This window comes from Oncorhynchus nerka, linkage group LG28, assembly GCF_034236695.1.
Source record: "Oncorhynchus nerka isolate Pitt River linkage group LG28, Oner_Uvic_2.0, whole genome shotgun sequence".
Taxonomy (NCBI): Eukaryota; Metazoa; Chordata; class Actinopteri; order Salmoniformes; family Salmonidae; genus Oncorhynchus; species Oncorhynchus nerka.
In genome coordinates this window covers 72,203,793-72,275,881 of record NC_088423.1, presented here as the reverse complement: position 1 = coordinate 72,275,881, position 72,089 = coordinate 72,203,793, and the positions used below count along the sequence as shown (strand labels likewise).

Below are 72,089 nucleotides of genomic sequence, written 5' to 3'. Positions count from 1 at the left end.
CTGTACAATTTCTGAGTTGTGGACATACACATGTTCAGACAGGCTCCTAACAGACATATAACCACCTTTCAATGAAACCTGCGAAATGACAACTCCTATAGTCCATACAGTGTGGTAAAATTGACTTCTCACATGTGAGAGAGTAAAACGCATCACACCATTGACTTGGAGTCTTCAATCACTGTATTAAGGTTATTGTCTCTTTGTCTGAACAAAACCCAGAGACTATGACACAGAAGTTGGCTTTCTAATTATTGGCCAACGCAACTCTCATACTTTTCACTTCACAATGGATGTGGTTGAGAACCGTACCACCAGAAAAAGTAATCAGTTATTGAGATGGGGGTTGAACACTGTGAATGAAAGTACTTTACCAGCATTTCAGCGACATTTTTTTACCAACTGCCCTAGTCGTAGGCAGTAAATTTGTCTCTGTATTGTCATGTGGGTCGGAGGTGGACAATAGTGCGCCTAATAATAATTCCAATGATCTGCAGTTCTAACAGAACCTTGGTGGTATCTCAAATGACACCCTATTTCCCATTTAGTGCCTTATTGTTATGTCTCAGGTCAAAAGTAGCGCACTATATGGGGATCCAGCCTGGTCTCATAGACTAGACGTAACATAGTAATTGTAAATCCGGGACACTGAAATTAGTATGATACAGTATGTTACATTTGGTATGGTTACATAAGACGGTAAGACGATAAGACGATGAGACGATGGTTACTTAAAGTTGGATGGGTGGGTGTATAACGCGAATGTCTAGCAACCCATAGGTTTGAATCTCATTACCGACAACTTTAGCATTTTAGCTAATTAGCAACTTTTCAACTACTTACTGCTTTTTAGCTACTTTGCAACTACTTAGCATGTTAGCTAACTCTTCCCCTAACCCTTTTAGCTAACCTTTACCCTTTTAACCCTAGCCATTTAACCTAGTCCTAAACTTAAACTTAACCTTAACCCTAGCCACCAATTTGCAATTGGCCCGTGCAACCCAAGGTTTGATATCAGCATAAACAGAAACCCTCTTAAATCTAACCACCAATCCCTAGCTTATGCTAATGTTAGCCACCTAGCCACCTAGCTAGAATTCATAACATCTCATATGTTTATCAAATTCGTAACATGTTGTATGTTTTTCAAATTGTAATTCGTAACATTTAATACTAAATGGGTGATGGACATCCACAAATGAATACATACCATATGAACCGAACCGTAACATATATTAAATGGAGTGGATTTATTTACAGAATAATACGTAATGCTGTGAGAACAGGTTGGATCAGATAAAAAAAATAGGGCACTCTATTGGGAATAGGTTGTCATTTGAGATGTAGTCCTATTTTTCAGTGATCTGTGTGGTGATGAGTCTCACCTGCAGGTGTAGGCGTGGTTCTTCCTGACGCTCCTCCTGAAGAAGCCCTTGCAGCCGTCACAGCTGGAAGCACCGTAGTGTTTACCTGTGGCCCTGTCTGCACATATGGAACACACGCTCCCATTGGTCTGTGGCAGCAGAGGGGCAGGCTCCGGCATCATCAACTCTGTCAGTCAATCACAAGAAAATGATTGACATTCATACACTACAGCACACTGGAGGTCTGGTGTGTAGCTACTGCATGTGTTGAATTCACTCTTGACACTTGGGGACAGACATGCGAGGATGTCTATTACTGATGACCTCAGGCTAACATTAGAAAGCTTTGGAGATGCACAATGGAATATTGGTTTTGTAGGACACGGTTCTACTTTTACAAGGGGGCCCCCATTGTTGATGAGTAAGTAAACATCTCCAAGCCTTGCTAATAAGCCGCAACAGCGTCTGCAGAGAGCGGATCACTCAGCTGAGAGATTGTCAACGCTGTGTGACAGCAGATAAGCACGATTACAGAGCAAATAATTCATCAACGCCATCATCAGCTAAGGTGATTAATGAATCCCTGTTCATTCCACCTCTGTGAAGGGAAATAACCTTGTGCTGCACATAAAAAAGCACAACATTCAAAGGCAGAAAATGTGTTGATTGTGAGCTTATAGGGCTGTAAGAACAATGGCAGAGTTGTGTTGTTCCCCAGGTCTGATGAGGTTTGGAGGGGGTAATAAAAGCAGGGTTATAGGTAGAGATATCATTGCTGTTTGTTGCTGCCAGACTCACAGGCCCTCAGAGGACCACTGCTGCTTATTACTCAGAGGAAGAGGAAACTCACCATTTAATTAAAGCAGATTCAGGTCAGTGGCAAAGACAAAGTCCACTGGCTAATTTTACACTGGGAGCTCCGTTTGAATTCAATCTCCCTCAGTGTTGCTCTAAATTGTGTCCTGTCAGTGTTCGATCGCTGCAGGATTGTCGCTCTTAAAACCACTGACCGTCAAATATACTTTGTTGGTGTAGTGTTTGTGCAGTCACAGGGACAATGCCTCCAGGCTGTAATGGATTTCAATTGCACACTTAGAGTTGGGAGACTGAGCAGCCAGGGATAACAATTTAACATGGAGACTGCTTTCTGTGGTCAAAGAGCAGTTCGATTGAATTAAGAGATTAGAATACATCTGCCACACAGCTATCTGCCTTGGAGAGCAGTCTGCTGGTAAAGCATCTCCTTAAAAGTGCCAAAGAAAGGACCTGATTCAGCAGAACAGACTCCTAATGATGATAATGATAAGTTCAAATGAGATTATAAGGGAAAGCAGAAGAGGGGGAGATCTTTAGATCACCCTCAGTATTGTCGGGAGTAATGACCTCTGTATTCACAGCATTTTGTGGAATGAAAGCTAATGTCATTTTATCCATGAGAAAATGGTCTTACAAATTCCTGTGTGCATGAGAGCTACATTGTAAAGCGCTGAGAGTACTTTTTAAAACCATGTTTTTCCAAGGGCACTGGGTCTCTTTTTGTAAGCCTGGTTTTCTTTCCAGCTGAATGGAAAGAACAGGTTTTAAAAAGTTACCAAGATCTACTCATGAATTTGAACTTGTAAAAATGAATGGATATTCAATATTTTATATTATTTGAATGTCCTTTGAATATCATATAAACCCCCTCAAATGTCAGACAGGTGTTTTGGTATTGTTGTGCACCAGTCTATGAGTGAAGGACAGACAGGTTAAAGGTGTCATTATACCAGACGTACCTGTCTCTACAGGAAACACCCTAAGGTTGTCAAACTCCAGCATGGTGTAGGAAGGATCAAGGGTGGTGCTGTAGTCTGTGGAGTCCAGATCCAGCACATTCCCTGACAGCTTCATGGTTCTGGTCACTGCTTCAGGAGGCCACACTAGGCCCAAACAAAAGTCTGATTTATATGAGCAAAGGAACCAGAGCAGGCTGCTGCACGATCTTCTTCTTCAGTTCACCACTCTGTTCCAAAATGAGCCACTTTTTCAGCACAATCACTTAATTCCTCTCTGTGTCTTCCTGACTGTCTAGCTCAGGTAAATCAATGTGTTGTCATTCTGTGTGACACCGCTATTCCTCCACTCGGTCACAGGCCTCCAAAGTCCTGGTTCCTGTCCTGTGCTGATGTTTTCCTTGGCCCAGTGAATCATGTGCACATTTTAGATTCTTCCTTTTCTCATCCCAGTATTCCTGGCAGGCAGTTCTTACTCAGGTTGTATAACAGAACAAGTTATCCAGTATGTATTTAGCTGGTAGCTAATGTTCCAGATCAGTGTGACAGATGCCAAACAGCTTTCCAAAGGAGGGAAAGAGAGACACTGAGATTTGGCCCACTGTATGTTTGCGACTCTCTTATCAGAGTAGAGTATAATAAAGGTGAGGGTTCAGATGGAGGCAGGTAAACATGACTCACCGGGAAGAGAAAAAACAGCCGATACAGTCAATGAGCTACCTTATCTTAATCACTTCTACGGCTGAGGAAAAAAGGACAGCAAAAACTAAAGTATATGACCAGATCAAAGGTCATCATTACAGTGTGTTGTCAGGTACTGCAGGTCAGTTGAGAATGGTATTTGAGTACCGCTGATCAATGTTTGATATTTGTAATTTCAGTCGACTTCTATGGACAAAAGATGCCAGACTCTCAAGTTTGAGTGTAATTGTAACTGGACGAGAGAGTGTGCTATATTTCACCACTGGGGGCAGAGTTTGCTAGTTCCACCGGTCTGCACTCTACTCTGTTTCACAACGGGGAGGGGCTTCTTTCTTCACCTTTGCCCATGTGAAGAGCATGCCATCAGCTGTTTGGAGGTATTGATCAGAGGTAGAGGGATAACGTGTTTGCAAATAAAACCATACCTCCCCTGGGCCCCTTTATACAGATAGTGAATGCACTGTAGATAGCATTTCTCTCTGACTTGTCTCTACATAAAACACAGGTTCAAAGCAATGGAGGGTCATCTATGTCAATCTACAATATAGTGACATTAGTATCTTCACAATGCCACTTTGTGGTCTATCTACTGTTGTAGTAATGGAGTAACAGAATAATACAAAGCACCATATTAACAATCATATCATATTGTTTTTAGATTATTAGGAAAGAAATGTGAAACAAAGCAGTGGACAGTAAAGTCCAACATGTATTTTTCACTTTGAGTATCCAAAAATGGACAGAGATCTCATATTAATGTCCTTCATTTTTAATAGAGTAAATTCCCAGACATCTATAAAAATGGACATCTGGGTTGAAGAAGTAAAAAATAATAATAACATGAGCCAAATCCTTTGTGTGCAAGAAATCAATAGTCTGTCTTACATTATAACTGAACAATAATCAATAGTCTGTCTTGTATTATAACTGAACAAATTGAGCATTCTAATGTTAACATTACCTCCACATCAGCGGAGGCTGCTGAGGGGAGGACGGCTCATAATAATAGCTGGAATGGAACAAATCCAATGGTATCAACCACATGGAAACCACATCGTTGATGTGTTTGATACCATTCCATTGACTCCATTCCAGACATTATTATGAGCCATCCTCCCCTCAGCAGCCTCCACTGCTCCACATGGCAGAGACGATATGATGATGACAAGTTCATACAGTCTACAGTGCATTCAATACACTAGCAAACTTCTCAGCTCCCCCACTGACATACCATAGTCATACTGGGGCCATTTTACCCTTCCTGGGCTGGGACACTTCCTGGCCATCTGCAGAGGAGTCAGATGTGCGAATCTGCAGAATATTCTGGACCTTCAGTATGTGAGACATTGTGTGTAGGCTAAAGGATAGGAGAGTGAGGAGTTTGGAAAGAACGAAAGACATAGAGAAATGTGAACGTGGCCATATGATTTTTACAAATTATAACAAATTATATGTCAGACCACATATGAGCTTTTCCAGGAGCGATATCCATCATGCTTTGGTGTAATGGGATTTCCTGGGTGAGCAGCTCTCCTTCCCTGAATGTCACGCTAGGCCGCAGGTCAGACCTCCCCTGGCAGTGGCTCTCTCTCTCATGCTGCAGCTTTGTTAAGGTGATTGATAGCTCATAAAACCTGTCAGTCACAGCAGGACGAAGGCAGAATGGTCCTTGGTGCCCTGTAAAATTATATCTGGTCCAGATAAAAAATTACCCTCAAATTTAGATTATCTTGCTAAAGCATTCTAGTGTTCACAACTTGTATTACACAAAACAAATCACACCCCTTCACTTGTTACGGCCTGAATTTAAAATTGATCACATTTAGATTTTTTTTGCTGGATACACAATACCCTATAATGTCAAAGTGGAATATGACTTTCAAAATGTGTAATAATTAATACATTTTTAAAATCTGAAATGTCATGAGTCAATACTTATTCAATCCCTTTTGTTATGGCAAGCTTAAATAAGTTCAAGACTAAACATTTGCTTAACAAGTCACATAATAAGATGCATGTACAGTAATAGTGTTGAACATGATTTTTGAATCACTACTTCATTGCTGTACACCGCACATACAGTTAGGCAGTGAATTTCAAACACAGATTCAACCACAAAGACCAGGGAGGTTTTCCAATGCCTCACCAAGAAGGGCACCTATTGGTAGATGGGTACAAAAAACAAAACAGACATTGAATATCCTTTTGAGTATGGTGAAATTATTAATTACACTTTGGATGATGTATTAATACACCCAGTCACTACAAAAATACAGGTGTCCTTCCTAACTCAGTTGCCGGAGAGGAAAGAAACCACTCCAGAATATCATCATGGGGCCAATGGTGACTTTAAAAACAAGTTACAGAGTTTAATGGCTGTGATAAGAGAAGACTGAGGATGGATCAACAACATTGTAGTTACGCCACAATTCTAAGCTAATTGACAAAGTGAAAAGAAGGAAGCCTGTACATAATAAAAAACACTCAAAAACATGTATCCTGTTTGCAACAAGGCACTAATGTAATATTGCAAAAAATGTAGCAAAGCAATTATCTTTTTGTCCTGAATACAAAGTGTTATATTTTGGGCAAATCCAATACAGCACATTAATGATTACCACTTTCCATATTTCCAAGCATAGTGGTGGTTGCATCATGTTATGGGTATGCTTGTAATCATCAAGGACTGAGGCGTTTTCAGGATAAAAAAGGAACAGCACAATAACCTAAAACACAATGCCAAATCTACACTGGATTTGCTTACCAAGAAGAGAGTGATTGTTCCTGAGTGGCATAGTTATAGTTTTGACTTAAATCTACTTGATCTGACAATGGTTGTCTTGCAATGATCAACAACGAATTTGACAGAGCTTGAAGAATTTTGAAAAGAATAATGGGCAAATGTTCCACAATCCAGGTGTGGAAAGCTCTTAGAGTATTAACTCGGGTGTGTGATTACTTAGGGAAATTATATTAGGAAGGTGTTCTTAATGTTTTGTAAATTCAGTGTACATATACATATTTGGATTTAGAACATACAGTTGAAGTCAGAAGTTTACATACACCTTAGCCAAATACATTCAAACTCAGTTTTTCACAATTCCTGACATTTAATCCTAGTAAAAATTCCCTGTCTTAGGTCAGTTAGGATCACCACTTTATTTTAAGAATGTGAAATGTCAGAATAATAGTAGAGAGAATTATTTATTTCAGTTTTTATTTCTTTCATCACATTCACAGTGGGTCAGAAGTTTACATACACTCAATTAGTATTTGGTGACATTGCCTTTAAATGGTTTAACTTGGTTCAAACGTTTTGGGTAGCCTTCCACAAACTTCCCACAATAAGTTGGGTGAATTTTGGCCCATTCCTCCATACAGAGCTGATGTAACCTAGTCAGGTTTGTAGGCCTCCTTGCTCGCACACACTTTTTCAGTTCTGCCCACAAATGTTCTATGGTATTGAGGTCAGGGCTTTGATGGTCACTCCAATACCTTGACTTTGTTGTCCTTAAAACTTTTTAGGGATCCCTTCACCCCCATTCCCGCTCGGATCGCTTTAACGGGATTGATTTGACAACATCCAGTGAAATTGCCGTGCGCCAAATTCAAAAACAGAAATACTTACAATAAGAATTCATTAAACGTACAAGTGTTATACATCAAAATACAGCTTAACTTCTTGTTCATGAAGCCACAGTGTCAGATTTCAAAAAGGCTTTACGGCGAAAGCAGACCATGCGATTATCTGAGGACAGCGCCCCACAAACAAACACAAGAAAATCATATTTCAACCAGCCAGGGGCGACACAAAAATCAGAAATATCGATATAAATCATGCCTTACCTTTGAAGATCTTATGTTGGCATGCCAAAATGTCCCAGAAACATCACAAATGGTTATTTTGTTCGATACATTTCTTCTTTATATTCCCAAAATATCAATTTATTTGGCGCATTTGATTCAGAAACACACCGGTTTCAACTCGCCCAACATGCCTACAAAGTATCTAATAAGTTACCTGTAAACTTGGTCCAAACATTTCAAACAACTTTCCTAATCCAACCTTAGGTATCCTAAAACGTAAATAATCGATAAAACTGTGTTCAATACCGGACAAAAACAAAGCATGTTCCAGGTCGCGCGCACCAAAAGACTAGAGTCCACCTGGAGTGACACATGGAAAGAACAGGGCTACTTCTTATTTTCTCAAAAGAAAAACATCAACCAATTTCTAAAGACTGTAGGAACTGCCATAGGAACTGCAAGCAAATTCCTACTAAAAAGAGCTTCCCATAGAAAACTAATAGAAAACACATTGACCTCAAAAAAAAATTCCCTGGATGGATTGTGCTCGGGGTTTCGCCTGCCAAATCAGTTCTGCTATACTCACAGACATTATTCCGTTTTAGAAACTTCAGAGTGTTTTATATCCAAATATACTAATAATATGCAAATCCTAGCTTCTGGGCCTGAGTAGCAGGCAGTTTACTTTGGGCATGCTTTTCATCCGGACGTCAAAATACTGCCCCCGAGCCTTTAAGCCATTTTGCCACACACAACTTTGGAAGTATGCTTGGGGTCATTGTCCATTTGGAAGACCCATTTGCGGCCAAGATTTAACTTCCTGACTGATGTCTTGAGATGTTGCTTCAATATATACATATAATTTTCCTACCTCATGATGCCATCTATTTTGTGAAGTGCACCAGTCCCTCCTGCAAGCAAAGCACCCCCACAACATGATGCTGCCACCCCAGTGCTTCACGTTGGGATGGTGTTCTTCGGCTTGTAAGCCTCCCCCTTTTTTTCTCCAAACATAACGATGGTCATTATGGCCAAACAGTTCTATTTTTGTTTCATCAACCCAGAGGACATTTCTCCAAAAAGTACAATCTTTGTCCCCATGTGCAGTTGCAAACCGGTCTAGATTTTTTTATAGCGGTTCTGGAGCAGTGGCTTCTTTCTTGCAGAGCGGCCTTTCAGGTTATGTCGATATAGGTCTCGTTTTACTGTGGATATAGATACTTGTGTACCTGTTTCCTCCAGCATCTTCACAAGGTCCTTTGCTGTTGTTCTGGGATTGATTTGCACTTTTCGCACCAAAGTACGTTAATCTCTAGGAGACAGAACGCATCTCCTTCTTGAGCTGTATGATGGCTGCATGGTCCCATGGTGTTTATATTTGAGTACTATTGTTTGTACAGATGAACCTGGTACCTTCAGGTGTCTGGAAATTGCTCTCAAGGATGAACCAGACTTGTGGAGGTCTACAATTTTATTTCTGAGGACTTGGCTGATTTCTTTTGATTTTCCCACGATGTCAAGCAAACAGGCACTGCATTTGAAGGTAGGCCTTGAAATATATCCACAGGTACACCTCCAATTGACTCAAATTATGTCAATTAGCCTATCAGAAGCTTCTAAAGCCATGACATCATTTTCTGGAATTTTCCAAGCTGTTTAAAGGCACAGTCAACTTAGTGTATGTAAACATCTGACCCACTGGAATTGTGATACAGTGAAATAATTTGTCTGTTAACAATTGTTGGAAAAATTACTTGCGTTATGCATAAAGTAGATGTCCTAACCGACTTGCCAAAACTATAGTTTGTTAACAAGAAATTTGTGAAGTGGTTGAAAAAGGAGTTTTAATGTGGAAAAAGTCAAGGGGTCTGAATACTTTCCGAATGCACTATATGTATGTATGTATGTATGTATGTATGTATGTATGTATGTATGTATGTATGTATGTATGTATAATCCCACTGGCTATTGTCTATTTCACGTTGGTAATTTCATCGAAATGACATGTAAACAACGTTGGTTCAACAAGTGGGTACACAGTGCGATGTTATCTATAGTACGCCTGGATAGCAAATCAGTAGCTACATTTGTTTGGATCCATCACAACCCAATGTCACAATAAACAGAAATGTTTCACTATAAAGAGAATGAATGCAGTTTAAGATTTTTTATTGGACGCTATGTCCGATGGAGGGCAAGGAGACGAAAAACGCTGCTCCTCACTCTGACCAGCAGGGAGAGACAGAGTACAGAGTATCAGTCAAGACTCAGCTCTATACAGAGGCCACTGAGACACACAGGCTGAATAAAACTGACACTCACTGGCTCACACACTTTTGGTTTTGAGTATTTATACAGCACAGAGAACTATGTCTAAGAGAAAACGTCTTTACGTGAAGACCAAAGTGACTTAGGATCCTTGTTCAACATACTCCCGTTATATTAGAGAGAGAATTAGGTACTGCGGACTATGCTGATCTATGAGGTGAAACTCTTGTCAAAATCTGCGAATTTACTCTCTACATGTGTGTTGGAGGTAGTTCTGCCTGTCCGTCTATCTGGAGAGAGGTCTGATTGATGAAAGATAGGCAGCAACATTTCAGGCCTGTGATTTGGGAGGGTAAAGTGTGGAGAGCAGCAGAATTGGTCTTGGCCACAACTCTGCACAGTCAGTCACACTGTTGAAGAGTAATGCAGGTTGGACTATTAAGCTAACATAAATAAATAATGGCACCGGCACCTCTAAGTGAGTGGGAGTCGGAAACTTTTAGCAGTGCATTTCTAATTTCCTTGTCAGGGTGAGTCAAATGAAATCAACTTTTGATCTGAATCATTTGCTTGGATGGCTGGCTAAGATGTACAATGCAGACACACACGCACAGGCACGGCAGGGCACTTGGCTGGAAAGTTTACCTACGTCTCCTGGGTGAGACAGGGTCAGAGGACTTTAAATCAATGAGGTCTCTCTCTCCAGCTGGCCTGAGCTACTAGAACCCCCCCTGAAACAGGGAAGTGATTTACACTGACCTGTAGGGAACGGCTGTTACAGTCAAATCTGTGTCTGAACTGTGACCAGGTGACAATTCAAAGAGCCGGCAAGAAGGTCCTAAAGATCAGACAAACACATCAGCCATATAATACGTTCAGAATGACTCCATTTTAAATGTAAAACATTTGGGCATTCATTTCTACCATATCTTCACACCTAGAAAGGGCTAATATTATATTTCTTTGCACACAGCAACATTCCTGCTGAAGCCCTCTAATAGGAGCAGAATAACTGGACTATATGAGAGATGGGAGCAGGTGCAGGTACTGAGGTAGGGACTCCGGCATTCAAAAGCACTGTGACATTCCCTGGCCATTTATTACAGCTTGGGAAGAAAATACCACTATCCCCCAGCCCCAATCACTCATGTTGCCCCCCTCTAACCCACTCCACAACATTCACACATCACTGTCTGCCTGTCACTGCCACTGTGACCTCTGTTCTCTGAGCAATGCCCAGTCTGACCCACACTCGCCTAAATAATTAATGTTATTCTTGAATTACAATGGAGTTATTCCTGTACTTATTACCCCATAGCAGAGAGAGGGGCCATGCACCAGGCCAGGTATGACTGGTTCAAATGGCAGCTATGTTGATGCATTCCGAAGAGAAATTTCAATGGGGCATGAAAAAAAATATATATTAAAAATGCTGGTTTAAATGATGGTATGATTTCAGTGGTCTGTCCAGCTAACGGTTGAGATGTTTGTCTAAGTGAACCTGCCTGTACTGATAAGAACCCATCCCCCCATCTGAATACCAACCCCATGCAGAAATACCCCCAGAGACCAGCATGTTCCCCATTAGAAAAAAATGAAAGTACAGTCTTTGTAGTTTTATTCCAAAAAGGGGGGTGAAATAAAAAAGCAGCAGAAATGGGTTATAAAAGCATGGCAGGCATATGATTTAGTGAGGCAATAAAAATGAAAAGGTGGCCATTCATCATAGCGGCTAGCTCACCGGGAGAGGGGCTGTCACAGACACGCCAAGTCCGGGAGCCGGTTCCGACAGAGCCCCCAATCACCCCCAAAACCTGCTTGGCCCGATGGCTTTTCCAGACGAGTACAGATGGACGGCGGGTGGAGTGCTGGGTCCCTGGCCCTGTTCGCCATCACCATGGTGCTGAGAGAGGAGAGGAGGCAGGGAGAGGGTGTAATGATGTAATGCATTGTGATTAACAGAATATAACCAAACAACACAAGGAACAATGCCAGCAGTGGGAGAATGGGGTTGTGCCAAAAATCTCCCCCCTGCCAGACGCCCCCATCCCTGTAATTTCCTTAGTTTTGTGGCTAGTGTCAAATACTTTCTGTGGCACACATCAGGGTCAAATACTTTCTATAGAACAAACTTCACGTCAGGATAGGCCTCTTTAAGGAATACCTAGGATAGGATAAAGTAATCCCTCTCACCCCCCCCCTTAAAAGATTTAGATGCACTACTGTTCCACTGGATGTCATAAGGTGAATGCACCAATTTGTAAGTCGCTCTGGATAAGAGCGTCTGCTAAATGACTTAAATGCAACCGAAATTAATAATTAATGTATGCGTGTTATATTAAACATAGAGGGAGTAAAATGTTGGCAAGCAATAAACATTTCAGAACAACTATGGCTGAATTATTATCCTTACACTTTCAAAAATACTAGTCAAATAAGCCATGGGAGAGATGACGAATTTTGACAAAAGAGATTTATTTATAGACTAATACAAATCAGTAGCGGATTTAGGTACGGGCGACATGGGCGGGCGCTGAAGCGGGGTTCGCCCAGGGCGCCAAACAAGCTAGAACCGCCACATACACTTGAAACAAATAGCCAAACCGAAAACTGCAGACACAAATGCTTTCTGCTACAAAGATCAGTGAAATGTAGGCTAAACTGACAATGGAGTGAAGAGCAGAATACTCAACTAGCAAGCAAGTCGCAGCAATGAAGAACGCGAGGGGGGGGGGGGGGTCTGGCAGGGGGAGATTTTCGGCACAACACCTGGAGGAGTGTTTTGGTGCTCTAAACATTTGAATGAGGGCCTCTGAGAGGACAGAATATATGTATTATATAGATTAACCTACCTGCTGCCTGTCTCACTCTAATCCAGTAAACCTACCAATGTAAACTGCTGTGCACATGGGCGAAAACACAGAAGTGTGGCCTAATGCATGTTCAATATTGGATCTTCTTACAAGTGAATTCCTCCCAAATATTTGATTGACATTAAACCTGAGAATGTATTGCCAGGTCTAGTGCTTCTTTCAGTGTATAATCAACCACATTCGGAAAACCTGGTTACTGGACTCGATCATTCTAAACATAAAGCCTATCTAAAATTCGAACGACAGAGGTATCGTGCAATATATCGATAATTAACACATAACTCAGCGATTATCTTTAGCGCCACAACATCCATGTAAAATTGCTACTGAACAATCAACAGCGCCTGGAGCGTGCACCTCTTTTTTTCCTTCTATTTTCTCCCGCGCTTAGGCATTGCCTTGCGCTGTAGTCACCCGACGGCAGGTGATGTACTTAGTTAACTCAATAAAATGAATTCAGTAGTGATGGGCATTCCGAGTCTTTTCACTGAGCTCGCTCATTTGGCTCCGTTCAGCTAAAATAGACATCCATTTAGCTCCCAAACAGGTCTTCGTTCAGTAGCGCTTAAAAATAGCCTACCTAAAACCATGAAGAAATTGCAAATCTATAATCTAAAGTGTTCAATTGCCTGTCATTATGTCAGATCGTGACATGTGAGTTTAAAAAAAATGTACCTGACCAAATGATTAGATGACTTCAACAATAAATATGGATTAAAAATGAATGCACTGCAAAAATGTGTGTGAACCAAAAACAGGTTATTTCCTCACTATCTGTTGTCCCTGCAGTGAGGAATTACAATCTTCAGAGAATCATTTGTATTATTTTATCTGTCTGACTCTGGAGCTCAAAAAGCAGTTGTTGGATATGCAAATCAGAGGGCCAAATGATTGGCTCTTTCACAGATGCGATTCGGTTCCCGACGTTCACCAAAAAGAGCCGCCCAAGAACAGCCGCTCGTTCGCTAACGGCCAATTACTATCATTCAGTAACAACATGGTGATGAAAACAGGCTAGATAGCTCTCTAAATTTGTTAACCATGACAAAGACATGTTGGACATTCATTAAACGGTATGTAGACTGTATTTTATGCTGCATTTTGTTTACTAAAACTATGAATTATGAGGGGCTACTTATCATTCACATGTAGGCTAATGCATACACTACCATTCAAACGTTTGGGGTCACTTAGAAATGTCATTGTTTTTGAAAGAAAATAAAAAAAATTGTCCAATAAAATAACATCAAATTGATCAGGAATACAGTGTAGACATTGTTAATGTTGTAAATGACTGCTGTAGCTGGAAACGGCAGTTTTTCTATGAAATATCTACATAGGCGTACAGAGGCCCATTATCAGAAACCATCAATCCTGTGTTGGCCAGTTTTATTGCTTCTTTAATCAGAACAACAGTTTTCAGCTGTGCTAACATAATTGCAAGAGGGTTTTCTAATGATCAATTAGCCTTTTGAAATGATAAACTTGGATTAGCTAACACAATGTGCCATTGGAATACAGGAGTGATGGTTGCTGATATTGGGCCTCTGTACGCTTATGTAGATATTCCATAAAAAATCATCAGTTTCTCGCTACAATAGTCATTTACAACATTAACAATGTCTACACTGTATTTCTGATAAATTGGATGTTATTTTAATGGAGGAAAAATGTGATTTTATTTCAAAAACAAGAACATTTCTAAGTGACTCCAAACTTTTGAACAGTAGTGTATATTAACGTTACATTGTTGTGGTTATAACCACAGGCTGGTAAATATATATTTCACCTCAAATTCCCATTAATTTAAGACCAGTTGCAGTATATGTCTCATGAAAGGAAGCAAAACATCTTGGTAGGCCTAGCGGAGTGTCTGTGTCCATGCCTGGGTGCCATCTCTCTCAGTCAACTCTAGCTAATCTCAGTCTAGGATTAAAATACAGGTGAACATTCTATGCATACTTTGTTACACAACCTGGACTCAGGGGTAGACATAACATAGTACATGCAAATTCTGGACACTCCAATTAGTATGATATGTTAAGTTTCGTATGGTATGTATTCATTCGTCCGTCATCCATTTCTTATGATATGTTATGAATTACAATTTGTATGATATGTTACGAATTGCAAATCATACAATATGTTACGAATTTGCAAAACTTATGACATGTTAAGAATTCCAATTTGTTGTGGCTGACATTAGCTAGGTGGCTGGGTGGCTAATGCTAACTTTAGCAAGGTGGCTAACGTTAGCAAGGTTAGGGATTAAGGTTAGGGTTAGGGGAAGCGTTAGCTAACTTGCTAAGTAGTAGCAAAGAAGCAAAAGATTTGTTAGTAGTTGCAAAGTTGCTAATTAGTTAAAATGCTAAAGTTGTCCTTGATAAGATGCTAACACGCAACCGTCGGATTGCTAAACGTTCACGTTATATGCCCACCTGCCCCCACCCCGTCCAACCAACCAACGAACCAACCACCCACCCTACCTAACCTTCTGTCTTATGTAATCATACCAAACGTAACATATCATTTGAATCTCCCAGATTTACATTTACTATATTACATCTAATCTATGAGACCAGACTGCGTTACAGTAATATTTGTTTCCAGATTCACGAGTTAGATAGCTGGGCCACAAGTCCAGCGTTGTTAATGTTCTTTGTAAGACAGATGAACATACAATTTGAGTGAAATACATAGGCCTCTTGATGTGATAGTGCCATGGTAGTAAATAGTTCATCCCCAGTTATCAAACACTCATTCGAGTTTCTTCATGAGAGAGGGTAGAGAGATGAGCAACAATCTCCATACATAAATCCATTGTTCCCCCAAATAGGCCTACCTCCAACCAAAGCACAGTATGCTCTCATGTTGACTGGTTCTGTTAGAGTGATTATACCCATATGTAATATGCTTTAAAGTTGCAGGGTCATGGTGTCACACACATATCTAAAATAGGTCTGTGAGTGCTGTTCATTAAGTCCTATAAACTTGAGTTCACTACATGAGGGCGGAACAGACTGCTGGCAGCACAAGGTCATGAATGTTTCCAGTGGAGAGATTCCCTCGCTCCTCTCTGTCTGTCAGAAGTGGTAAAGTAGGTCTTTCTGCGGTCTCCTGAAGATGCTTTCATATGCCACTCTGCGTGTTTTTACCATCTCTTTTGTTAAGCCCACAGGAAATCCAATATCCTAAACACTGTTGTTTGTCTTCTGGGTTCCATCTTCATTATCTTGTTAACTTTCATTTGGCCTCCTTTTATTCATTCTGCCATGTTTACTTACTGAGGAGCCCTTAAAAGAAGTTATCGGAAAAAATGTGGTTTGAATGAACACACACATCTCACTTTTAAGTTTCCTCTGCCTTTCCTGTGAAAATGTGCAACACCTTTGTGAGAGATGTGTGTCCACAACTGATAATAAAAGGGAAAACACATGCTGACTTCTCTGAAGAATGATAAAAACAACTCCCTCTATCCAAGGCCCTCTGTGAGCCAGCCCTTTTAATTAAAACCACTTGTTCCAAAACTTGTACTTAATGTTTCCCATTAGTCATGTTTGAGGGATTACAGACAGCTCCAATGAAAGTCAAGGATGAAATGGAAAACACAGATGTGCGAACAATGCAGCTTGTTTTATTGCCATCACAGTTGTTTAGTAATTATGAAAAATTAGCTACGATTGACAAGGTTTCCTAATTCCTTCCGCAATTAAAGATGACTTCTCTCTGGAAAAGAAGAGGGTTACCCAGGTCATGGACAAGGGGTGTTAGGATTTAAACATTATACTTTGTAAAAAGAAAAAGCTTCAGTTTCTCTTCTTTTTTTCTTTTTCTTTCTTTATGTTTTGCTTTCATCCATTTGATTGAATGTTTTCTTCCAGTACTGTCTTCAGTGTTAATTAATGCTGACATTTACTTCCCCAATACTTGCCCATATGACCCATCAGTTATGACTCAATGTAAGTAGAAACAGAGTTAACATGAAATGTCACCCTTTATGAAAAGACTCCATGATCACACACACAGTAAAAGACGATCTGTATTAAACGTGGCTGTTCTTAACTGACGTATTCAGTGGGATGTTTACCATTTTGCCTTAATTCAAGTCAACAGGCAGAGGGACATAAAAGGGAGAAGTGCTAAGAAACAGTTTAATTGCATCATCTGGCCAGTGAATCACTTTCATGTGGGCAGCATGCTTATGAGGGCTCACTATCAGGTTTAGCATTCTTTGCTAGGTCTGTGTGCATTGTGGATTGTTAGTGTGACCTGTGACACTTGACCTCTGGGCGATTCCCCCATTCGTGCATTCCTCCTTGGTTCTTCCCCAAATCTTTGAAGACAGAGGTGAGGGCAAGCAGAATTGCTTCTACCCCCTCCCTCATTATCACGTGCCCTCATCTGGAGCATTGCGTCCACACATGCTGAACTTGGCAGAGGATCAGTGAATCTGAGAGTCATGCCTGTACATTAATTAGGCTGTCCACGTACACATGGCTATGCTAGGTATATGTCTTTAATTATGTAGCCCGTCTTTGACCTTTTCGGAGATACTTCTTTTTTACAAGTAGTTTAGATGAAGTCCCACTGAGATTCATAAAATACACATGAAGTGATGCATCAGCAATGTGATTCAGCATTTAAAATGCAGAGAGGTATTATTCAACATAAGCAGGGAGAAAAACACTAATCTCAGGTGCTTGCCGCTGAGGAGAGCGAGTGGAAGAAGTGAGGGATGGAACAGTAATTCATTTTCATACTGATCCCTGTGCCAGGGAAGGGGAAAAAGCAATGACCAGTAATGGGCTGGTTGTAGCCATACTATGATTATTAAGAACTGTTACTGATAACACATATATCACTGCATTGACAGCCATAATCAACTCTCCCTCTCTGTTTGTGCATTAACATCCTCCCGTTCCCCCACACTCAAGAGGAAGCTGATTTGTAGACAAGGAAGAGAACAGAAAATGAAAAAAAAAACAAGATATATTATTCCTTGCAAGGGGTTCGGAACAAGGAATGAAAGTAATTATTTTTGCTTTTCAAGATTTAGTCATATTTATGGGGCATTACTGTACGAGCGGGCTGTTTAATGTTATTTGCAGAAAGCACACATTGTTCGCATCAAGCATAGGAAAGCTGAAGGCACAGCCATCTGAGCCGTGACCTCACGGCTGCAGCACTCAGCTCCACGGAGCAAATGGGGTTCAGCGTTTGTGCAAGCTACACACAATTAATAATGGAACCAGGTTTCAAACTTGACAACTGTTTGGACCGCCATTTCTCCTGGATCCTTTTGTGTGAGGGAGCCTGAGGCACCAGAACACCCCCTGGCCAGGGGGCCCAGATTTGAGGCAATAACCCAATCCATCCATGTTGTGGTGAGGTAGAGGAGGGGAGACAGAATAGACCTCTCTCACCCACTTATGTCGCATTGCATCCGATAGGAGAGGCTGGCTCTGTGCAGATCAGTGGGCCTATTAGAGGTCAAGTTCAGGTACCATATTTTTCTTCACGATCATATCTAGCAGCAGGGGTGTTCCTTTACAGAGTTTGCCTGTTGAGTATGTTTGTGGTTAATGTTCTACTGTATGTCCATATTATCTGTGTGTAATTGTGTTTCCATTCGTGTTGTTTGCTGCTGAGAGCCAGACAGTCAGTTGGTACCTCTAGTGGTATTCAGATGAGGTTGAAAGGTGAGGAATGACAAGTAGATTTTTTTTTATTCTATTCTAAATTATATCATGTTATATTAGGTCTCACAGTGTAGAATGGTGGGGTGGAACAGTCCTTTCCAGCCCTGACTTGAGTGCAAAGAGTAACTGCTGACTCCTGGGACCCACTTACAACTAAGACGTGTTGTGCTTTTATCCCGCCTGGCCAAATGTGAACTAAATAAAAAGGATGGAAAATGGCTGCTCTCTGGGCTGTACCCTTGGTCCCTGGCTCTTTGTTAAAACCATATCTCTGCTGCTCCATTGCCCCTAGCTACATTAAATCCCATTAAATTCACGTCATTAAAGCAGCCCTCACTGCTCCTCGCAGCAGCCCTAATGCTGGGCCTCTCAAGGACAGAGCGGTAATGAGGGTGGACTGGATTTAACCTTGAAAAGTACAGGTTTTCATTTCCAAATCAATAACAAATGGTTCAAAACCGCCACTAGATCCAGGCTATAATTTTCAAGCATTAATTGTGAGGATTATGTTTCTCCTGCAGTGAGAAGGTAATTTAACTTTAATCTGCAGTGTACATATTGCATTTACCATCTAGCATCTCTCTTTCTCTCTTTCTCTCACAAGATAGGAATTGACAACTTGCACATTTTCTATATCAGTGAGTGCATGTGTACAGTTTGCTGTGCAGGCGGGATAGCTTAGGGAGATTGGATTTCAAAGAGTCATTATACTGTGTGTAAACAATTAGGTGATCTGTGCAATTTTCTAAAGTGAAGCCAAACAGCGGCAGTGTTGCCTTCAAGTTATTTCTCCTCCATGTGAGATTGCAGTCTAGTGTCGTCATTCACACTAAAGAGGTGACATTCTGAAATCTCCATCAGATCCATTTGATTCAGACTCAGACAGTCACCTGCTGTGAAAAAGTGGTAAATGGTGAATTATGAATGAATATTTGGATGATGGCAGGGGGAAAGAAAGAATACCTGAGAAAAGAGAGAAGTGGTTCTTCTCTCTCCTCATGGCTGTAGCTCATATAACCCTCTCCATAGTGGGGGCTGTCTCCTCGTGTGATCCTATGGAAAGCATTAATTTGTCCTGGGGTGATAATTTCTGCTCAACATGTTCATAATGTGAAATATTGGATCTCGTCCTGAGATGGGGGCTGGGGGCTGGGTGATCACGGCAGCTTAATTTTTAAAAAAAACTTTAAAAATCCCCCTCTTAAATGAGGCTTTATTAAATTACACAGCTCACACTGTGGGAGTAGGGTGCAGGCAGTGCCAGCACAGTGTAAAAAGAGCTTTGCGGGATAATTAAATAAAATTAATAAAAACCCTCAGCCAGCGCATGGTGAGGAGATTGGGAAGGAGGGAAACCCAACGGCCATCTTTACATGCTCAGCTTCTGTTTCATTCTCTCTAATTTGGGTCCTGGGGAATGGGCCATGTAGAATGAGTAAAAATGGGAAGGGGAGAGATTGTCTACAAGATGTAGCTGGCTGTAAATGGAGACAGACACATATGTTCACTTAGGTTCTCATACGCAAACGCACAACACCTACAATACGAAACAATTGGTACTTGAGTTTTATGTTCAGATGCTACTGTGAAAATTGTGCCCAAAGGCAGAGAATCCCTTCACATCAAAGAATATTCTGCAATATTCTTTGTATGAAAATAATGTAGTATAGACATTTGAACTGTCCACTTTGTGGTCCTGGTCCCCTTCTCCTACTCCTCTGTGTCGGGTACAGAGCATTCGCAAAGTATTCAGACTACTTCACTTTTTACACATTTTGTTACGTCACAGCCTTATTGTAAAATTGTTTAAATTGTTTATTCTCCTCATCAATCTACACACAATACCCCATAATGACAAGGCAAAAACATATTTGTACAAATGTAAAAAAAAGATATAAAAAATATTACATTTACACAAGTATTCAGACCCTTTACTCAGTACATGTTTGAAGCACCTTTGGCAGCAATTACAACCTCGAGTCTTCTTGGGTATGACGCTACAAGCTTGGCACACCTTTATTTGGGGAGCTTCTCCCATTCTTCTCTGCAGATCGTCTCAAGCTCTTTCAGGTTGGATGGGGAGTGTCGCTGCACAGCTATTTTCAGGTCCCTCCAGACATGTTCGATCGTGTTCAAGTCCGGGCTCTGGCTGGGCCAGAGGACATTCACTCCTGCGTTGTCTTGGCTGTGTGCTTTGGGTCGTTGTCCTGTTGGAAGGTGAACCTTCACCCCAGTCTGAGATCCTGAGCACTCTGGAGGCAGTTTTCATGAAGGATCTCTGTACATTGCTCCGTTCATCTTTCCCCCAATGCTGACTAGTCTCCCAGTCCCTGAAACGGAAAAACATCCCCACAGCATGATGCTGCACCCACCATGCTTCGCTGTAGGGATGGTATTGGCCAGGTGATGAGCGATGTCTGGTTTCTTCCAGACATGGTGCTTGGCATTCAGGCCAAAGAGCTCAATCTTAGATTCATTAGACCAGAGAATATTATGGTCTGGGGTGCCTTTTGCCAAACTCCAAGCGGGCTGTCATGTGCCTTTTACTGAGGAGAGGCTTCCGTCTGGCCACTCTACTATAAAGGCCTGATTGGTGGAGTGCTGCAGAGATGGTTGTCCTTCTGTAAGGTTCTCCCATCTCCACAGAGGAAGTCTGGAGCTCTGTCAGAGTGACCATTGGGTTCTTGGTCACCACCCTGACCAAGGCCCTTCTCCCCCGATTGCTCAGTTTGACCGGGCGGCCAGCTCTAGCAAGAGTCTTGGTGGTTCCAAACCTCTTCCATTTACAAATGATGGAGGCCATTGTGTTTTAGGGACCTTCAATGCTGCAGAAATGTTCTGGTACCCTTCCCCAGATCTGTGCCTCGACACAATCCTGTCTCGGACCTCTACGGACAATTCCTTCAACTTCATGGCTTTAAATTTGCAAAATGTTTTTTTTAAATAGTTTTGCTTTATCATTATGGGGTGTTGTGTGTAGATTGATTAGGAAAGAGTTTTACCTAATTGATTTTAGAATAAGGCTGTTACATAAAAAAATGTGGGAAAAGCAAGGGGATCTGAATACTTTCTGAATGCACTGTATCTTAGAGCACCTCATGTTGTAAATGATCCTAACCCCTGACCCTGCCATTGAGAGGTCTGGTGAGCAGTAGAATTATAACTCTCTGCCCAGTCCAGAGTGAGTATCTGTCCTGAGAGCATGTGGAGGACTTGTCTGATCTTCTTCCTGTATGATAGGCAAAGCAGCCAGACTCCTCACTTGTGACTGCATTTTCTCCTTTAATAGGAAGCTAATTCAGGGATGTATCCCTGGGAGCATTGCTGACATTTATTGTGTTGTTATTGCTGGAACCCAAGGTTTGTCTTAGTCAGGGGAGAAGGCCCTGATGTCATTTGGCATGTTCCCTGTATGTGAAAGGCTTAATTGAGTGTGTAACGTGGCTAATTGGAGCAGTGATATATTACCATTGTTGGGAAAATCTCAACAGAGTCACATTTGTCTTATTTGGCAGAAAGTGAGATTGACGTTTCCTTGCTACTTACAGTAAGTACGTGGACAGGGCTTTCTCATTCTTTTTCTGTCACATATCGAGAATTTGCATTTCCTGTTCTGTGTGGAATCTCCCTCACTGGTTGGTTCCCATTGAGGTTGAGATCTACGCTGGACTTTTTCTTTTCCCCCGCTGGCTTTCTGTCAAATCAAATCAAATTTATTTATATAGCCCTTCGTACATCAGCTGATATCTCAAAGTGCTGTACAGAAACCCAGCCTAAAACCCCAAACAGCAAGCAATGCAGGTTTAGAAGCACGGTGGCTAGGAAAAACTCCCTAGAAAGGCCAAAACCTAGGAAGAAACCTAGAGAGGAACCAGGCTATGTGGGGTGGCCAGTCCTCTTCTGGCTGTGCCGGGTGGAAATTATAACAGAACATGGCCAAGATGTTCAAATGTTCATAAATGACCAGCATGGTCGAATAATAATAAGGCAGAACAGTTGAAACTGGAGCAGCAGCACGGCCAGGTGGACTGGGGACAGCAAGGAGTCATCATGTCAGGTAGTCCTGGGGCATGGTCCTAGGGCTCAGGTCCTCCGAGGGAGAGAAAGAAAGAGAGGAGAGAATTAGAGAACGCACACTTAGATTCACACAGGACACCGAATAGGACAGGAGAAGTACTCCAGATATAACAAACTGACCCTAGCCCCCCGACACATAAACTACTGCAGCATAAATACTGGAGGCTGAGACGGGAGGGGTCAGGAGACACTGTGGCCCCATCCGAGGACACCCCCGGACAGGGCCAAACAGTCCCGCTCACCAGAACTGGTCCCGAAGCCAACCGCAGCCCAGCAATGTTATTTTAGGTGTATGTGAAGCAGCTCACTTGCTAGCCATGGTCCCAACAATTTGGCGCCCTATAAGTAATATCACAATGCGCAAAAAATGTTTTAACAGAGATTCTCATATTATATTCCATTATATTACGCTAGCTATATTACTGGGCTATATCAGCCAATAGGTTAGACATAGTTTGAAGAGAGCAGAGTTGGAGAGAGAGAGAGGACACTTGCATTTTCTCTTGAGCTACGTTCAACAGCCTACCTTTTAGGATCGGGACGATTTTCAGACGGTGACAAATATGGGTGATCAATATTTATTTATTGGCAATGTAGTAAACTATTGCCTAATTATATTTAGGAAGTTAATTTTCTTTGAAATATAACTGCCCCGTGCTTCTCCGGCCTCTGGCGGTGCTACAGCCTACTTTATTTAATTGAGACCGCACACGCAGCTGATTTCACAGGTATGGCTACTGAACTTGAAGCAGCAAGAATGATGAGAGCGGACACTTGTGCTTTCTCTTGAGCTACGTTTTGAATACAGGCTATAGCTATACTTTTTAGGAGCAGGACGATTTGCAGGCAGAGACAAATAAATGAGTAATCAAGAATGATCAATAATATCAGCATGGTATGTGCGCGCTGCGCAAGTTGTGCAGGGGGCTATTGCATCAATCTGTCTCCCTCCCTGTGTCTCATTTAGATGTTTGGAATCCAGCCATGTGTTTTAAGTTCATTCTCAGAGATGAAACTGATATATAGTTAAATGCATTGCAGAAACAGATTTCAGAGGCCCTTTGGTTTTAATGGTAGGCATCACATGCTCCCATCCTGAATGTTGAATGTGTACCATGGAACCACTCTTTCTCTTTAATGCACTCTGGGCTGCTGTGACCATGAACACTTCCAATAGAGGGTCTCTCTGTTAGAGGACTCTGGGCCGCTTCGTTTGAGAGGCGGCCGGTGGTGATGGAGCTGGTTGGTTTGTTTGGTTGAAGACATTGGTGGCTTTGAGGTGCTTGTGATATCTCATTAGGACAGCTTAGAGGACCTCATCCCAACAGTGGAGCCATTTTAGTGTTTCCCCTCTGATCAGAGCTGACAGCAGAAGAGACTGGGCCTTTGGGTCACTGCGGTTTCACAACTCCCCCAAACACAACCTCAGGCAGGGCGTCTGATGGAGAAACAATTACTTGGGTAGGAAAGGCAACATTATCTTTCGTGCAGTTTGTGAATGAGTGATAGTTAGGGTGTATAACCTGTGGAGCAATGAGAGCCAAATGAGGGTTGCTGGGCTAGGGCTCTCTGAGGGGTGGTTTGGCTGGGGCTCTCTGAGGGGTGGTTTGGCTGGGGCTCTCTGAGGGGTGGTTTGACTGGGGCTCTCTGAGGGGTGGTTTGGCTGGGGCTCTCTGAGGGGTGGTTTGGCTGGGGCTCTCTGAGGGGTGGTTTGGCTGGGGCTCTCTGAGGGGTGGTTTGGCTAGGGCTCTCTGAGGGGTGGTTTGGCTGGGGCTGTGGTGGGGTGGTTTGGCTGGGGCTGTGGTGGGGTGGTTTGGCTGGGGCTGTGGTGGGGTGGTTTGGCTGGGGCTCTCTGAGGGGTGGGGTGGTTTGGCTAGGGCTCTCTGTGGGGTGGTTTGGCTGGGGCTCTCTGAGGGGTGGTTTGGCTGGGGCTCTCTGAGGGGTGGTTTGGCTGGGGCTGTGGTGGGGTGGTTTGGCTGGGGCTGTGGTGGGGTCTTGTTTGAATTAGTTTACAGGCGGTGAAATGAAGCTCCCTGCTGAGATGTGAAGGGTCCAAGAAGCCTGAAGGCCCTTTCATACTATCTCTCCCTGAAAGGCATATTTATATCTTCCAGACTAGTAATTAATCACGCCTGTTTTTTTCTGAGGGATGGTGGTGGCGAGAGGGGAGGGAGGGAAGAAGGAGAGGGTGGTATGTGTGTTTCAGAGATCTCTTTGTCCTGCCAAAAGCCACATAGCATAACCAAAATTAAAACATTGATTTAATTTAATACAATGAGGCAAGAGATACTGGTTTCTCAAGTCCAGCTTCGTGTTTATGTTAAATGAAAAGGACATCTCGTCATCCTTGGTTTTGTAAGACGTTGCAAGCTTATTCAGCAAACTCTGAAAACAAAAAGGATTTTGTCTGTCACAAACTTTCCCTCTATTTCAAGATGCAGAGGATGGTAAAAGAAGTTGGCCCTGCATAATAGCTGGTGCTCAGCTTACTGTGGTGTGGAGTGTGTTTCTGAATAAGTATTAGATTGCATATTTTTCATGGTCATCGGTATGTTATAAAACTTGTGCCTCAGTGTATTGATTCCACCCCTTCTATTGTACTATTGGATTTAGAAAATGTACCACTCCAACCAACTATTCAATATACAAGCAGCTTTTTAAACAATAAGTGAAGATGTTTTAGATTTTTGGCAATGAAGTTGAGATATGCCTGTTGGAGAGTTGTAGACACATTTACAATCCCGTTTGAGTTCTTTGATCTCTATGGCACCCATCTTGACTGCTCCCTGAGGACCGGACATCATATGGTTGTTGTAGTAAATGACTATGTGACCACAGTGTACATTTTCAACTGTAATCCTCCTAAGATTCACTTGTGTCGGTTTTAGACATGTTTAATTACATTGTGTACAATTTAGGACTATCCCACTGTTATGGGTTGGCTTAAATGTCACATTTAAACTAGAAAACAACTGCCATAGGCCTATATGGTCTGCTGCTTTACTTAGCCTAAGTACCAGCTCAAGTATTTTTCCAAAGATCTATTTAAGCATGACTTCTTTTAGGAGTAGCCTACTGTTTTGGAGTAGAGTTACACTATTTGTTAGTTTCAGTTTTCGATCGTAGCATTCGTGCAGCCTATGGTTTGTTTTATAGTTGTCTTGGGGCAAGATGTTTCCTGAATGAACATGAGTGGTTGAAGACGTTGAAGCGTGTTAGGCTATATCAGGCAGTATTAAAGGGCTCCTAAAGGGACCTGTTATGTTTACTTTTACATAGATATATTTGGCTGCTATTTCAGACTTGTGTGCCATGTGCACTCTACAGTGTAACATTTTATTCCTCTTAAGCATCTTCTCATCCAGACTGGCCAGGCTGTGTGGCACATCTGTAATAAGGTCACTGTGAAGGTCAAATGGACGAATGACAAAGCACAGGAAACACTTGTCATGCTACTGTGTGAGTGGGAACGGAAAAGACACAGTTTCAATGTCTTTCTATAACTTGATGTTTAATACCAGTCAAAGTTACTGGAGCTACTTCAAAGCCATTCACAGTAATCCATATTACAGCATCTACATTGTGTGAATAGCAAACACAAAGCATTTTGGATTGGTGTTCAGTCAGTCCATAGCTCTGTCAGCTGCTGCTCTGTAGTTACAGGCATGGACCCGGTATGACGTGGGTCTGGGAAAGAGTTCCGGATCATTTTATGTCTCTCTGTCTATCAAACTTTATAATGTTCTGATTTTTTTTACCCCACTGGCACAGTCCTTTAATTAGATTATACCAGAGGAATAACCACAGTTCAGATGCCAATTCGTGTCCCAGACTATGTAAAAATGAGCTGTTCCACTGGCTGGCAAAACAGAGCAGGTGAGAGCAGACAAGGTCCTGAGGCAGAGAGCCGTGAGTCGACTTCTTCAGTAATCCCTTTTTTCTCTCGCTCTCTCCTTTGCGTTCAGAGCTGAGCCTCCAACATTATTAAAGTACCTTGCAATCATAGACTAACACAGAGGGAGTATGACTTTTCAAGGAGATAGTAGGTGTAGAATAGCTTTTAATATACATTGAGCAGGTTTATGCACTTTGTATATGATTGTGGCGGTGAGAATGTGTGCAGGCGGTGAGAATGTGTGCAGGCGGTGAGAATGTGTGGATATTGACACTGACGTGGGGCTCTGACAGTGTGTTAACTCAGTCACTCATTACACAGCTCTCAGACTGAGCAGGAAGTTAAACACTACGAATCCACCAGAGGGTCTAGAGACGGGCACTAAATGATAGCAACAAAGTATTTCAAATACAAACTGGTTGCCAAATGTGGACGTGTGCCAGGAAAAATGATAATTGTCATGAAAAATAAACTCCAAATATCATTATTACAGCGAGCCATGTTGCTTCCAATAACAATCAAACTTTTTATTTAGTCTGTTACAAATCTATAATTTACATTGAAAATAGGGGCCTGTGTTTGAAGAGCACAGCCAAGGAAAGCAGTGGAAGTGGACAGCTGTAGGTAATTAGAGCAGGCCTTGGGATGGCCAGGGATTCAAAGTAAACATGAGCGCTTTCCACAGTCAACAACATTTACAAATGTAGAAGAAGGAAGCTACTGAATTTGTGAAGAATGTGCAGCGGGAATGGAAAGCGTAGAAGCATGAAGCCAGCAGATGGCCAAAATTAAATCCATGCGGCATGTGGCTAACAGGACTATGGGGTGATTCTTCTGACGGTGGACCCTGAAGTTCGAGGAGGGCCAGAGCAAGGCTGTTCCGGGTTAATACTTATAGGTTTACATCCAGCCGCGCATTGGTAGACTCAGATTTTCTAGAAATTCCCCTTCAGGGGAACACACTTTTATATTTTTAAAGCAGAACTCTGGCCTCCCTCTGTTTGCTACTGTAAAATAACAAATCAACTCTGGCTCCTCCTCACTCAGACTTTCTGAAGGAGTCTGTAGTCTGCAGCTTTCAAACTTCATGTATCTTGTCATCAGAGGTGATGTGATTGAAACAATTGACCATTGAGGAGCTTCAAACTAGAAGATGAAACCAAACTCTTTTTAGGCTTGTGTCTCTGAAGAGCTTCAAGTTTTTCAGGCGTGCCCCCTGAAATATTCGTGACCTCCTTGACTGGCAGGCAGCGATACTTTAAATTGCTGAAAAGTCTCAGATGCAGGATGACTGACAGGGGGAAGTTGTTCTCCTGTGGCATTATGTGGGGCCCAGCTTGTCCCTGATAACTTTTTCATCCCCCAGAACTCAAGTGCCTGGGAGATTTTTTTTCTCCTGTCCTGTGAGGTCTAATGGACCACGTAGCAGTCTTTAAGAGGTCGGCCTAGAGGAATGTATCATGAGGCAGATACATTTATTACCACTCTGAGCTGTTCTTCCATAATTAATAGGATTGTAATATTTCACAGTAAAACCCATTCTTTTTCCAGCCCTGCAGACATTAGGTGGATCCTTAACGGAAAAAATATGAATCAAGAAATCTAATTTCTTCACACAAAAGGGGTTTTAACTCTTCGAAAATGTATATTTTTATAAATGGTTTACTGTAGCAGAAAATGTGTTGTATATTTTATACCACCGATAACATACGCATAGTTTAGAGAGGACCCACCTGGCACACACTGGTTGAATCAACATTGTTTCGATGTGATTTCAATGAAATGACATTGAACCAACGTGGAATAGATGTTACATTGACGTCTGTACCCAGTAAGGAGAGCTGTGTTTCAGTGTAAAAGGCTGCTGTTTGGCCAGTCAATTTCGCTACACTTTGAAGTGTGTTGAAATTGTCAACATTCTTGACACTCGTCCCTCTTCTAAAGGACCGACAGGAGAATTATGTGAAGCGCCAGTAGAATGCCACAGTGAGAAATGTAACAGCGGGAAGTTAGTCAGTGGAATACAATCATGTTCAGTCTGTCTCTCTCCATGGCATCCCCCAAACCAAATATTAGCCCACTGGCTGGAGAGTCTATCTGAGGTAGTTGATTTTAACAGCCTCCCTTGAAGCACTCATTGTATTCTATTTTTTTAAATGGCTGCCATAGAATTCGATCATCAGACATGCTGCTTCTCTCTCCTCTTTTTGGCTGTCTTTAACAATGATATAACAATTGCATTACAAGTGCTAGTGTCATAAATGATGTGCACTGGTGTGCATAGGCATTCGATTTGGCTTGTAAAACGCTGGGTGAGACTGGGCGAGAGAGTGTAGGTTTTGTTTTTCAAAGCCAGGCACAACTTCAGAGGAATGAGGTTGAACATTTGCTTTTTGTTTAACCCCACAGCCTGAAGAAACAAAATACTGCCTTTCACTGGCCGCTCAAGCACTTCTATTAAAAAAAGGCCGACGGCCCACCATACTGTGCCCATTCATTTCACTCTTAATATTTCAAAATGTCGCTAATGTGCAATAGGTTGTCCTTTAATGCATTTCTTGAGTTTCCCTGCCTGAATTCTGTATGCCATGTTTGTGGAGCCAGTTGGAGTGAAATTCTATGCATGTTAGCTGTACTGCATGTACAGGGTCCCTTGGCGTGATATGCTGGGTGTATTTATGGAATAGGAAGTGAGAACATGTGGAAAACCATTGTTAGCCAGGACTATGCTTTAATTTGAACAATGACTCGTTTTTTATTTCATCCTTGAATGCAAAAAATATTTTATGGGGTTTGGCTTCACTGTACTCCATGGACAAACCAAGTCCTACAGTGTCACATTCTGTGCCATGAAGCATTCATTCTTACAAGTAACAACATTGACAGCACAGTGTCATTACCACTGAGGCTGATCACAGCTCACAGTTATGCAGTCTTCATCAAAGCACACAGCTGGTAAAGGAGAGGCAAACTTGCTGAGTAGTTTTGTGATGCCCCAGATACAAATAATGTCTGTTCCGTTTAGAGCAGTAATCAGGGCCTGTAGTATGCCTGTCTGAGTTATCTGCCCGTCAGACTGCATAGAGCTGATGTGAGCAACAAGGCCCTCACCCCTCTGACCGGGTGTGCCTGCGCCCCTCACCCCTCTGACCGGGTGTGCCTGCGCCCCTCACCCCGCTCTTCTGAAGACTGGAAGTTGGGTGGTTTTATGATTTAATGACTGCTGTCGGATCCGATCAGGGACTAAGATGAACGTTGCCAGCTGTTCTACCTGCGCTCTGCTCTCCTCGTCCTGTTTCTGTTTCTCTCATACATGTCCAACATGCTCCACATACAGCGGCCTCACGGTGGTAGTGGAGATCCTTACTGGGGGAGTCTGTACCCTTTGTACCCAGCTAAGTGGCTGTTTTAGGCTCCCATTATGAATGTGCAGTGTGTACAGCCAGACGTAAGATTGTCAATAGAATGACTAAATGGTATATGGGCTTTGTGGAATGATATTGTTGGTTTTATTTTGTGGAAATGGGGTCTGATTACAGTGAAGCCATTCATTCCAGTTGTCCCAGTGTAAATGCTCTACATGCTTTAGAATGTGATACGGAGATGTATATTATGTATCTCATTTGAGATTCTGTGTTAAATATCAGGGTCGGGGGAATGGTCAAATCTACATTTAAAGGAGTGGGATTTCTCATGACCAAGATCTGAGGATGTGGGACCGAGTTAGACCCCTCCTGTTCCCTGGAGATGGGCTGAGGTCATTAGTTTGAGTTTTTGAAGTGTTTGGCCTTTTGATGTTCCAACGTTCTCTTTAGGCAGTCTGGCCTGAAGGATATTTAATATCGCTCCCGCAAATTGCCAGTTCGGAATAATTTGAACTGAGCATCTGTCAAAGGAGCAGCCGTTTAAATACATTGGTCACGGTTAAAGAGGCAGAAAATGAGGCCAGATTAGTGGGAGCACCTTTTTCTGTGGTCTGGGTCTGGCCTGGCGAGGGCCTCTCTCTCCATCCGGGGCACAGGGCCTGATGAAAAACACTCCCAATCCTAGATCATTAATGACATCGCCCAGCACCACCGGGGTTAAAACCTCGCTCTCGCCTGTCTTCCACAGGACCATGGCTCGCCTGTCTTCCACAGGACCATGGCTCGCCTGTCTTCCACAGGACCATGGCTCGCCTGTCTTCCACACGACCATGGCTCGCCTGTCTTCCACAGGACCATGGCTCGCCTGTCTTCCACAGGACCATGGCTCGCCTGTCTTCCACAGGACCATGGCTCGCCTGTCTTCCACAGGACCATGGCTCGCCTGTCTTCCACAGGACCATGGCTCGCCTGTCTTCCACAGGACCATGGCTCGCCTGTCTTCCACAGGACCATGGCTCGCCTGTCTTCCACAGGACCATGGCACGCTTGTCTTCCACACCACCATGGCTTGCCGTCCGACACCCTCGCTCCTTTGTGCTGCTGTGGCACGAGGGGGATTGTCTCAGGGTTTCAGCTCCTTGATATTTTATTAATGAACGTTCTGGAGGAGAGCCCAGGCTAGACCAGACTCCCCTCTCTCTCTCTGAGACGCCCTGAGTAACGGGGGAGCGCTGCATCCCCAGCGTCTCCACATCAAACATCCCCCTTGTGTTTCCACTGGGGGTGTGTAGGGGGACCTTTATAAGGGTACACAATCTTAGGCTATGTTTTGTCGCTGGGAGAACCATGAAAGAGCATGCATTAGATGGTCTGAAAGCAGCTGTCAGTGCTTATTGTAACTGACTGGGCCTATCTCTTGCAAAGCTTTTTAGCTTGTCTTCTTTCCATCAACCACAAACAAACAAAGGACCATCCCTTGAGTGACAGCAAGATACAATGTGCTGTGGAGATGGACATTGTTTCATTGCTTTATTAGGTTCTCGCTGGGTTCTTTAGGAAATGAAAACTTTGGATTAAAGCTTTTTGCCATATGACACTCAGCTCTGATGGTTTAGTTTTAAGAGAGGTATTGTGTCATACTTTCCTTGTAGAGATATTGTAGATACATTGTGTCATACTACTGTTAAACCTTTGAAAATATTGTAAAAAAAGTTTATTTTTAAGAATATTAGATGTAGAATCTAGCAGTCTTGCCCAAAAACGTTACTTTGTGTGTTTTATAAGGATCCCTTACAGTACTAATGACCTTTATGAAATAGATTGAGTACATTTCTTTAGCATGTAAGGAGCGTGTGAAAGAACAAGGGGAGAGTACTTGTTAATGTTGGTGAGTAACACAACACTGGTTCACACCCCTCTCTCCTATTCCCCCTCATCACTCTCTGCCTCCCCACCTGGGTCGAGACTGCAGAAGATGAAGACAGGTTGCGTGAGTAGAGCGCCCCAGACACTATCTTTGGGGGAAATAAACAGCACATTAGTTCCAGGTTGTCTTGGAACGGTATGAAACAGAAGAGCGGAGTGGAGAGGTTAGGGGAAGTCCACTCCAGGATGGGAGCTGGGGATTATTAACGGGCAGGGACTCGTATTAAACCAGGAGTTTGCTCACCCTGTCTTTCCCCCTCTTACTCACGTTCTCTCTCTTTCTCTCTCCTTTCTCTCTCTTTCTCCCTCTCTCTCCTGCTTTTGCCATGTGCTGTAGATTAGCTGCAGTCCAGAACTGACCCCCCCTACCCCCCCAACTTTCTCTATTAATTTTTACAAAGGCAGTGAAATTTATTTCAAGGCGAACATGACTTGCTTTTCAGACAGGTTTGGCGAAAAGGGGGTAAATCAAGTGTCACGCCCTGGCCATAGAGAGGCTTTTTATTCTCTATTTTGATTAGGCCAGGGTGTGACTAGGGTGGGCGTTCTATGTTCTTTTTTCTATGTTTTTGTATTTCTTTGTTTTTGGCCGGGTATGGTTCTCAATCAGGGTTTTGGGTTTTGTATTTCGGGTATGGTTCTCAATCAGGGACAGCTCTCTGTTGTTGCCTCTGATTGAGAACCATACTTAGGTAGCTCTTGCACACATGGGTTTTGTGGGAGTTATTTTCTGTTTAGTGTGTGTTGCACCTGACGGAGCTGTTTCGGTTGTGCCTTTTGTTACTTTGTATTTAGTGTTCAGTTATATTTAATACAATGCTGAACACGTACCACGCTGCACCTTGGTCCTCACCTTCTTCATACGACGACCGTTACAGAACTACCCACCACCACCAAAGGACCAAGCAGCGTGGTGAGGAGCAGCAAAGCTATCTGGAGAAATGGACATGGGAGGAGATACTGGAAGGCAAGGGACCCTGGGCACAGGCTGGGGAGTATCGCCGTCCACAGGAGGAACTGGAGGCAGCTAAGGCTGAGTGGAAACACTACGAGGAGTTGGCACGGCTGGCAAGGAAGCCCAAGAGGCAGCCCCAAAAATGTATTGGGGGGGCACACGGGGAGTGTGGCAGAGTCAGGAGTCAGACCTGAACCAACTCCCGGTGCTTATCGTAAGGAGCCAAGGATGGAACCAGAGCCGGTCAGGGCGAAATTGGAGGTGAGCGACGGAAGCGAAGCAGAGACAGTGAAGGAGTTAATGGGGAGATTGGAGGAGCGAGGAATGAGGGAGTTGCTGTGTTGGTGCATGAGGCACGACATCCGTCCGACGGAGCGTGTCTGGGATTTGATGTCACTTGAGTCAGCTCTCCATACTCATCCTGAGGTGCGAGCTAGCCATCTGGTGAAGACTGTGCCAGCCCCACGCACCAGGCCTCCTGTGCGTCTCCCTAGCCCTGCACACCCTGTGCCAGCTCGGCGCTACAGCTCTCCAAGACGTGCTTACCATGGCTGGCATCGTACTGGTCAGGCACCGTGTTATGCGGTGGAGCGCACAGTGTCTCCAGTACGTGTTCTTAGCCCAGTGCGCTACATCCCAGCTCCCCGCATCTGCCGGGCTAGGGTGAGGATCCAGCCAGGACGGATGGTGCCAGCCCTGCTCTCCAGACCTCCAGTGCGTCTCCTTGGGCCAGGATATCCTGCGTCGGCGCTGCGCACTGTGTCTCCCGTGTGTCTGCACAGCCCAGTGCGTCCTGTACATGCGCCCCGCACGTGCCGGGCTAAAGTCACCATCCAGCCAGGACGGGTTGTGCAGGCCCTTAGTTCGAGACCTCCAGTGCGCCTCCACGGCCCGGTCTATCCTGTGCCTTCAAGGACCAGGCTGTCTCTCCGTCTCCTTCCTCCAGAGTCTCCCTCCAGCCCGGAGCTGCCAGAGTCTCCCTCCAGCCCGGAGCTGCCAGAGTCTCCCTCCAGCCCGGAGCTGCCGCCGCAGTAAGAAGGCCCACCCGGACCCTCCCCTTTAGAGTCAGGTTTTGCGGCCGGAGTCCGCACCTTTGAGTGGGGGTACTGTCACGCCCTGGCCATAGAGAGGCTTTTTGTTCTCTATTTTGGTTAGGCCAGGGTGTGACTAGGGTGGGCGTTCTATGTTCTTTTTTCTATGTTTTTGTATTTCTTTGTTTTTGACCGGGTATGGTTCTCAATCAGGGACAGCTGTCTGTTGTCTCTGAGAACCATACTTAGGTAGCTCTTGCCCACATGGGTTTTGTGGGTAGTTATTTTCTGTTTAGTGTGTGTTGCACCTGACGGAGCTGTTTCAGTTGTGCCTTTTTGTTACTTTGTATTTAGTGTTCAGTTATATTTAATAAAATGCAGAACACGTACCACGCTGCACCTTGGTCCTCACCTTCTTCCACCAACGGCCATTACACTGAGACTTTATTTCCCCACCCTCATATGCTTGTCCTTATTTTGCTGTGCTCAGTTTTATAGCAAGCACACACAGTGGGACCCACAATTAACCTAAAGCAAGACTGTTCATCAGAAAAAGAACCAGAACCCTGACTTCAGTGTTAATTGTCTACAAATAGTTAATTATCTCCTCGATAGGTGTGTCATCGAAGGTCTGTCCAAATCAGTGGGGAATACAACAGGTAATTCTATTGATCTTTTGGTTTTTAATTGTCTATTTTTTCCACTCTTTCAATCATTTGTCAGTGGCAATTAAATGGCACCCTGTGTTTTTCAACTCCAGAACGTTCTACAGAACGTTCTTATAGCATAACATTTTGGCCTGATAACAAAACCACTACTCTCTAAAATTCTAGTATGCTATTGACCAGAGTGTACACTACCCTAAGACATTTATGTTTCTCTAGTCATGAGTTAGCCTGCTGGTGGTTGTGTTTGATATATGGATGTGTTTGTACAGTGTTCACTATATTGAATGGAATGAGTACCTGGGAAGTGACTATGAGTGTGTGTTGTTTGTTAGTGATGCTCTCCACGGTGTGTCTGAGCTTGAGGTGATGTGTGCTGGCTGCACTCCAGTTTTTAGTGTTAAGTAGTGCAGGAGGGGTCGTGGTTCGAGGCCAGGCACATTTAGCTAATTGAGAGAGTGGCCGGCGTGTTTGAAGTACGCCAGGCGGTGTTACAGGCTTTGAAGTGGGTGTTAAGCAACCAGGAAATGGGCAGTAGTTAGTCTCTGTAAAGTTGTACGTTTCCCCCTCCTCTGGTGGCAAGGGGAGACAGCAGTGGAGGGGGATTTGCTGTAAGTGTGGTACTGCTCTGGAATGCCCTGTCATGGTTCATTAGCCCAACCCGTCTCCTTCTGAGGAGGAACTTGGCTAGTGGTTTAAAACCAATTTCCATTACCTGGCTTCGTTTTTATCAACTTCCGTGCCATTACCACCTCTCCTCTCTCTCTCTCTCTCTCTGGCTCTGCCACCTCTAAGAGCTGTGTGGGATGGAGGTGGCCCTGGTCTTAGTTTCCCCCATCTCCTCTCTCTTCCCCCTGATGAAGCTCTGTGGGGGACGAGCCTGCTTCCATACCCTGACTAGAGTATCACTCTGCAGGGGACTTTGTGCCATTAACACCTTCGACAAGACCAGACACCTGATGAAAAAAGGAAGATTTTGAAGAACATAGAAAATGGTATTTGAATGTTGAGAATAGGCCATTGAGTCTCTCTAAGCTTGTAATGGCCTTCAGTAGCTGACTTTCCAGATGTCAGGGGCACAGTATATGATAGTGTAGCTCTGAAATCCTTCCCCTCCTTGACCCTAACCCACCAAGTGTAGTTGTATCAGTGGGGAGCGTCCATGAAAAGGACCGTTTTAGAGCAGCCTCAATGGGCTTGAGGAGTAAGGAGCTGTTGGAACTCCTCTGACTGCTATATTGGAGCAGGGAGAGATGGAGAAGAAGGGGTGAAAGGGCAGGTGTCTGCCACAGAATTTAATTAGAGAGACGTGATGCTTTGTCCTTGATAAAGTTGCTTTAGGCATTCTTTAATTGCCCCCCCCCCCCTATCTCCAGCAGACCCCCCTCCATCAAGTTCATTAGTATTCATCTTGAAGGAGTGTCACAATGCTGAGGGATGTCTGTACTTTACTTCACCTCATCTCGTTAACTCAATCTTACTCATACTTACACACACACTCTGACAAAATACTTCCTTAATGACTCCCTCTTGCCAAAATGTGGCAGCCGTGTCATAGTATCTAGAACAGATTTGTCAAGCAGACTTCACTAGTTGTTGTTGTCAGATGTCATGTAGTCAGTGCAAGTCTCCCAGCTTGTATAAGGTAGGTACAGGTGTCTGTACCAGAGAGGGAGAGAGAGGGAGAGAGAGGGAGAGAGAGGAGGGAGAGAGAGGAGGGAGAGGGAGGAAGAGCGAGAGAGGAAGAGCGAGAGAGGAAGGAAGAAGGAGAGAGAGGAAGGGATAGGGAGAGAGACTGTGATGGCAATAAGGTGCTTTGGATGTTTCACACTGTATTAGGAGCTCAGTCATATCAATATGTATTCAAAAGAGCAGCCTCCCCAGGGATTGAGCCTCTCTGCCTGACACTGGTTCAAAACAAACAGAAGGACTTTAGGGGATCCATCATCTATTGGTTAGTACCAGATGTTGTTCCTTCTCTCGTCCACGGTTGGTTTTACCTGTGTGTGCTAGAGATGAACCACATTATCTGCTCTGCCATAAAACAGGTTTGAACAGGGGTCTATGAGGGTTGAGTGCATGCAGCCATTGTTTACTGTGTTTCTGAAAGAGATTAGTAAGAGCCTGTCACATGAAGGCAATCTTCAAAGAGACCCTGGAGAGGAAATTTGACATGAGGACCATGGCTGTCATGTTCACAGAGATGTGCCCAATAAGACTGGCTTTGCTATGAGGGAATGCAACAAGCTAGATCAAACGAAAGCAAGGCCGCTGGATCATTCATGTGTTGCCTGTTCATTAGTCGACGGGTTTGAATAAGACAGTTAATATGGGAGATTTGGAGATCAATCATGAACTGATTAAACATTTAATTAAATCCAGGAGGGGGATATGATTGTTTTGATAAATAGGAGTGTATGTAATAAGCAATTAACTTTTAAATTATTGTGACTTACATGGTGTTGCCAAATAAGTTAATAAAAGAAGAATTGCTTTTGAAAAATAAGTAAATTGCATTTTTTTAAATCAAAAGGCTTTTCTCCATCTTCAGCTTTTAGCCTAGCTAGCAACATAAAAAAAAGTGAAAATTGAGATTAGACTGAGCAATAATACTGCCCATCGCTCATTAAAACCGTAATCGTGTGTAAAATGAGATTGATGGAAATTTATCTAAAAGGTCAAGGAAAGGGAATTTTCTAGGCTGACACAGGATTTAATGGACATGGTTTTAATTTAGCCGCTTCTCACAACAATAGGAGGATCAAAATCCCCCCAGGCAAATTATAGGCCCTTACATACGACCCTATCCCCACCTCACCTCTACCTTCTTTAAATCAAATCAAATAACATTGTATTTGTCACACGCACCGAATACAATGGGTGTAGACTTTACCATGATATGCCTGCTTACAAGCCTTTCTACAGTAATAAATAAATACAAATATAAAAAATGAACAGGAGGAATATAATCCACAGGAATGAATCTGAATACCATGTGACTACTGTTCTCGCCATCTCAGCTGAGTTGCACTGTGCTTTTGTTTTTGTAGTGTACAGTGAAAGTGAAATTAAAACCCAGTTCTTAAATATGGAAGTGATTTAAGTTGATGAAATGCATTAGCGTCTGTTTGGCGTGCTCTGTTATAGCCATCACTAAAGAGAAGAGGCAGGAGATGGTTGTGCCAAGGTCCCTCAATAAAAGACAAGGTCAGCTCCCCCCATACCTCTCTCTCTCTTTCTCTCACTCTTTCTCTCTCTCTCTCTCTCCCGATCTCTATTTCTGGTAGTTTGTGTATATAATATAATGCCTGTGAATGGCTGGATCCTGTGCAGGGGAACACTGTTGGTAGGATTTACCTCAGCATTTGACCACAGTTTCTCTCCTTATTGTCCTTTTTTCTCAACAGGCCTTTAAGACCAATATTTTAAAGCTCAACTCGATTCCATCCCCCGCTTACACGTTGGATATAAAGTATTTATTTCCTTTAATCGCTAGGTATCACACTGAGCTCAATAACTCCATTCCGCAGTAACAGGATTAGGTGTATCAGTGGGTGAAATTAAGGACATACGTGTACATCTATCGACCAAGAGCACTTTCAATGTAATGGTTTGAGTCCTGAATGCTCTGGACTGGTGTGTCTTGTTTTTGCATGACAGAACTGATGAAATCATTCTGTCACTAAGTCTTAAGAAACAGAAATGAAAGGGGAACATGATTGTTTATTCAGGTTCTGTCTGTACTTTACCTTGGCAGCTGTGTGACTGTCTTATTAAATATAGGTTGATTGTGTCAGGGAGGGTCTGCTGAAAGTTGGAGAGTTGAAGAATGAATGAACAAAGTGTATGTGAACGTGCATGTGTCTACGTTGTGTGTTTGTGTTAGTGTGGCTGCTTTCACGGGGGGGGGGGGGGGGTTGCGTAGGTTATTGAATTGTGCTGTAGTTTTGAGTTTTCATCCGCTTTCTGCGGTCTTGGTCTCCCCCCTGCATGGCTGTGAGGTGCAGACCCAGGGCCTGCTGTTTTAAAGGTTCATTTCAAATCTCCTCCAGAGGCCGATGACTGAGGAGCCTTGCCTTTGATTGATTTTTGAGGCCATTGATCTAATTTCAAAGCCTTTGAATTTCTCCTCTGCATCCCTCGTTTTTTGTGAGGAGTTGAATGAACCTAATTTCCCTGCACCTCATGCAGGGCCGGGCTGCCGAGGTGGAGAAAACACAGCCAATAAAGAAATAAAGAAACCCGAGAAACAGGCCGTTCACAGCGCCACTGGATTTTTATAGACTGGATCAATTAAATGTGTCTTATTTGGAACGGTGGGGCTCTGTAACTCGATAAGAGGTAATGCGCTTGATAATGCCCCTCGCTGTGCGGCCATTAGGCAGGAGAACGTTACCGTGGGACTATTAACATGCAAGGATTACAGAGAGACAAGCCCAGTCTCAACCAATTAAAATCAGGAGCAGCCCAGAAACAAGAGAAGGGGGCAGGCCCATTCACAGTGAGAGGCCCCGGCCATCCTGTCCTGCTGTGGGGGTCGGAGAGGGAAGAGGGCGCTGGGACTAAGCTGGCTGGAGAGAGCTGCTGCTGGGGTGGATTGGAGGAAAGGAGTAGGGGCCTTCACCTCTGCATGGGCACTCCTGTACAACTTTCTCTCTTCTTTAGTTCTGCCCTGTACTGCATGTTGATGGACGTCTTTGATGGAGGGAAACGTCTTTGATTTTCATCAGTTGGAGACTGAGCTGTGTATTTTTCTGTGAAAGACCATCTACAGTATTTGCATCAAACACAAAATCTTTATTTTTCTCATTCAACACTGCAAAGACAGCAATGTGTTTAGCATTGTACTGTACTGGACTTATCCTGACCTCTGACCCTCTCTCTATTGAATTTCCTTATCTGAAATGTCCTCTCTGATAATCCTGGTAGACGACTGTTCTATCTCTATGTGTGAATGTACAGTATAAATGTGCTTGTGTGTGCCGCTGTGTGTGTGTGTGCCGCTGTGTGTGTGTGTGTGCCGCTGTGTGTGTGTGTGTGTGCCGCTGTGTGTGTGTGTGTGTGTGTGTGCCGCTGTGTGTGTGTGCCCCCCTATCAGTGAGCTCAGACCTGTCAGTAGCTATGTCTGAAGATGACTGGAGACGTTCAGTGCCTGAGGACATTGCAACAGGGTCCCTGGTGCCACCAGCCCCCCCTGACACAATTACCCGCTCATGTCTAATTGGCATTTGAGGCTTTCTCTGCTTGATCAACCATGGCCACATTGGCATGAAGTGGCAGGGCAGCGCTCGCCAAGCTGTGACATAGCTGGTGCCACGCTTTGTTCCTCTGCGCTTCTGGCTGCTTACATAATCCGCTAATGTAAATTTGCTCTAGCTAATTAACATCGTCAGCTCCTCCTATAATCTGATCGGACATGAGATGCATCCGTTCCCTGGTGCCTCTCCGTGTTGTCGGCTGGTGTGTGTGTGGCACTCCATGCCTGTGGAGCGGGAGGCCGTGTGACTGACTGGGAGACAGTGCCCTGCCGGATGGCTGCACCCACTCGCTGATCATCCCCTCGTTTAGTTCAGTTTAGTTAGCACAGGATCTGAGTGGGGTAGAGGAATGGGGGTGGGAGAGGAGACTAACTTTCCAGAACTGAACTAAATTAAAATATGAAGTTGATGTGAGCCGGGGGCAGGGGCTGAACATGAAACAGAGCTGTGGTTAGGTGGTGGAACGGGGACATTAATCCACCTGACAGGCCGAGCTCCAGAGATGAGCTGGGAGATATCCGAGGTGACCGTGCTACAGACAAGCAATCATACTTTCAATTAGACTTCTTTCCCTTTCCCTATCTGGCTCTATCTGCCTCTCTGCTCTGGCAGGACGAGAGATCAAGGCAATGCTCTCTAATGGGCCATTCGCACTGAACTGTCTCTGGATGCACGCTGGTCATTAGCCGGCTGGCCCAACTTTGTTAATAAATGACAAGCATCTGGAATATTGATTGGTTAACCTTCAAAGTGGCGCCATCGGACCGCTGAATGATCAGCGGCTAATGACAGTAGGGAGGATGCTGCTGGGTGACTCTGGACCGGCAGTGGGAGGGAGAGGAGGGGAGGTGGTTTGATCCTAAGTTTGAGTTAAGGAGCTAACCCCCCCCCTCTTTCTGCGATGTTATCCTTCTCAGTCCAGCCCTCTAGCCACTTCTCTTGTTCAGCCTGTCTTTCCTGGACGTCCTGTCCTGTTTTTGGGGACGATGGGGGGGGTTTAAAAGCTCAGTTCCTGTCTGGGTTGATGTGTACCTACTAACCACCAACCTCACTCATCCCCTGTGAGGATATGAGATCAGACTAGTCGTTTGTGACGGTGGTGTGTTCAGCGAGCATCTCGCTCACACATTGCCCTCCCCTCCACCAGCCCCACTGCCCCCTCTCTGCCGCACTGCAGGGTAATCAGGACAGTGACACTTTATGAGAGGAGACGACAATGGGATTTACACACAAAGCCTGGCGGAAGAATATCTCATTCGTTACCCTTAGTTAGGGCATGAATAAACAGGGAAAGAAAGTGAACAGGAATTAAGTTTGGTGTGTCCAATTTGTCTTAATTGCATGCATGCATTTGCATCCGATTACTCAGTTACTGACAGGCACTTGAATTAGAGCTGAGTGTTTTGTCTTCGCTGTATTAAGCATTACTTAGAAATGTCATGACTTTTAATTTGACATCTTTCCAACTCTCTCTCTCTCTCTCTCTCTCTCTCTCCAAAGTCACTGAATGCAAAACTAGGGGCACTTTCTTTCTTTCTCTATTTTCTTTCTCTATTTTCTTTCTCTACACTAGCATTTTATGTCCTCACATTTTTATCACTTGTGCTCCTGGTCTTGTGTACAATTCACCAGAGAAGTGTGTCTGTCAATCTGTGTGGGTGCAGCAGGTCTACTCAGAATGAACAGAGGTGGAACTCCAGGCTGAATCAGCAGCAGTCGAAATCAGTGCGTTGTTGAATGGCCTGCTCTCTCTGTTCTGCGGTGGTGGTGGTGGTGACCCATGTGATGTGTGTATACTACACTCCGCGTATTGCTCAGCAGCAACAGTTCGGGATTTGTGTTGGGACAGCAGCGGGAATCTGGGGAGAGAGAGACTGAAATTAGAGGCGAGAGTATTAAAATATTGATGGCCCCTCTCTGTGTCCATCACTAGACTATTCATTATTCATCCTACCTTAAAGGTAGCATGCTAGATGGTCATCTTTTCAGTCAGGCCCCTGACTGCCTGCCTGCCTGCCTGCCTGCCTGCCCACTCTCACGTTTGCTCCTCTCTCTCTCTGTGGAGTGTAGATTCTGCTCCAGATTTGGTCATTCACACACAGGCTATGTCTATTTCTATGTCATGTTTTCTCCTCTGAATAAGGCAACAGTTACACCATTGGTGTGTCTGATGTGTTGGCCAGTGTGTTTCTGTTTGTCTGTGTGTGAGGTGTGTGTGAGGTGTGTTGGTTTGTGGTAGACAGAGTTGGAGAGCCCTGTTCGGACATGTATATTGTTGTCACGCCCTGACCTTAGAGATCCTTTTTTATTCTCTATGGTTAGGTCAGGGTTTGACTCAGGTAGGAAAGTCTGTTTTCTATTTCTTTGTTTTTGGCCGTGTGTGTGTGTGGTTCCCAATCAGAGGCAGCTGTCTATCGTTGTCTCTGATTGGGATCACATATAAGTTGTCATTTTCCTTTTGGGTTTTGTGGGATCTTGTTTTCTGTTTAGTGTCTGTACCTGACAGAACTGTGCGCTTTTGGTTTTTATTTTATTGCTTTTAGGTGTCATCAATAAAATTCCGATGTACGCCTACCATGCTGCACCTTGGTCTCCTTCTACAAACGAGAGCCTTTATAGCTGCATTTGACCCTATTAGAGGAAAAAAAATTTCAGAGACATGACAGAAGAAATATGCTGTGTTAGGTGTTACTAAGACAAACACCTAGATGTAAAGTGTCACTGTAATTGTACCACAGTTACTGTTGTCTTAGTATTTGATCAAGACTACCCGAAGTAGCAGTATAAATACCTTTTATTTTTTTTAATCCATATGCAATAATATATTCCTAAATACCTACAATTCCAGGAAAGCTACAGTCAGGGACCATATTTCTTATGGATTATATTGCTGATGTGTCTCTGAAAGGGCTTCCGAGATCTTCCTTTGTCAGTTTAGTAATTCATAAACAGGAATCCCCCTGAGGGAAGAGCTCAGGTACTGTGTGTGTCGGCCAATGGGACCTCAGCCTGTAGGACGGGAGAGCTACAGTGTTAGGATTGGAGCAGGTGGGTTCTGGGCTTCAAAGGCCTCCACATAAGCTGCTGAAAAACTATAGAAGGGCTCTGCAATGTGCCGAACATCTCAGAGCTTCTGCTCACAAAGACGCAGGGCTCACCATGAGGTCCGAGCCAGCCCAGGAACGCTTTGATGCCACCGATCCCCTCAACTTTTGTTAGTTATTTGGCCAAATTTTCATATATAATGTGTATTCCAAAGAATTTAAAGAAAATCCTGTTGAAAAAACCTTGGAGTTGAGCGCTGATGCTAAGGCTTCAGTCGATTCAAAGGCTCAGCTGTAGTCTTCAGTAACACAGAGAAGCACCAGGTCAATCGCCGGATAAATCGCACTGAAAAAAATAAACCTAAGTAAAGATTTGATCAATTTTATATTTTTATGTTCTGAGCAGAATAATAATATGTAGAGATAGCGATCGATAGATGAACTTTCAGGTAGCTTGTTAAAAATGATTTAAATGCATGGAGAGACTGAGTAAAGATGAAAAAGTCCCCTCCCTCCCTCTGAACTTGAGTGAATCGGTGAGAGACGCTTTCTGCAGGAGTGTGTTCATCTTCATTTCAGAATTATTTTTAAAAAAGAGAGAAATCAACAGAAGTGTATCTGTGTATCCGGTATCAATGGTGCCTCTTGAAACTTGTTGGGAAGGAAAGGAACATGAAAAGAGACCATAAATATTCCCCTGTCCCCGCACAGAATAAGGCATCTGGCTGTCGTGTTTCAAGGGTATTCTCTCTGGTGTGTAAAGTGTTGTTCTGGTAAACTAAAGTGAAGGGAAGCATTCACAGAGATGAAAGGACACACAGGGGTATCAAAGGTTCGTTTCAGACCCAATCTTGGCAAGCTGCTATCTGGAATTTTCTATAATGCGACACACAGAACAGAGGAGGAGGAGATGGAAGAGATGTTTCCATTCCCTTCTTCATCTTTGTGAATGTGTGGGTCAATGAGTTTCACCAGAGGACCATGTTGTCCCCCACGATGAAATGGAGAAGGGGACTGTGGATCGGTCTCCGTCCGTCTGTTTATACATCCGTACTTCTGTTGGTATGTTAGTCACACACAATATCTGAGACAGCACTGAAACGTGGTTGAATGATGCGTGTAGCCAAATAGATCCGGCATTTACAAAATGACACTGATTGGCCCAAGGCGGGAGCTATAGTAATTAACTGAAATTTGTCACAGCAGAGAGGAAAAGGCGATGTGAGAGGGATAACTAGGCCCAAAGTCTCTTCTCCAGCAGGTTGTTTTTTTTGTGTGTTTTTTTTTCGCTCACCAAGCGAGGAGATTTTGTATGGAGGTCAATGAGAGCGTCGAAAAAATGTAATGGCTTATTTGCTACGTGTAACTTATTTGACCGAATAGAAGTTTCGTAGTGCTTAGGTTGTTACTAGTGTACTGATAGTAGAACACGTAGTAGGACAAAAATAATTTATTTCAGAGTTTGCCTGTTGTTCACACGCATATCTACACTATCACTATCTATACATTTATTTTCATTGTTAGTACGGCCACTTGATTATCTGGTCAATATAATGAATAATATGTGGCCACACGATAACGGCAATTTGTTAGTCACACGCAATATCTCAATTGGCCCAAGGGGAGGCACTGCATCACTCGTGGATGGCGACGTGTTTATGGTTGCCTTGTTTGACATGACCATGATGGGCTGATGGTGTGCTGAAGGTGTCCTGCCAGTACTGTCAACCAGGAGGAACTGCTGCATAACATACAGCAACAAGAGCTTTAAACAGGTCAACATTCACAAGGCCGCAGGGCCAGACCGATTACTAGGGCGTGTACTCCGAGCAAGTAATGACCAACTGGCAAGTGTCTTCACTGACATTTTCAACCTCTCCCCGACCGAGTCTGTAATACCTAGAAGTTTCAAGCAGACCACTATAGTCCCTGTGCCCAAGAATGTGAATGTAACCTGCCTAAATGACTACCGCCCTGTAGCACTCAGGTCGGTAGCCATGAAGTGCTTTGAAAGGCTGGTCATGGCTCACATCAACAGCATCCTCCCGGAAACCCTAGCCCCACTCCAATTCGCTGTTCATTGACTACAGCTCAGCCTTCAACACCATAGTGCCCTCAAAGCTCATCACTATGCTAAGAACCCTGGGACTAAACACCTCCCTCTGCAACTGGATCCTGGATTTCCTGACGAGCCTCCCCCAGGTGGTAAGGGAAGGTAACAACACATCTGCCATGCTGATCCTCAACACCAGGGCCCCTCAGGGGTGTGTGCTTAGTCCCCTCCTACACTCCCTGTTCACCCGTGACTATGTGGCAAAGCACAACTCCAACACCATCGTTAAGTTTGCTGACGACACAACAGTGATAGGCCTGATCACCGACAATGATGAGACAGCCTATAGGGAGGAGGTCAGAGACCTGGCAGTGTGGTGCCAAGACAGCAACCTGTCCCTCAATGTGAGCAAGACAAAGGAGATGATTGTGGACTACAGGAAAAGGAGGGCTGAACATTCTCATTCGATGAGGCTGTAGTGGAACAGGTCGAGAGTTTCAAGTTCCTTGGTGTCCACATCACCAACAAACTATCATGGTCCAAACACATCAAGACAGTCGGGAAGAGGGCATGACACCAACTTTTCCCCTTCAGGAGACTGAAAATATTTGGCATGGGTCCCCAGATCCTCAAAAAGTTCTACAGCTGCACCATCGAGAGCATCATCGCCTGGTATGAAAACTGCTTGGCATCCGACCGTAAGGCACTACAGAAGGTAATGCGTATGGCTCAATACATCACTGGGGCCAAGCTTCCTGCCATCCATGACCTATATACAGTGGCTTGTGAAAATATTCACCCCCCCTTTGGCATTTTTCCTATTTTGTTGACTTACAACCTGGAATTAAAATAGATTTTTGGGGGGGTTGTATCATTTGATTTACACAACATGCCTACCACTTTTAACCAGTTGCGACGAGCAAACCCGTATCCGGGAGCGTAATCATAGCCTCAAACGCATTAGCATAACGTAACGGACATAAATACCCCTAGAAACTTTTCCTATTCATGAAAATCGCAAATGAAATGAAATAAATATATTCAAACACAAGCTTAGCCTTTTGTTAACAACACTGTCATCTCAGATTTTCAAAATATGCGTTACAGCCAACGCTAGACAAGCATTTGTGTAAGTTTATCATGGCATAATGCTATGCTAGGCTCTGCTGGCAGCAGGCAACATTTTCATGAAAATAAGAAAAGCAACCAAATTAAATAATTTACCTTTGAAGAACTTCGGATGCTTTCACTCAGGAGACTCCCAGTTAGATAGCAAATGTTCCTTTTTTTCCCCAAATATTATTTTTGTAGGCGAAAAAGCTCCCGTTTCTTCACCATGCTTGGCTGAGAAATCGACCGAAAAATGCTTACAACTATAACGGCAAACTTTTTTCAAAATTAGCTACATAATATCGACAGAAACACGGCAACACACGGTTGTTTAGGATCCATCCTCAAGGTGTTTTTAACAAATATATTCGATAATATATCCGTAGAGGCAGTTGGTTTCTCATAAGAAGCGATTGGAAAAATGGCTACCTCAGTATTTTATGCAAGGTTTTCTGCAGGAGACACATGTGACCACATGCCAAATACAGTGCCTTGCGAAAGTATCCGGCCCCCTTGAACTTTGCGACCTTTTGCCACATTTCAGGCTTCAAACATAAAGATATAAAACTGTATTTTTTTGTGAAGAATCAACAACAAGTGGGACACAAGTGGAACGACATTTATTGGATATTTCAAACTTTTTTAACAAATCAAAAACTGAAAAATTGGGCGTGCTAAATTATTCAGCCCCCTTAAGTTTAATACTTTGTAGCCCCACCTTTTGCTGTGATTACAGCTGTAAGTCGCTTTGGGTATGTCTCTATCAGTTTTGCACATCGAGAGACTGACATTTTTTCCCATTCCTCCTTGCAAAACAGCTCGAGCTCAGTGAGGTTGGATGGAGAGCATTTGTGAACAGCAGTTTTCAGTTCTTTCCACAGATTCTCGATTGGATTCAGGTCTGGACTTTGACTTGGCCATTCTAACACCTGGATATGTTTATTTTTGAACCATTCCATTGTAGATTTTGCTTTATGTTTTGGATCATTGTCTTGTTGGAAGACAAATCTCCGTCCCAGTCTCAGGTCTTTTGCAGACTCCATCAGGTTTTCTTCCAGAATGGTCCTGTATTTGGCTCCATCCATCTTCCCATCAATTTGAACCATCTTCCCTGTCCCTGCTGAAGAAAAGCAGGCCCAAACCATGATGCTGCCACCATGTTTGACAGTGGGGATGGTGTGTTCAGGGTGATGAGCTGTGTTGCTTTTACGCCAAACATAACGTTTTGCATTGTTGCCAAAAAGTTCCATTTTGGTTTCATCTGACCAGAGCACCTTCTTCCACATGTTTGGTGTGTCTCCCAGGTGGCTTGTGGCAAACTTTAAACAACACTTTTTATGGATATCTTTAAGAAATGGCTTTCTTCTTGCCACTCTTCCATAAAGGCCAGATTTGTGCAATATACGACTGATTGTTGTCCTATGGACAGAGTCTCCCACCTCAGCTGTAGATCTCTGCAGTTCATCTAGAGTGATCATGGGCCTCTTGGCTGCATCTCTGATCAGTCTTCTCCTTGTATGAGCTGAAAGTTTAGAGGGAAGGCCAGGTCTTGGTAGATTTGCAGTGGTCTGATACTCCTTCCATTTCAATATTATCGCTTGCACAGTGCTCCTTGGGATGTTTAAAGCTTGGGAAATCTTTTTGTATCCAAATCCGGCTTTAAACCTCTTCACAACAGTATCTCGGGTCTGCCTGGTGTGTTCCTTGTTCTTCATGATGCTCTCTACGCTTTTAACGGACCTCTGAGACTATCACAGTGCAGGTGCATTTATACGGAGACTTGATTACACACAGGTGGATTGTATTTATCATCATTAGTCATTTAGGTCAACATTGGATCATTCAGAGATCCTCACTGAACTTCTGGAGAGAGTTTGCTGCACTGAAAGTAAAGGGGCGTGCAAAATTATTCAGCCCAATTTTTCAGTTTTTGATTTGTTAAAAAAGTTTGAAATATCCAATAAATGTCGTTCCACTTCATGATTGTGTCCCACTTGTTGTTGATTCTTCACAAAAAAATACAGTTTTATATCTTTATGTTTGAAGCCTGAAATGTGGCAAAAGGTCGCAAAGTTCAAGGGGGCCGAATACTTTCGCAAGGCACTGTATGGTCCCTTACAGCCATTCTTCAAGGGAAATGCCTAAAAAGACATCACAATGCTGTAGACACCTTGGGGAAAACGTGGAAAACGTAAGCTCATTCGTAGCTCATTCACAGCCATATAAGGAGTCATTGGCATGAGGCGGTTTTAAAAAATGCGGCACTTCCTGGTTGGATTTTTATCTGGGTTTTGCCTGTAACATCAGTTCTGTGGCACTCACAGACAATATCTTCGCAGTTTTGGAAACGCCAGAGTGTCTTCTTTCCAAAGCTGTCAATTATATGCATAGTCGAGCATCTTTTCGTGACAAAATATCTTGTTTAAAACGGGAATGTTTTTCATCCAAAAATTAAAATAGCGCCCCCTAAATCCAACTGGTTAAGATGCATTTTATTTTATTTTATTGTGAAACAAGCAAGAAATAAGATTTTTTTTTAACAGAAAACTTGAGCGTGCATAACTATTCACCCCCAAACTCAATACTTTGTAGAGCCACCTTTTGCAGAAATTACAGCTGCAAGTCTCTTGGGGTATGTCTCTATAAGCTTGGCACATTTAGCCACTGAGAGTTTTGTCCATTCAAGGCAAAACTGCTCCAGGTTCTTCAAGTTGTACGGGTTCCGCTGGTGTACAGCAATCTTTAAGTCAGACCACAGACTCTCAATTGGATTGAGGTCTGGGCTTTGACTAGGCCATTCCAAGACATTTAAAGGTTTCCCCTTAAACCACTCGAGTGTTGCTTTAGCAGTATGCTTAGGGTCATTGTCTTGCTGGAAGGTGAACCTCCGTCCCAATCTGAAATCTCTGGAAGACTGAAACAGGTTTCCCTCAAGAATTTCCTTTAGAACGTTTCATCATTCCTTCAATTCTGACCAGATTCCCAGCTGATGAAAAACATCCCCACAGCATGATGCTGCCACCACCATGCTTCACGGGGATGGTGTTCTCAGGGTGATGAGAGGTGTTGGGTTTGCATCAGACATAGCGTTTTCCTTGATGTCCAAAAAGCTACATTTTAGTCTAATCTGACCAGAGTACCTTCTTTCATATGTTTGGGAAGACTCCCATATGCCTTTTGGTGATCACCAAATGTGTTTGCTTATTTTTTTCTTTAAGTAATGGCTTTTTTTCTGGCCACTCTTCCGTAAAGCCCAGCTCTATGGAGTGTACGGCGTAATGTGGTCCTATGGACAGATACTCCAATCTCTGCTGTGGAGCTTTGCAGCTCCTTCAGGGCTATATTTGGTCTCTTTGTTGCCTCTGTGATTAATGCCCTCGTTGCCTAGTCTGTGAGTTTTGGTGGGCGGGTCCTCTTTTGACAGGTTTGTTGTGGTGCCATATTCTTTCCATTTTTTAATAATGAATTTAACGGTGCTCGTGGGATGTTCAAAGTCCCGGATATTTTATTATAACCCAACCCTGATCTTGTACTTCTCCACAATTTTGTCCCTGACCTGTTTGGTGAGCTCCTTGGTCTTCATGGTGCCGCTTGCTTGGTGGTGCCTCTTGCTTAATGGTGTTGCAGGCTCTGGGGCCTTTCAGAACATGTGTATACAGTTGAAGTCGGAAGTTGACGTACACTTAGGTTGTAGTTATTAAAACTCATTTTTCAACCACTACACAAATTTATTGTTAACAAACTATAGTTTGAGTCGGTTAGGACATCTACTTCGTGCATGACACAAGTAATTGTTCCAACAATTGTTTACAGACAGATTATTTCACGTATAATTCACTGTATCACAATTCCAGTGGGTCAGAAGTTTACATACATTAAGTTGACTGTGTCTTTAAAAAGCTTGGAAAATTCCAGAAAAGGATGTCATGGCTTTAGAAGCTTCTGGTAGGCTAATTGACATAATTTGAGTCAATTGGAGGTGTACCTGTGGATGTATTTCAAGGCCTACCTTCAAACTCAGTGCCTCTTTGCTTGATATCATGGGAAAATCAAAAGAACTCAGTCAAGACCTCAGAAAAAAATGGTAGACCTCCACACGTCTGGTTCATCCTTGGGAGCAATTTCCAAACGCCTGAAGGTACCACGTTCATCTGTACCATGCAGCCGTCATACCACTCAGGAAGGAGATGCGTTCTGTCTTCTAGAGATTAACGTACTTTGGTGCGAAAAGTGCAAATCAATCCCAGAACAACAGCAAAGGACCTTGTGAAGATGCTGGAGGAAACAGGTACAAAAGTATCTACTGTATTTCCACAATAAAACAAGTCCTATATCGACATAACCTGAAAGGCCGCTCGGCAAGGAAGAAGCCACTGCTCCAGAACCACCAAATCCAGTCTACGGTTTGGAAATGCACATGGGGAAAAAGATTGCACGTTTTGGAGAAATGTCCTCTGGTCTAATGAAACAAAAATAGAACTGTTTGGCAATAATAACCACCGTTATGTTTGGGGTAAAAAAGGGGAGGCTTGCAAGCCGAGGAACACCATCCCAACCATGAAGCACGGGGGTGGCAGCATCATGTTGTGGGGGTGCTTTGCTGCAGGAGGGACTGGTGCACTTCACAAAATAGATGGCATCATGAGGAAGGAAATGTATGTGTATATATTGAAGCAACATCTCAAGACATCAGTTAGGAAGTTAAAGCTTGGTCGCAAATGGGTCTTCCAAATGGACAATGACCACAAGCATACTTCCAAAGTGGAGTGGCCATCACAAAGCCCTGACCTCAATCCTATAGAAAATGTGTGGACAGAACTGAAAAAGCAAGGAGGCCTACAAACCTGACTCAGTTACACCAGCTCTGTCAGAAGGAATGGGCCAAAATTCACCCAACTTATTGTGGGAAGCTTGTGGAAGGCTACCCAAAACGTTTGACCCAAGTTAAACAATGTAAAGGCAATGCTACCAAATACTAATTGAGTGTATGTAAACTTCTGACCCATTGTGAGTGTGATGAAAGAAATAAAAGCTGAAATAAATAGTTTTCTCTACTATTATTCTGACATTTCACATTCTGAAAATAAAGTGGTGATCCTAACTGACCAAAGACTGACCATTTTTACTAGGATTAAATGTCAGGAATTGTGAAAAACTGAGTTTAAATGTATTCGGCTAAGGTGTATGTAAACCTTCGACTGTATATACTGAGATCATGTGATAGATCATGTGGCACTTAGATTGCACACAGGTGGACTTTATTTAGCTAATTATGTTACTTCTGAAGGTAATTGGTTGCACCAAATCTTATTTAGAGGCTTCATAGCAAAGGGGGTGAATACATATGCATGCACCTTTTTGAATTCTTTAGAATTTTTTGAAAAAAGTTATTTTTTTCATTTCACTTCACCAATTTGCACTCTTTTGTGTATGTCCATTACATTAAATCCAAATAAAAATCTATTTAAATTCCAGGTTGTAATGCAACAAAATAGGAAAAACGCCAAGGGGGATGAATGTTTTTGCAAGGCCACTGTACAAGTCGGTGTCAGAGGAAGGCCAAAAAAGTCTCAGGCTCCAGTCACCCAAGTCATAGACTTGAAGTCTAGGTCAAAAGGTTTCCTTAACAGCTTCTACCCCCAAGCCATAAGACTGCTCAACAATAATCAAATGGCCACCTGGACTATTTACATTGACCCCACCTTTGTCCTTTGTTTTTACACTGCTGCTGCTACTAGTCACTTTAACCCTACCTACATGTACAAATTAGCTCGACTCACCTGTACCCCGGTACCCCCTGTATATAGCCTCGTTATTGTTATGTAATCTTATTATGATACTTTTTATTACATTTTTTACTTTAGTTTATTTATCAAATATTTTCTGAACTCTATTTCTTGAACTGCATTGTTGGTTAAGGGCTTGTAAGAACACCTGTTGTATTCGGAGCATGTGACAAATACAATTTGATTTGATCCCCCGATTAGGAGTTAGGAATTAAAGAACCATTTCTGCACTCATTTGGCTTGAAAATTAGATCAACAGTGGTGCAGTGTAGAAGTGTAAAGCACCAGAGGCTCCGTGGGGTCTGACATCTCCCCAGAGCTCCTCTCTACCATTTGAGCCAATCAAGAGAGCTCACTCTCCAGGAACACTCTCCTCCTTCCTCCCTCTCTTCTCTTCTCCTCCCTCCCTCCCTTTCTCTCTCTCTCATCCTCCCTCCCTCCCCCTCTCTCTCCTCCTATCCCGCTCTCTCTCCTCCTTCATCCCTCCCTCTCTTTCTCCCCTCCCTCCCTCCCTCCCTCCCTCCCCTCCCTCCCTCCCTCCCTCCCTCCTATCCTGCTCTCTCTCTCCTCCTGTCCCGCTCTCTCTCTCCTCTCCCTCTCTCCTATCTAGCTCTCTCTTTCTCTCCTATCCTGCTCTCTCTCCACTCCTCCCTCCCCACTCTCTCTCCTCCTCTCTCCTCCTATCCCTCTCTCTCTCCGTATCTCTCCCTCTCTCTGCAGCATTAAGATGGATGTGTGCTGCGTTTCGTCAGCTTATTTGAATCGAAGCTGCAGACGTCCAATTTTTATCACCTACGAGGTGGAGATTCAGAGCAGACCTGAAAATATGAAAAGTACATTTATGCTCCATTCCAGTATATTCCCATCTGCCTGGAATGCCGGCAATATTAGAAAGCGCAGCAAATTTTCGGCTGTATTTTCTGACCAAGCTTTTTGAATCCGGACCATCTGCGAGCCATTAAATTATGTGAAATCAGGGGTATTTTTGAGATACATGCAGAGTTGAAAACTGTTAATAAATCTTTGCAGGGGCATTACAGTTGGGAGCCCTGGTTATATAAATATGAGTGTGTTTCGTCAAGGTGATTTCAGCTTGTCTGTGGAAATTGCCCTGCTCACATAACCATGAGGTGGAATGGGCAGAATTAAGGTTGAATCAGGAAAGGGATTAAATAACTTGATGGTACTTTTCCAATCAACTTTTCATCACATCACATAAGTGTCCCTTAGCTTTCCACCGCTCAAGTTTCCTGAATGTATTACTTGTGCTATCATTGCTACATCCCTACACATCTTATTACATCTTTAAATTATACATATGGAATGGCTTGGTTGCTACAATTTTTTTCCGCTTCTCTGTCTTTGAAGAGGGCTCGTGGATGTGATTTGACATGGAGAATGTAAAAATGACAAATAAGACAAGTAAAGTGATAAGTTACCTTTGAGAATCCATGTTATGGTGAATAACAAACAGGATGTTTGTGCCTGGTGCTCTGGCTTTCTCTGCCTGCAGATGGAGATGTTGCCCTGGAGGTGGTCTCATCTGCAGCCTGTGTTTTAAGGCACAGCTCTGCTCTGCTCTAATATTGGCTTCTCTCTGGCATTTGCCTAATAGTTTGATTATGCAGGTGTAGAACATGTTATAAGATGATTCATATGTATGGATGTTTTATGTTGTTGTGTTTTGGTAGTATTTCACAAACCTGATTATCCTCTAGTTTAAACCTTGTAACACAGTCATGACAGGCTGAACAACAGTATTGTTAATATACATCACATACTGGATGTTTTTGTATGTCATATTCTCTTGTTTTAGACATTTTATACCCCCCCCCCAAAGCAATTATTATCGGAAATTGTATTTGTGATGTACCTTTTCCCCCACAAATGTTCAGCTTAATTACACAACATCATGCTAAGAATTTACTAACAAGCTAAGAAATCATTGTTGAAATTAGAATCCAGAAACATTTAGTGCTTTCCTGGAGAAACCCAGTGCAGGTGAAGAGCTAGTCAGTGGTGTGGTGTATGAAACCATCCATAAATATGAGAAATGGTTAAGGATGGAGAATGGGGTGCAGAGGCGGGAGATGAGATAGCGGCTGTGAGGATGGCCCCCCTCCTTGCACCGTCCGTCAGAGGGAACCAAGTGGCCATTTTGTGGCGAGTGCGTTGTTGCGATGGTTAACACCCTTCTGCAGTACAGCCACCTGCTTCTCACCATCTCTAATTCTCTCTCTCTCTTTCCCCCTGTCCCTCGTTCGTCTCGCTCACTCGACTATGAAGACACTTCATCTTCCCTGACAGTCTGGCCACTGCTGCCTGTTCTGATGCGTTCAGCATGCCTTCATTGCGTCATAAATAAATCAGAGGAATTACTTTTTCTTTCTCGGTCTCTCTCTCTCTCTTCCGCTCCCGCTATCCGAGGTAGAACGAGTGGAGGGAGAGAAAGGGAAATGGTGTACGGGTGGGTTTCCTGTGTGCTCCTCTTCGGAGAGTCTTTTTCACTTCTCTGTGTGGGATCATCACCCTCCCCTCACCATTTACATTTATTTCAAAGGAAATACATTATTTTTGCTCTTTAATGGTATTCAGTTTCTTGTTATGACATTATCTGGTGTCATTTTAATTTAAATGTCATGGATATGAGTGATTTTCCTAATTAATTAATGTGCACGGGGGATAAAAACAACAACGGGAAGAAAGGAAACAAAGCAGTGGTGTTTTTATTTTTTGGGGGTTGCGGTGTGACATGCATTGTTATTAGAGCTGGAACCGAAGCCACACACACACACACACACGCACACACTGTATTGTGGGGCTGCAGATTGCAGAGGGAGCTGGCGGGCGGGGTGGGAGGAGGGGGGAAGGTGGATATGGAGAAAGATTGTCAAGAAACACCTCTCCTTCCCTCTGCCTCCCCCTCCCAGCCCCCAGTACCCCCACCCCTTCCTGTAATCTCCACTCCTCCACGGGTAGTCTCAAACCTTGTGTTCGTCCACCACCATCCAATTACCTGGCAACCCTGCCCTTATCCCCGGCGCAGGCGTGATGCTGCTGCATGATGGGGTTTTTGTATATTGAATTCCATCTCCTGGTGAGATAAAGGGTGTAGGAACAGGGCTCTGCCGCTGCGCCAGATAAGTGTTTCTCACAAACCGCTCCTCGCCGCTTCTTCTGACACTGATTGTGGAGAAAAGAGACATTGGGGGTGGCAGGGGAGAAAAGGCAAGGGGATGGGGTTGGTGCGGAGTGATGGGACCCAATTTAATTATGATTTGTTCCTTGTTTTTAATTTGCCATAGAGCAGGACACAGCGAGGCAGATTGGTCCAGTCTGTTACATCTAGCAGCTTGTTAGTTGTTGTGTGTTTGTGTGCTTGTAAGTATGCATCCTGACATGTTAACATATTACTCATGTATCAGATTAATGTTCCCTCACTCATTGTAGCCTTACCCAGAACCCCATTGTGCATCCTGCAGAGTCTGTTTTATTTTCATCTCAGACGCTTGTCCAATCTGCTGAAATGACAGTTAGTGGATGAGCAGCTCTGTGGAAGATCAGATTTTATTCAGGATCATCTCTTCTCTCTCAGTCCTATACGTAACCTGTCCTGAGGAGAGTCTCCATGGCCAGATCTGCAACGCCCCATCCGTCTCTGTCTGGGCCTCTGTGGGGAACCACACCACACAGCATAACCAGGCCACCCATTGGCTGTCCCAGGGAAGGATTTAAGTGATGGACCACTGTTCATACATCAAACTCGCAATGCGTTTGACAGTGCGGGACAGAAATATTGAAAATAATGACCACAGCAATATGTATCAAAGGTTAAAAATGGAGGGGTGCTGGTGAACTCTGTGGCTGATTTGTTGAGCCTCCTTAGGAAGGGCTGAACCTGACAACTCTCTATACTGATCCACCCATCCCTGCTCCATGCTTCCAATTAGCCACAATGAGTGATACTCAACTGCTTGGAAACTAATATGCTCCAATTGAATTTCCCTGTGTCAGAGGGCAGTCTGTCCCGTATGGTCCCCTCCCACACAGCTGTGCCACCCACCCCAACTCAACCTGCTCCGAGCCAGCTGGGACCTCAGATGTCAAGTGTGAAAGGTGAAAGGTCAAGTTCAACCTGCATGGCTGTTGGTCGTGCCAACAGCCAGACAGACACTGGGGTCCAGCGGAGAGAGGGGAGTCAACAGCCTCACTACACACAACTGACTGCTGGGACTGATATAGTTAGTTCAGCATGCCCAGTCTTCAGTGTGTGTGTGTGTGAGAGTCCAAGTTTCAATGCATTATGTAAATTCCTCTTGCCTGCATGTTTGAAACCCACATTTTTAGTTCGACCCTCCAGGTGGTGTGTTGTTATGTCAATCTGCTTATGCACAAACATATGTGCGTACACACACACATGCACACATGGCTAGCACACATGTAGGCCCATACGCAGCATGAGTTGGTCCACACCTGGAACAGATAAAAGGCCTTTCATGTTTCAGGGGCTATCTGGAGGTCAGCGTACGCTGGTGTTGAGAGACAGTTTTACAAGGCGTGAGCAGAGCAGGGGAAGAAATGAAATGAAACCGTATATAGCCAGGTGCCACGGAGAAACAGAGACTTTTATTAGTCAACCAACCCTGATTCTTCCCCTCACTGACTCTTTCCCCTTGACATCATGTCTTACCAGCCTATTGTAGCTTCTTGTACTTGAAGAGCAGGGTAAAATAACCTACTGTTTTTCATGTAATTTCGTTTACAGTAAATATCCTAGCTCTGCACTCTTGTCAAGTTGTATGTTCTGTCTTGTTTCAGGCATGTATCACATGTTAAGAGGAGACAGTCTTCCTCTCTACCGTATGAACCTCTATCCTTGGGGCTTTTGCCTCTCAGTAACTCTGACATGACACACGCTATTGTAAACAGCACTGCATCAGAGCCAGGATCAAACACACACACACACATTTATTTTACTATCCTTGTGGGGACCAAACAATTGATTCCCATTAAAAATCCTATTTTTCCTAAACCTATGACCTAAGCCTTAACCTAACCCTAATCCTAAACTTAATCCCAAACCCCTAAAATGAATTTCTAAACCTAACCCCTGACACCAATTGTAACCTTAACCCTAACTGTAATCCTAAACCTAACCCCTGACACTAATTCTAACCCTAACTGTAAACCTAATCCCTGACACTAATTCTAACCCTAACCCTAACTGTAAACCTAATCCCTGACACTAATTCTAACCCTAACTGTAATCCTAAACCTAACCCCTGACACTAATTCTAACCCTAACTGTAAACATAACCCCTGACACTAATTCTAACCCTAAACCTAACTGTAAACCTAACCCCTGACACTAATTCTAACCCTAACCCCAACTGTAACCCTAAACCGAACCCTTGACACTAATTCTAACCCTAAACCTAACTGTAAACCTAACCCCTGACACTCATTCTAACCCTAAACCTAACTGTAACTGTAACCCTAAACCTAACCCCTGACACTCATTCTAACCCTAACCCTAACTGTAACCCTTGACACTCATTCTAACCCTAAACCTAACTGTAAACCTAACCCCTGACACTCATTCTAACTAACCCTAAACCTAACTGTAAACCTAACCCTTGACACTCATTCTAACCCTAAACCTAACTGTAAACCTAACCCCTGACACTAATTCTAACCCTAAACCTAACTGTAAACCTAACCCCTGACACTAATTCTAATTCTAACCCTAAACCTAACTGTAAACCTAAACCTAACCCTTGACACTCATTCTAACTCTAACCCTAAACCTCTAAACCTAACACACACACACACACACACACACACACACACACACACACACACACACGTTAACGGTAAATTATCACCATTACTCTTAGTGCTGTATAGAAACACATGGATATGGTCACTCCCAAACAAACACATGGATATGGTCACTCCCAAACAAACACATGGATATGGTCACTCCCAAACAAACACATGGATATGGTCACTCCCAAACAAACACATGGATATGGTCACTCCCAAACAAACACATGGATATGGTCACTCCCAAACAAACACATGGATATGGTCACTCCCAAACAAACACATGGATATGGTCACTCCCAAACAAACACATGGATATGGTCACTCCCAAACAAACACATGGATATGGTCACTCCCAAACAAACACATGGATATAGTCACTCCCAAACAAACACATGGATATGGTCACTCCCAAACAAACACATGGATATGGTCACTCCCAAACAAACACATGGATATGGTCACTCCCAAACAAACACATGGATATGGTCACTCCCAAACAAACACATGGATATGGTCACTCCCAAACAAACACATGGATATGGTCACTCCCAAACAAACACATGGATATGGTCACTCCCAAACAAACACATGGATATGGTCACTCCCAAACAAACACATGGATATGGTCACTCCCAAACAAACACATGGATATGGTCACTCCCAAACAAACACATGGATATGGTCACTCCCAAACAAACACATGGATATGGTCACTCCCAAACAAACACATGGATATGGTCACTCCCAAACAAACACATGGATATGGTCACTCCCATACAAACACATGGATATAGTCACTCCCAAACAAACACATGGATATGGTCACTCCCAAACAAACACATGGATATGGTCACTCCCATACAAACACATGGATATAGTCACTCCCAAACAAACACATGGATATGGTCACTCCCAAACAAACACATGGATATGGTCACTCCCAAACAAACACATGGATATGGTCACTCCCAAACAAACACATGGATATAGTCACTCCCAAACAAACACATGGATATGGTCACTCCCAAACAAACACATGGATATGGTCACCCCAAACAAACACATGGATATGGTCACTCCCAAACAAACACATGGATATGGTCACTCCCAAACAAACACATGGATATGGTCACTCCCAAACAAACACATGGATATGGTCACTCCCAAACAAACACATGGATATGGTCACTCCCAAACAAACACATGGATATGGTCACTCCCAAACAAACACATGGATATGGTCACTCCCAAACAAACACATGGATATGGTCACTCCCATACAAACACATGGATATGGTCACTCCCAAACAAACACATGGATATGGTCACTCCCAAACAAACACATGGATATAGTCACTCCCAAACAAATACATGGATATGGTCACTCCCAAACAAACACATGGATATGGTCACCCCCAAACAAACACATGGATATGGTCACTCCCAAACAAACACATGGATATGGTCACTCCCAAACAAACACATGGATATGGTCACTCCCATACAAACACATGGATATGGTCACTCCCATACAAACACATGGATATGGTCACTCCCAAACAAACACATGGATATGGTCACTCCCATACAAACACATGGATATGGTCACTCCCAAACAAACACATGGATATGGTCACTCCCAAACAAACACATGGATATGGTCACTCCCAAACAAACACATGGATATAGTCACTCCCAAACAAACACATGGATATGGTCACTCCCAAACAAACACATGGATATAGTCACTCCCAAACAAACACATGGATATGGTCACTCCCAAACAAACACATGGATATGGTCACTCCCATACAAACACATGGATATGGTCACCCCCAAACAAACACATGGATATGGTCACTCCCATACAAACACATGGAAATGGTCACTCCCAAACAAACACATGGATATGGTCACTCCCAAACAAACACATGGATATGGTCACTCCCATACAAACACATGGATATGGTCACTCCCAAACAAACACATGGATATGGTCACTCCCAAACAAACACATGGATATGGTCACTCCCAAACAAACACATGGATATGGTCACTCCCAAACAAACACATGGATATGGTCACTCCCAAACAAACACATGGATATGGTCACTCCCAAACAAACACATGGATATGGTCACTCCCAAACAAACACATGGATATGGTCACTCCCATACAAACACATGGATATGGTCACTCCCAAACAAACACATGGATATGGTCACTCCCATACAAACACATGGATATGGTCACTCCCAAACAAACACATGGATATGGTCACTCCCATACAAACACATGGATATAGTCACTCCCAAACAAACACATGGATATGGTCACTCCCAAACAAACATATGGATATGGTCACTCCCAAACAAACACATGGATATGGTCACTCCCATACAAACACATGGATATGGTCACTCCCATACAAACACATGGATATGGATGTTGTGAGGATTGATGTCAATGGATCAGACCCCAGCAGGTTCTAGTCTGCACACAGTTGGACATTCTGATATATGCTCCTGCGTGAGAGATAAGCTTATAAAAATGCTGGAATACTCAATGATGAAGAGAATCCAAAGAGATGGTTTGATTCCTGTATGACTATATAACTTAATCCTGTCCTTATGATATTCACTTTTCCCTATAAAGCCCTCACACACTTTATGACACCTGCATCCTTGGCCCATGCTGTGTACGTTCTCTTCCAGGTGAGATCTGTTGCCAAGCTGTGGGTCAGATACAGTGAGGAATTTAGTTGCATCATGAAATGGTCTCAATGGATCTGTTATTTGACTGTAATTCCACAGTGATGGGGGAGTCACTTTTTGTTCCTGGGAAACCTTGATATACTGTGTTTGTCTGCTGCTATGTGTTTGTGTGTGTGTGTCTGTACTCTATACTGCAAGTGTGTGCATGCACTCTGTGTGTATGTGTACTGTAACGGGGTGTGTGTAAGTGCGTGGCCGGACTAGATTGAGCTCCACATTAGCTCCAGTTTCTCGGCCGACGGAGGATCCGTGACGCCCGTGTCCCTGTAAAGTTTCCAGTGCAGGTGTAATTCCCTGTAAAATGCCCTATAATTTACTGCCCTTTGGGAGCACACTGTCTCTGGGCGTGAAAATCAATAGGCTGGTGGAGAGGGATTCGGCACGGCCTCTCAGCTCAGCCACAGTAAGGCAGCAGTTAGGGTAATTCTGTAATGGCAGGGGATGCGGTCTGGGATATCTAACGCTCTATCTGAAGCAGATAAATGTTTTACAACACCATCGTTTAACCCTTCCTTCCCACTCCAAACTGTCCCCACCCCCCACCCTCTCGAAAAGGATCTTTCCAGAAACCTCCCCGGAGTGCGGCCCAGACTGGAGGAGGGGGAGACTGGGTTCACCCTCCCAGATACTCCCCTCACCTCCATGGATGTGCATTCAGACTCTTAATGCTCAATAACCTTGCTGAAGTAGCCTGGGGCATCTTAGCGTATAGCTAATGTTCAAAACCCCCCAGTTGTTTCAAAGGGAAGTCATGCAGAAAACATGCATAGAATCTAACAAGACACTGCATGTATAATGTAGTATATGAAGCACAATATAGGTCCATGAATAATAAAGCCGTAATGCAGAGCTCCTATAAGTGTGCAGAGTAGATAATGCTATGATAAACCAATGGAGTGGATTACCAAGAACAAGTAGGAACTAACAAGGAAGTAAAGGGATGAAAGAAGATAACTATACATTTGGTGCTGTGAGAAATGTGAATGTGTCAGAATGCGGTGCCATTGCTTTTACCCTGCTGCTAATGATTTGACCAATAAAGCATTCCTCAGCATGAGAAGTCTCAGTGGAGGGAGGGAGGGAGGGAGGGAGGGAGGGAGGGGAGAAGCAGACTGGTCGTGCAGTGCTGGAGGGGATCCCTGGCAGGGCTTACAGCGCAATCTGGGTGACGTTTCTCAGCTTTCAGCAGGGAGACGAAGACAACGGGAGATCTCATTGTGCCTGCCTGGATTGGCACCAACAGCAATCACTTGTTTCTGATTTATTAGATAGCCGAGGAAATTCATTTTGTTCCCAAAATGCACGGTCGGAAATTAGATGGAGAAATTGTGTGAAAGAATCTGTGATTGTTTTCCCCCCACCGTCCCTCCGGAGGTGCTGATAACCGCTGATCTCGTCGACACCATAAATGAAAAACGTATTTTTATTCAGAGACAGAAAAAAGCTGGGCGCTCCAGCAAAGCTGTAATTAACTTTGCTATCTCCCCAATCCTCGATGCCGTCTTAACCACCTATTAACATTCCCCCAAGACCTTGGCCCTCAGCCCTGGGACCTCAGGAAGTGGCTGTCCTGCTCTCTGCTTCCTGTCCCCAAGTCCAGATCCCAGAGTGGTTAGCACAGATAGCACAGATAGCCAGACCTGGCTGTCCACTTAGCTCTGTCACTTGCCCAATCAACATGGGAACCCACCACACTCAGCCACACTCTGTGCTTATGACAGCTAACTGCTAATCCTTAACTCATTGCAATGTTGGGTAGATGTTGAGGTACATTATCATATGTAATACTGTTATCGTGGTAAATATGATTATATCTTCATTTTTTGTTTTGGACAACACATCAAGCGCAGGAAACCTGAGTGTTGCATCATCTGATATTGCACCACAGAGATTCATCAGACTTATTATTTAGTCGACCAGGCTTGCACACACATTCTCTGATGGCTGCCGTGCGCAAGCTTTGCACCGGTCTTCTTGGAGACATGCTAATGCTGTAACGTGTTACTCACCATGCATGTCTGATTTCCTCTTTCCTACCACCCACCCCAGCCTCCACCTGTTTGGACTCTGCTTTCGTTCAGTCAGGGGGATTGGTATAGCATACCATCTCTGTTGTTATAGCTCACATGAGTGGAGCCTAACACTAAAACTAATGCACTGCATGTATTGTCATCTTCTAATAAATGGTTAAATTAATATGTGGCGTTTCCTGTCTGAACCATAGCTTCATCACGAGTTTGTCCCAATGGGCATAGATTGCCTTTAACTACCTGGCTGAACCAGCTCGTCACCGAGTCCATAGTTGATACCACAGTTAGCTACTGACACCTAGCATTGTTGCTAACAGGTGCTACTGTGTCTCAGGGAGCAATGAATTCTTGTGAAGTGAAAATGAATGCTCACCCCACCACACGGTCTCTACTTGTGGGCCTGCAATAGTAATAGTCCATTATCTGTTTCAAACCATATACTCTTTTCCCTCCATATAAGGTATGCATGAATGACTTGGAATTCTAAACACGTCTCACTTGACACATTGTTTTATTTAGTTTTTGGGGTGTAATTTATGGTCCTAATTCCTCTCCCACATTGTGAGTTTCTGCAGTCTAAGTTCTCCTTCTGTGTAGAGCTCTTTTTATATGAGACTGCATCAGTTGCTGAGGTTTATTAATCTTGAACTTGGGGCGCAACTTGGCTGAAGCCAGTTGCGCACATGTGCAATTAAGTGATTCCATTATGTAGAGAGAGGTTTGAATGGGGTTGTTTGTGTTCAAGTGTTTATATCGGTTAGTGTGTAGGTTATGTGCTGTAGTACAACCTTGATGACACCCCTGTGTGTTTTGTTGCCTTGGCCAGAGGGTGAAAAGTATGAAGGGACGACAGTGCTGTATTTCTTCTCTGCTCAGTTTCTCATAGGCAGGGAGGCAGCCACTGGAATAGAATTGCAGTCTTACCTCATTGGTCAGCTGATCACCTTCATATTGCCGCCCGTCTACTTCAGTGCTCTGCAAGGTTGTGTGATTGAATTTAAATAAGCAAATGGTACAATGAGGGTTTTTATGGATTCCACGGCTCTGTTAACTCATTCACACACACACACGCGCACGCATACAAGAACACACACACACACACACACACACACACACACACACACACATATTAACACACAAACACACAACAGATGTGTGTTTTTACTCTGCATGCTCTGACACCCACACATGCAACCCCACACTACTAACAATTCACACACAAACACCCTCATCCAGCTCCTATCCATTATTTTATTGTTTTGTTCACCTTCTCTCCATTTTCTCCCCCATCAAGGCTGTTCCTCCATTTACTCCCCCATCAAGGCTGTTCCTCCATTTTCTCCCCCATCAAGGCTGTTCCTCCATTTACTCCCCCATCAAGGCTGTTCCTCCATTTACTCCCCCATCAAGGCTGTTCCTCCATTTTCTCCCCCATCAAGGCTGTTCCTCCATTTTCTCCCCCATCAAGGCTGTTCCTCCATTTACTCCCCCATCAAGGCTGTTCCTCCATTTTCTCCCCCATCAAGGCTGTTCCTCTATTTTCTCCCCCATCAAGGCTGTTCCTCTATTTTCTCCCCCATCAAGGCTGTTCCTCCATTTACTCCCCCATCAAGTCTGTTCCTCCATTTTCTCCCCCATCAAGGCTGTTCCTCTATTTTCTCCCCCATCAAGGCTGTTCCTCCATTTTCTCCCCCATCAAGGCTGTTCCTCTATTTTCTCCCCCATCAAGGCTGTTCCTCCATTTTCTCCCCCATCAAGGCTGTTCCTCCATTTTCTCCCCATCAAGGCTGTTCCTCCATTTTCTCCCCCATCAAGGCTGTTCCTCCATTTTCTCCCCCATCAAGGCTGTTCTTCCATTTTCTCCCCCATCAAGGCTGTTCCTCCATTTTCTCCCCCATCAAGGCTGTTCCTCCATTTTCTCCCCTATCAAGGCTGTTCCTCCATTTACTCCCCCATCAAGGCTGTTCCTCCATTTACTCCCCCATCAAGTCTGTTCCTCCATTTACTCCCCCATCAAGGCTGTTCCTCCATTTACTCCCCCATCAAGGCTGTTCCTCCATTTTCTCAGAATAGAATGCAAATTGGTAGAAACACTGATCAGAACTTATTACAAAATGGAGCCTTGCTTGGAGAAAGAACGAGTGCGTAAGTATGAGAGAGACTGGGTGAACTGGGGGGAGCCTGCAGGAGGGGAATGTCGCTCTGTGGCGGGGATGGGAAAATAAAATGTATTTTTTCATGGGGTGCGTGGGGGGGGGGGGGTAAATGGTGCCTCGCTGTATTTTATTTTTATGTACGGAAGGAGGGAGATGGAAATTCCTTATGAATAGGTTTGCCCCATGCAGTTCCATTCTATCCTGCCCGTGTCTGTCTGTCAGTCTGTCTGCGTTTTAACCCTCCCTCTTTCTCCACGCCTCTTGCTCCTCTTTTCATCTGTGGAACCCCAAGGTTATGGTGCACCTGGACATCTAATCAAAAAGCCTAAGTTAAGGTAAAGAGCGAGCGCTGAAGTTCCCCTCATCCCCACATCGAAAGCCGTTGGTCCCGATGCCATTATACACTCAAGCCTTGGTCCAGTCTCCGTCTCACACCCCGTTGTGATAAATTAACATGACCTTCGGAAATAGAAAGGTTGAAATACTATGATTTTATTTTTTTAATGAATTCACTCTCTCCCGTCTTTGACTGTGCACGCGGAGCCAGGAACGCCTACTCTCTCCATGTCTAATATAAGTATGAATTTGAGTGTTTGAAATTGATTGAGGCAAAATGGAGGCCATGGCTACATATGTGAGCCATTATGGGCAATTGAGGCAGTTATGTCTCTTGTACCTTTGACCTAAAGGGATCATTTTCTGCACCTTGTCAGATGTAATAAAAAAGGAGCAGGTTCTTTTTGAATTCCGTCTCTGTGTTTCCTCTTTTAAGATTGTATTTTTTAAATAATTTGCTTTGCAAATAGGCTTCATAAACGTTTGAGAGGAAACGCTGGTCGCTCTGCTCACAGTCTGTCTTTTCTCAGCTCCTCTCAGCTACCAGAATTCACAGTGAGCAGGGAGTGGTGCATGTTGGGGGAAATCAATGCAAACAGCCATTCCTGTTCTACCATGCTAGAGACCAAGCGCACCATATCAACAAAAGCATGTAGTTATATATTTCATTTTATTTCAGTATTTTGTGTAATTCATGAATGAGTATGATAAAATGATTATATGCGTACCTGGAAATGAGTCAAATTAGATTTCAATCATTTAATTGATTTGGACTGCAGTAGCCTGAGTCTGAAAGTATTTGATTGCTTCTGATTACTTGTAAGACAAGGATTTTGAATAAATAAAATCAAAATATGGTTGTGTGTAACACAAAAAGTATGGATACATATGTAGATATCTCTTGAGATGAGAGAGAGGCCATGTCGCTGACCCCCCTCCTGTCCCCTCCCTGGTCCCCTGTTGATGCCACCTGGCAGTACCCCGTCTCGGCCAGTAGATGGTGGGCCCTGTTCAGGTTTCCCCGGCGTGGCACACTGAGCCTTTCTTGCTCACCCGTCACTTACGGCAGCGCTCTCGGGGAGGCCTCCCCAACCTGCCTCCCCCATCCTCTCCAACACCCTCCCTCCCTCCCCTCCTATCCCCTTCCAGGGGGCAGAGTCACAGAGGTGGCAGTTCTATCAAGCTGCCGGGGACTGCGCCGCTCAAATGAGCCAAATCAAAGAGAAAAGGGGGAGTGGGATAGGTAGTGCCATGAACCCCCTGCAGTGAACAGCCATTCTGCTGAATATGAAATGAATTGGTATGGCCTGACATGATAAGCCCAAGGATAACTCACTGCACAGTCGGCACATTTACCCCGATGCCATTCAGACGCCTCATTTCAGACATGAAAAAGCAACCCAACAAAAAAAACAACAAGAAAAACACAACAGCACCCAACCACTGCCCAACTGCCCTTGATGTGTGATTGGGTTGATTTTGAAAAAGGGGGACATGATTATGAAGGCATTGATTTTGTATAGCCCCCAAGAACACTTAATTTGGTGTGTGTGTGTGAGTCGTGCATTGGCACGATGACAACGTTTGTTTTGTTGTGTGTGAGCTCGTGCGGTGCCGTGTTGATCCGCCCGTTCTCTCCCACTGCTTCTGTGTCTGGCCACAGCCCCATTTGTGATGAGGGGCAGGCGGGTGATTTAGGCTGGGTAGCACCGCTGAGATATTTTGGATTCGGTGTCTGGTGTATTTGGCATAAATAAGAGAGTCCTCCTGTCTCATTTTCTCTCGCTCTGTGAGGTTCCCGGCCTCTTCTTCCCCTCCCATCTTCATTCCTTATTCTTCCTCCATCTCTTTCTGATTCCTCATCTCCTCTCACTGTTGCAGTCGCTATCCTTGTGCATCTCTCATCTTTCTTAGGCTGTCCCCTTGGGGCCCCTGCCGAGCTTGGTGTCAGGTCATTCCACCCTAAAAAAATATAATCATAAAAAAAGCCATTTTCTGTCCCCCCATATCTGGCTGCTTTAGTCTGTCACTCAGTCAGTGCAAACACACACACATATGCTCCACACACACACACACACACACACACACACACATAGACACGCACTGGGCATACAGTCCATTTCATGCACATAGAAGCAAGGATTCGTCCTTTTCTTAAAGCCAGAAAACAAGGAAGTGCATAGAACATGTTAAAAGCCGGGGGTATCATTTACAGTCGTAAATGCTCCTGGCATGGAAAGAGAGCCATTGAAATAGCTCATCCAAGGGAGGGAATGGGAAACATTGTTTATAATAATGTGTATAGTAATGCTTCAGTTTTATGTCTCCATGTTGTCCCCATCTGCACCATCTCTGTGCCCCAACTCAAGATTTACAATGATTCCACAATTCACGGAATACAACACGGGGGTAAAAAGACTCTGAAATCTGAAATCTTTTCTCTCTCCCTCTCTCTCTTGTGCATTTTGTGTTGTTCAGCTTCAGTGAGCTTAAAGAATTGCAGAGTGAACATGGCTTCACCCCAGGCCCTCAGCCTTTCTTGCCAGATGCTCTTTTGCTAGATGCCCACCTGAGAAGACGTCACATGCTTATCTTAAGGTAATGGCACCTTCTTCCACACCTCACACTGGCTTAGGAAGGAAGAATCATCTCTGATACTCCAACATGATCGTCTCTGCCTTTAGCTTCAACTGCTGTACCACACATGTACATATTAGAGTGATGTAGTTTGTATGAAAAACAAAGGATGTTCAGCTGTAAGACCATCTAATTTATTAAAACTTTGGTGATAATTACTGTTTTTTTTCAATGATTTAAAATTGAAACTGGGTTTAGGTTAATATTTTCTCAGACCCCAATAATAATAGTGTTTTGGTTTGTTGATTCCAAATTATTTTAGTTCTTTACAAGTACTCTGAAGAAATGAATGTGCAGTATGTTGTATTAGTTGAGGAATGTGTTGTATTGATTTGAATAGTTGAAACCTCTCCAGTCCAGAGCTTCTCAATGAAAAATATATATATATTTTTCTCTCCAGATAAATAGAGTGAAATACAATAGACATGTCCTTGCTTTCTCTCTCCTGGTAACCTGTGTGGTTCAGTATGTTTACCTGTACTCTGTCTTGCACCACAGTGACTTGACCTGGGGAAGGTAGTGCTAGACGGGTGTATTCTAACAAGGTGCCTGTGACCTCTCTGTGAGCTGTGGGACAGGCAGGGGGGCTCTACTCCTACTGCTGTGTACCTCTGTCACTGTCATCATCCATCTGGCCTTGGCTCTTCCTCTCTCCCAGCTCTCAGCGCCTGGGTTGTCAGTGTCCTGGGTTTTAACTTATGCTCTTTGTGCTGTTTGAATAGCTGTGGTTGTCCTGACCTAGGTGGAAACATGTTGGTTATGTCTCTGTGCCTCTGGACTGAGGTGTCTAATTCAGTAGCATCCTTTTGTAAAGACATTCCTATCAGGAAAGTTGTGGCCAACACACAGCAGGCTTTGGGACGTTGTTATTTTATGGAGCAGTGTGTGCTCAGGTGCTCATTATCAGCAAGGTTCCATTTAGAATAGCTGAGAAAAGGGGACATTGTCCTGCGTGTTGATCTCGGACGGTAAAGGCATTTATAAATGCTTTTGTGAGCGTCTTTTTCTAGCGGAGTGCCGGAGGTGTTTTTGCTATGTTTTTTTCTGGGAAAGCACAAAGAAAGCAATCTCTCCATAAAGCCACTCTAAAACGGAGTAAATGGACAAAAGGGTTTTGGGGGAATCTGTGGCGCAGCAGAATCTAACCTGCCCCTTCGCTCACCCTCTTCCAAACAAACAGTCCAGCCATCTCCTCCCCCTTCTCCCTCATCTCTCCCCTGGTGCCAGAGGAGCCCCTTTCCTCTCCAAATCCCCACCTCAGCCGGCCACAGCACAGGTGATGTGACGTGTGGCAGTTTTATTCCATTTCACATAGCAGTAAACCAGCCCAGCATTTACCACAAAGCATTATAGGCTAAAGTATTTTATTTAAACATGTTACTTACATCATAGGGTAAAGTATTTTATTTAAACATGTTACCTACATTATAGGCTAAAGTATTTTATTTAAACATGTTACTTACATCATAGGGTAAAGTATTTTATTTAAACATGTTACCTACATTATAGGCTAAAGTATTTTATTTAAACATGTTACTTACATCATAGGGTAAATTATTTTATTTAAACACCATAACTTACATTTTATCCCCGAGATCTATATAAAACAATTGTCATCGGAGCACAGGTGCTGAAATTATTGTTTCAATTAAATGTTTTGTTCTGAATAATTCAATTGAATAATTATTCACATGAATCGTATTGACATGAATATAAAATACAATGTTGACATTTGCTATATGAAAATTATCAGTCATAATATCCCAAATTCGAACATTTATTTAAAAATGTTTATATTAGTATTGTTCATTATCTAATTGTTCTAAAATAGTTTAGTAAATTAAACATAACACTGAAATGGTCAAATTTAATAGTACTACTTAAATTAATAGTTGTTTAGGTATGTGCAAGTGTTTCTGCTTGAACTTGCTATTCGAATAAACAAGTAAATATATTAACATGGTATTTTATATTCAAAGTTAATTATTGAATAAATTAATACATTCTATTTGGATTATTTGTTTTATGTTTCTATTTCTATAGAAATACGGATGGCTTGCTGATTCTGTACTCATGTACGGCTGTGTCTGGTATGAATCAGTTGAGCCCACTGAGGGAGCTGAAAGTGGAAAAGGCTGTTACGGTTAGGCGTTGGCCATAGTGCCAAAGTCTGAGCCCGATCGGACTAAATCTCTTGTGTCCCCAAACCACAGCCAACCGTGATGGAATCATTGCTCTGCTACACCAGCCGGTGCAAAGAATCCCCACAAGAATCTGTCAGACTCTGGAGAGAAGCGCTACATGTTATTCAGTCTCCCTGTAAATAGTACACTTATTTTAGCCTAGATTTAAACAAAATATAATATACATCTATGTTTTCACATGCTGAAATTAGTCATGTATTATTTATTTGTTATTTCATTGTTTGACAGAAGTACATTTCTGAAATCACTCTACCATCTTTATTATTTAAACATTTTTATTTTAGTCATGTAATTAATATGCATTTGACTAAATATACATTTGAGATATTGATATTTTCCACCATATCATTTGTATTTGAGGTTGAATTTTATTTGGATTGCCGGTATACAGTGTTAATGGTGGTTTTAGTGGCCGAGGGCAAGGCTTAGCCTGGTTGTTATTGTACTCCTCGGTCTTGGAGGGGGGGTTGAGGGTTAGAGGACATTGGGAGGGGATGACAGTTGTGATTATACATTTTTTATTCTCTCTCTCTCTCCATCTTGTGACATTTCTGTATTCTTCCTCTTCTGCCTTGTCTTTGAATAATAATAACAAAGAGAGGAGGGCCCATTGTTGTCATCCTCTCACCCTACCATTTCATCATCCTCTCACCCTACCATTTCATCATCCTCTCACCCTACCATTTCATCATCCTCTCACCCTACCATTTCATCATCCTCTCACCCTACCATTTCATCATCCTCTCACCCTACCATTTCATCATCCTCTCACCCTACCATTCCATCATCCTCTCACCCTACCATTTCATCATCCTCTCACCCTACCATTTCATCATCCTCTCACCCTACCATTTCATCATCCTCTCACCCTACCATTTCATCATCCTCTCACCCTACCATTTCATCATCCTCTCACCCTACCATTTCATCAGCTGCTTTGATAACCATGAATCTAGTCACTCATGTTTTTCATCAAGCCATGTTCACGGAGCGTGCTGTGCCTTCCTCCGCTGAGAGGCCTGGAGAGGAGATGGCCGGCCGCTGAGGCGAACACAATGGACAGAGAGACGCCCGGGACACACATACACCTCCTCTCTACCTGCACCCTAATGTACTGTACCATCTCATCTGCTGCCTCTATGAGATCAACCTGGGGGAGGAGGAACAACAAAAACAACAGGAACAACAACAACAACACATTTACCTCTGTTGTCTGTGTATTGAATTTGCCTCTGTTCTCAACTCAAACAACATTTACGGAGGAAAATAGAACCAACAGAAGAAAATCACACCTTGTGTAAACTAGACAAATGCCCAAATCACAATGGTTTTGCATGAATTAGAGTAGCCATCGATATTATAAAGGAGAATGATTTGTGTGACATGATGACTGGGTAGGAGAAATATTTTCTTGTGAACACTGGCCAAGAAGGCAGAGAACAAGAGGAGAGAATGTAGTGTAGCTTTTTCCTCCTGGTCGGCGGGCGGCTCAGATTGCAGGGGCCAGCTACAGCTCCAGTATGTATCAGTGGTGCTCTGATCCTCACTGCATCTGGTGTCTACTGGTTGGCGGGCGGCTCAGATTGCAGGGGCCAGCTACAGCTCCAGTATGTATCAGTGGTGCTCTGATCCTCACTGCATCTGGCTTCTACTGGTCGGCGGGCGGCTCAGATTACAGGGGCCAGCTACAGCTCCAGTATGTATCAGTGGTGCTCTGATCCTCACTGCATCTGGTGTCTACTGGTTGGCAGGCGGCTCAGATTGCAGGGGCCAGCTACAGCTCCAGTATGTATCAGTGGTGCTCTGATCCTCACTGCATCTGGCTTCTACTGGTTGTCAGCTCTGCTCTGGTTGGCTTTTCCATACCTGTGCCATGCTTTGTGTTGTTGTTCTAATTGTTCAGCCTCCTGGATACTTTGTTCCTTCAACTTGAACTTGACACTGCTTTTCTTGCTTATGTTCAGGGCTGGAATGATTGGCTTTGACAATGGGGAATTTCCCCCTGCATCCTCCGAGGGAGCTACGGCCTCTCAGACAGCTGTCAGTTATCATTAGCCATGTCCCATTGGCCACAAATAATTACATTTCTTATTGCTGTTTCTTATTCTGTTTATTAGAAGGTAAACCCAAAGCAATTTCTTTCATCCACTACTTTTATTCCCTTTTGAATGGTCACCTTATTCTCGAGGGGGTGTTAATTGTGATTTAATTGCCCTAATTAATGCTTCATCCAGCGAATGATTAAGGTAATTAGCTTAGTGTTAAGTACACTGGCTGCTTTTTAGTCAAACAGGAGAAAATCCCCTTGATTAGTTAATGATATTAATTATAATCCCTGATACACCAGGTATAATTGTGGAAATTCCCACCTGTATTTGCCACTCTCACATCCTCAATGGAATTCACTGTAATGAAGACATGCATATGTTTCATCTTCATCAGATAATTAATGTAAAACTCAGTCATATCACAC

At 43.5% G+C, this 72,089-nt stretch overlaps 1 protein-coding gene and 1 long non-coding RNA gene across 3 annotated transcripts in view; one reads left to right on the top strand and one right to left on the bottom strand.

Annotated features, from left to right (window-relative positions):
* Positions 1-3,757, bottom strand: part of LOC115112251 (hepatocyte nuclear factor 4-beta-like) — a 17,064-nt gene extending 13,307 nt beyond the window's left edge. Inside the window, exons 1-2 of one of the 2 annotated variants that reach the window (XM_065013078.1) lie at positions 3,140-3,757; positions 1,386-1,551 (exon numbers count right to left, since the gene is read on the bottom strand). In XM_065013078.1, coding sequence (XP_064869150.1) covers positions 1,386-1,551; positions 3,140-3,254 — 281 coding nt within the window. In that variant the 5' untranslated portion in view covers positions 3,255-3,757. The remainder of the gene's footprint in view (positions 1-1,385; positions 1,552-3,139) is intronic. The other variant, XM_029639182.2, reaches the window with a different exon arrangement.
* A 9,966-nt stretch (positions 3,758-13,723) lies between these two features.
* Positions 13,724-69,857, top strand: LOC135565533 (uncharacterized). Its single transcript, XR_010461646.1, has 4 exons — positions 13,724-13,859; positions 67,254-67,373; positions 68,593-68,688; positions 69,456-69,857. It is a non-coding gene; the product is annotated as an uncharacterized LOC135565533 (long non-coding RNA).
* Positions 69,858-72,089: the final 2,232 nt, after the last annotated feature.